The sequence below is a fragment of the Mesocricetus auratus genome, unplaced genomic scaffold, assembly GCF_017639785.1.
Source record: "Mesocricetus auratus isolate SY011 unplaced genomic scaffold, BCM_Maur_2.0 Super-Scaffold_100008, whole genome shotgun sequence".
In the NCBI taxonomy this organism is placed as follows: Eukaryota; Metazoa; Chordata; class Mammalia; order Rodentia; family Cricetidae; genus Mesocricetus; species Mesocricetus auratus.
The window spans coordinates 76,961,666-77,033,754 of NW_024429192.1; the positions used below are offsets into that span (position 1 = coordinate 76,961,666).

The 72,089-nt window shown below is 39.5% G+C and overlaps 3 protein-coding genes across 5 annotated transcripts; 1 reads left to right on the top strand and 2 right to left on the bottom strand.

Moving 5' to 3' along the window:
* Nucleotides 1-1,306: 1,306 nt before the first annotated feature.
* On the bottom strand, nucleotides 1,307-2,236 carry LOC101823134 (olfactory receptor 7A17-like). The gene has a single exon (XM_005080045.1). It carries the CDS (start codon nucleotides 2,234-2,236, stop codon nucleotides 1,307-1,309), a length of 930 nt encoding a protein of 309 aa, XP_005080102.1.
* A 5,764-nt stretch (nucleotides 2,237-8,000) lies between these two features.
* Nucleotides 8,001-12,812, bottom strand: LOC101822870 (olfactory receptor 7A17-like). Its single transcript, XM_005080044.2, has 2 exons — nucleotides 11,903-12,812; nucleotides 8,001-8,041 (listed from the first exon to the last, which is right to left on the bottom strand). Exons 1-2 carry the CDS (start codon nucleotides 12,810-12,812, stop codon nucleotides 8,001-8,003), a joined length of 951 nt encoding a protein of 316 aa, XP_005080101.2.
* Nucleotides 12,813-34,719: 21,907 nt separating this feature from the next.
* On the top strand, nucleotides 34,720-51,560 carry LOC101822599 (zinc finger protein OZF). Of its 3 annotated transcripts, XM_040751236.1 has the most exons (6): nucleotides 34,720-34,883; nucleotides 38,226-38,430; nucleotides 41,757-41,883; nucleotides 44,823-44,915; nucleotides 46,457-46,566; nucleotides 47,278-51,560. In XM_040751236.1, exons 3-6 carry the CDS (start codon nucleotides 41,850-41,852, stop codon nucleotides 48,646-48,648), a joined length of 1,608 nt encoding a protein of 535 aa, XP_040607170.1. In that variant the 5' UTR covers nucleotides 34,720-34,883; nucleotides 38,226-38,430; nucleotides 41,757-41,849; the 3' UTR covers nucleotides 48,649-51,560. The 3 variants fall into 3 exon arrangements, with proteins under 3 accessions (XP_040607170.1, XP_040607169.1, XP_040607172.1); XM_040751235.1 differs by lacking the exon at nucleotides 38,226-38,430; XM_040751238.1 differs by lacking the exons at nucleotides 34,720-34,883; nucleotides 38,226-38,430; nucleotides 41,757-41,883; nucleotides 44,823-44,915 and having other exon boundaries at nucleotides 47,282-51,560.
* Nucleotides 51,561-72,089: the final 20,529 nt, after the last annotated feature.

Sequence of the window (72,089 nt, forward strand, 5' to 3'; positions counted from 1 at the left end):
CCCCATCACATGAACTCGTATGAGTTTTAATATATAGCATCGCATTTTATTTTATTTCGAAAAAAGTTACACATAGGAATGAGAAATGACAGAAAGAAATTCTTTACTCATCTCCTCCAGTGACAACCTCAAGATAAATTGTGATACAATGTCATATATATGATAGCAACTGTGGGAAGAAGGAACTGAAGTCAAAAAAGAAAAAACCCTTACCCATGCTTTTTGTGGCAGTATTTACAGCAACTAAAGAAAAAGAATTCATCTAAGTGATTATTTATTAGGTTAATGCATAAGGAAAACACAGAATATAACACTAAATGCTTACCATTTTCATGTCAATATTATTACTTAAAAATTTGTCTACTGTAAGCACATGAATGTACACATGCATGCACACACACACACAACACACACACAAATCTGCCTGTGAAAGGATATAGATTAGACAGCCCTTATGACATTCATCAGACATTATGGTACGAACCATAGACATTGAGACAAAATAGATATGGGATCCTAGATATATGAACAAAATCCAACTATAAACCATAACACATGCCAATATATTACTATTTACATCATTAGGAAAGATGGTTATTAATGAGGCACTATGGAATGATAAACAGCCCACTGAACCACTCTAGTATGTGATTTCTCTCCACTATAAAGTTATACATAGGACCACAATTACAAAATAAAGTGTTTCCTCATAGCAGTATAATTTATTATTATATTTACTGTACCTTAAATTTACTGAGTCTAGGGACATCAAAATAGGCAAAGGCAGTTTCTGGGAAAGCCTGAAGACTTGAATTTAATCCCTGGAATCCATATACAAGTGAGAAATGTGAACTGACTCCACAAAAATGCTCTCTGACCTCCACATGTTAGTCACAGCATGTGGGCCAGCATGTATGTATCATGCAGTCACCCACACATGAAAAATAAGCAAAAATTTAGAAATTCTGAGAGTCTGATATGTGTCCCTCGCAAGGAAATTATTTCTAAACATTGTTCTGTGTGTTCGGTGGGGATTTCTGAGTATTTATTGATGGAAAGATTGAAGAAAAGTGTTGGGAAAGTTGCAAGATGACAAAAGAGAAAAAAATGAATGTCATAGTGAAGGCAGACAGTTGTAAAGTGGATTCCTTGACTGAGTCCTATAGAGAAGCTGAAATTGGAGAATGAGAAACTCCAGTGATTAAACAGAGGGAACACATTCTATTCTGAAGATCCTATCAGAGAGCTCTGAGCTGTGTGATCATGGATATGTAACTGTGTTCAGGACCTCAGTGAAAATATTTTTCTATTTCTTCCACCCCAATATGGTTCTCAGTGCCCTCTTTATATCTTTATTCCTAAGACTGTATATGAAGGGGTTCATCATAGGAGTGACCACACTATACATCACTGATGCTCTTGCAGTTGACTGTGAGTTTCTAGTCGAAGCAGAACTGAGGTAAACACCCAGGCCTGTGCAATAGAACAAAGAGACAACTGATAGATGAGATGCACAGGTGGAAAATGCTTTGCACTTTCCTTGCAGTGATGATATGGCACATATGGAGGAAACTATCTTGGAGTAAGAGTAAAGGATGCCCATTAGGGGACAGCAAGCCCACAGCACAGCCGCAAAGTAGATAACCACATCATTGAGAAGGGTGTCAGAGCAAGCAAGGTGTACCACTTGATTAAGTTCACAGAAAAAGTGTGGGATTTCTGGGTCTGTGCAAAAGGACAGTCTCAATGTCATTAAACTTTCTGTTGTGGAATGAAGGATATTCATGATCCAGGATGCTAGGACCATCAGCACACAGAGTCGAGGGCTCATGATGACAGTATATTGCAGAGGGTGACATATGGCCACATACCTGTCATAGGCCATCACAGTCAGCAGAAAGATTTCCAACCCTGAAAAGAGTATAAAGAAATGCATTTGGGCAATGCAGTTCCTATACATGATAACATTACTTTGTGTGTGTATATTCACCAACATCTTTGGGACAGTTGTTGAAGTGAAGCAGACATCCACCAAGGATAGGTTGAACAGGAAGAAATACATGGGTGTATGCAGGTGTGGACCTAAAATCGTTGCCATGATGATGAGCAGGTTCCCAAGCATGGTGACCAAGTACATGGCCAGGAACAGCACAAATAAGAAAGGCTGCAGTCTTGGGTTCTTTGCAATTCCCAGAAGGAGAAAATGTGAAATTTGTGAGTCGTTCTCTGGCCCCATTTAGTTGATATAACTAATGAAAAGAGAGAGGGTGTGAAAATATGTGGTACAGTTGTGAAACCTTAGAGAAAACCTGCCTTGTAAATCCCATATCCATGACTTGAATTCCCAGACTTTATATATGAATGGGATCTGCAATAGTATATAACCTTTTCACATCTGATTTAAAAACCTCATACCGCACTATGCCTTTTTCTGGCTGGGTTTTTAATGGTCATAAATTTTAAATGCTAACTATCTCCTGCACTTGGGAAACATAAGTTAGCTACGATTATGTGACAACCAGGTCTCAGGAAAAAAATTTTCTGTGGCAGAACACAAATGTCTCTAAAACCACATGATGATGCAATAACACAAACAAATAAATACTTAAACTGATAGGGTAACAAAGATGTAAGTTGGTGACATTTACAATGAAAGAAAACAAAGCTACAGAAGAGATCATATATATATATATATATATATATATATATATATATATATATATATATATAAAGTGTTTGGGGGGCAGAAGAAAATGACAAGTGAAAAGATACCCTTAGAAAGAAAACAAGGAATCTATGTTACCTGAAGGTGTATATGTCTTTCAGAAGGAACAGCCGGTGAAATGCTCTTAGGAAGGTGTTTGTTTTAATACATGTCTAACCTGAAGGCAAAGTGATTAGGATAATGAACTAAATAGCTTTATTACTGTTGAAATATCAAGACACCATGACATTTCTCTGTTCATGTGTCACTGCATTTTAATTTTAACTTGGTTGCATAAATCCCCATGTATCTGTTACCTTCCTATTGCCGTGACAAAATACTTAATGATACCAATGTAAGGCTAATTGCTCAGGGTTTGAGGGCTCATCATGGCTGAAAAGGGAGACAGGCAAAAGCACAAATGACAGACCACAGAATATCCACAGTCATGAAACATAGTGAAGAATACTGGTGTTTGATTCATTTCCTTCATTTTTATGCAGGCTTCCCATGGGGTCACCCACATTTAGGGAAATTCTGTCTACCTCAGTTAACCCAGTCTAGAAATCTTCCTCATTTACATGCTGAGAGGTTTGTAGTCTATACCCTGTCAATAAGATTATTCACCACATTCATGTAAATTGAAAAGTATCTCTTTGCTATAATCATATATTAGTTTAATGGTCCTTCCTCTGTAGCATGCTGTGGTTCACAGGGACCACATTAAAAGCATGTTCTCCTAACTTATGACACATGATTAGAAACAAAATGTGATGGGGAAGCAACTGGAATCAAAATATGTTTCTGGATGGGAAATAGATAGCCTTGGGAAGTCCAATACAGTGAGGTGACCCAAACTCCCTTATGTGTGACTCCTGGTCTACAACATTTACATGTATATATGTAAACACCTGCAAGTGTAGGAATAGCATGACCTTTAGAAATGTTGATATTAGGTGATATATAAAGGGAGACAAATGACACACTAGTTTTCAAAGAGGATAGAAAATTTGTACTTCAAATGAAAAACTACATGAAATTTGTAATGTGTGAGAGAGAGAAAGAGAGGAAGAACATGAGAGGCAAAGGCAGAAATAAGACAAGCTAGCTATTCTTATGTGGGGGGAGGGGAAAGAGTAGTGTTCTGAATGGTCATGTGTTTCTGGAGACTTTATAATGAAAAACAGCTCTATTTCACCAGCACTCCAACTATAAGAATATCTCCTATAAGATCAAAAAAATAAAATATCAAAAAATAAAACATTTACATTGTAGAAGTAAAAATATCATTTGGAGTGATACAACAATAGCTGAACTTCCATTTGGAAAAAATAAAGGCAAGAATAAAAGAAACAAAAAGTAGTAAGACAAAAAATACCCAGACAAAATAAAACTAAACACCGCCCCTCCAAAACAAACATAAGGCTAGGAAAATCATGATGAAAATAGATTATATGAAATAATTTGAATAAAAAAGAATAAGACAAAATATTGGAAAAGAAATATAAAAATAAGTGCAGAATTTTGGAGAACTTTATATTGAATATTAGAACTGTGCTTTTTCTACAGTTTCTGTATTAATTTGACTAATTGAAACTTATAATATGCTGCACTTTTATTGGAGCATATTAATTATATACTCTTATGGGTTACAATATGAAGATGTAATACATGCATGCATGAGTATAGTAATCAAAACAAGCAAATGTGCATACTACTCATATCAACTAACCAAGAGTATCCAGTGTTCTTGAAGGTATTGTAAAATATACTATACATGATTTTTGTTGTTTGAGAGTTTCATTTATGTATATAATTTTTTATCAAATTTACCTTCATTCTCTTTTCTCTGACTCTTTCTCTATCCCTACCCTCACCTCTCCAAACTTAATGTGCTCTTTTTTGAAGCCCACCAACTCCACTTAGTGCTGCAAGTATGTGCATGTGTGGGACCATCTACTGCATCCTGGGTAACCTCTCATGGGTGGGATCTCCAAAGAAGACTGACTCTCCATCCTCCAGCAGTCATCAATAGCCTCTAGCTCCTCAGCTAGGGGTGGGATTTTTTTGTGCGGGGGGGGGGGCGGGAGTTTTGCCTGACTTTGATCTTGTGCAGATCTTTCACATGCAATATAATCTATTATTTTTAACCTTTGTCTCTCTATTGAACAACAGAACACCAAAATGTATGTTCCTATAATGCAATTGATGGACCTTTCCCCAGTTTTGTCCCACAAGTCTGTTTTTGTTAAACTCTTTTCTATTCTCTTATGAATTTATGATAAACCTTTATAAAGTCCATGGGGATCCCAATTAGTATTTCTTGCTCGCTCTGTGAGGAACAAAACTACACAAACAGGCACAGAGCTAGCTATCAGTAATAATTTCATTTTATACAGAAGAACACACAAGGCAGATCTCCATTTTTATTTCCCAATGTGAGTTCAGCTTGATTTGTTTGGCCAAGTCTGAAGCTTACCATGTGGTCCTGCCTCTTGCTCCATCCATCATGCAAAGATGCCCCCAGAACACATCCTATGAAACTCTGTGTGGCTAATCCCTAGGGCATTGTGGGTACCTCCATTTATTCCATTGTGCTTTGACTCAACCTCCTAAAGTGAGATCCACATAAGCAGGTACTCCACTTTGAAGTTTCAATGTGCTGTGTGAATATTTCCGTATTACATATAATAAATGGAAAGAAAAGTACATGGGGCTTAGCATAAATTTCAAAGGGAAAAAATGCAAAATCCAGTGATTTCCAAACAACAACAGAAAAAAAAACCAGACTTAACCAAAGTGAATGTGGCATCAGTAATTAGGTTAAAGACCACGTATAATGTAAACAATAAAATGCTACCAGTAGAGATTGCCAATTTATTTGGCAATAACCTACTCACATGGCCCACAGCGGAAGCTCAATACATAATGACCTGAGGGTATATATACATTTAACATATGACAATGTTATATCTTAATGGAGTTAGAGAAACTTCATTGCTTAATTAAAAAATGGCATCAGTGGCAATCTAACGGAAGAAAAAAACTGGTCCTCTAGTTCACATATTTTATATAACCTCAGGAAACAGTGGCATCATTATGAAATTAAACAATAAATTAGAGGGGAGCATAAGGAAATGTTTGTGGTAGATAAATTCATCTTGACTAATATGAGGAAATTCATAAACAAAAGGATAGATATGTTTCAGCAAAATAAGAGGAGTACTCCAAAGGTATATAAACTATAACTGGATATTACATTAAAGCTATGGCAACTAGAAAACGTCTAATGTGATGAAAAGCAATTTGAAGCAGTTGTCTAAATCAAAATCCAGATATACCCTTCACTTTGTTTTCCAATTCTCTGCATGCAGTACCCAGTTTCTGTTTTCCACCTAATTAACCACAGCATCTTTAAAATACTCATATACAGCCACCTGAAGTTTCTCAACTCCATCACCATCAGTTCATCTTCAATGTAAACCCTGTTCTGCTGAGTTCAGTGTCCATTTTCCCTTCTGATATGGTGAATATATAACTGAGTTAATCAAACAAGCCAACAAACAACCACAATCATCTAGCATCTCTGAGATACTCTGGGTTGGTTCTAAAGTGACTGCAGTTAAATGGGATTTTTTTTGTTCCCTGTCTTGTGAATTTTTTCCTGCCACATCAGCCATGTTTCCACACTAACCTGGGTGTTTTAAAGATGGGAGATCTCTATGTGGAATTCTCAACTCCAGATGGTTGACAGTAAGACAAATATTATATAATAAGATGAAATGGGAAGACAAGATCAAGCTTCATTTCCTGAGTAAAGGATGATGCCAATGCAAAGAGCCATGTTCTGAGCAGACAGAGGTTGAACATGATGAGCAAAATTAAGAGGGATATATTTACATCTTTGAACGTGTCTGCTCATTAGGCACATGAGAACATTTCCCAATGGGATGTTTCTATGCACAGAGAATTTTTTTCTGTTTGGTCGTCTTTTACTATCTGCCTCCAAGTTATGTTTTCTCCTGACACCATATCAACACTCCCAATGAAATTTTGCTCATTGATAACCACTTTTATCTGGATCACATGGCCTTCACTCATGTTGAGGACATAGCCCCCAAGATCACCATAATTTCAGCTTCTTCCCTTTTATTCAAAGGTCTGATTTGTGAGATGTTAATACAAAACCATGACTAATATGATCTTTGGCTTCACGTACCTTTTAAGAAAACACTTAACTTTGGAAATATTCAATTGAAGGCATACCTTCACATTATCCTGAGGGATAGGAACTTCACTTTCTACGTTTTATAGACTCTGTTCATTGTGGTCTTTATTGTTATGGACTTTATTTTGATTAATTATCTGTATTTCTCATATCCATCCACTTTCTCAAAGTTTTTACATAGTATCCTTGTGAACATTTAGTTTTTCTACCAATTTTGAAATTCATAGTAAACTTTACCATCACTCTATTAAATTGCTGCAGATAGTTTTGTCTAACTATATTGTCAGTCTATGACCACACCACCCTGAACATGCCCCATCTCGTCTACCTATATTTTTACATTGCATCACAACTCACTATGTGTACCCAGTTTATCCTGAAACTTCCAGTCCCCACCCATTATTTTACTCTTTACTCATATTAAATCAACAATGTTAGTTTCCACATTTAACTAACTGCTTGTAGCTATGTTTCTATGCTTGACTTCTTTCACTTAATGTCATCTAATCTCATCCACCCTACTAGATGAAGGCTCTATGATGGTATTTAAGAAAGTAATCAATCTCATCATAGGGGAAGTGCATAGTGTGCAGGGTGTTTTGTTTTGTTTTGTTTTGTTTTGTTTTGTTTTGTTTTGTTTTGTTTCGCCTGGCCGGGCATTGGTGGTGCATGCCTTTAATCCCAGCACTCAGGAGGCAGAGGCAGGCAGATCTCTGTGAGTTCGAAGCCAACCTGGTCTACAGAGCTAGTTCCAGGACAGCCTCCAAAACAATACAGAGAAACCCTGTCTCGAAAGACCAAAAAAAAAAAGAAAAGAAAAAAAAGATCATGCTCTGGAGAGATAACTCAATAGTTAGCTCAATAGTTAGGAGTATTGCCTCTCTTCCAGAGGATGTGGGTTCAATTCCCAGCACCCATGTGTTGCATCACAACTGTCTGTAACTCCAGTACCAGGAAATCCAATGCCCTCTTTTGGTACATGGGGGTGCCAGGCACATACATTGAATAGATATGCATGCAGACAAAGCACCCATGCACATAAAATAGATAAATACATATATTTTAGAACTATGTGCTGGAAGTAGTAGTGTTCACCTTTAATCCCAGCACTTGGGAGCCACAGGCAGTTGGATCTCTGAGTTTGAGGCCAGCCTGGTCTACAATGTAAGTTCCATGACAGCTAGGGACTTTTTCTTTTGATCCAGTATACTTGGTATTCTGTAAGCTTTTGTGCCTTTATAGGCATGTCCTTCTTTATGCTGGAAAACTTATCTTCTATGATTTTATTGAATAAGTTTTCTGTGCCTTTCAGCTGGACTTCTTAGCCCTCCTCTATCCCTATTATTCTTAGGTTTGGTCTTTTCATGGTGTCCCAGATTTCCTGACTGTTTTGTGTTAGGAATTTATTGGATTTAACATTTTCTTTTACTGATGAATCTATTTCCTCTATTGTAACTTCAATGTCTGAGATTCTGTCTTCCATCTCTTGTAATTAGTTGGTGATGCTTACATCTGTAGTTCCTGTTCACTTAATAAGATTTTCCATTAGCAGAATTCCCTCAATTTGTGTTTTCTTTATTGTTTTATTTAGATTTTCAAGTCTTGCACCATTCCCTTCACCTGTTTGATTGTTTTTTCTTGGTTTTATTCACTTTCTTTAAGAGATTTACTGATTTCTTCCAATTTTTGTTTGTCTTTTCCTCTACTTCTTTAAAGGAATTTTTATTTACTCCTTAAGAGCCTCTATCATCTTTACAAAGTAAACTTAAGTTTGTTTTCTTGTATTTCAGCCAAATTGTAATTTTCAGGTCTTACTGTTGTAGGATCACTTGGTTCTGGTAGTACCATATGGCTATTTTGCATATCAGTTGTTGAATGTATTCTGACACCAGCATTTACCCATCTTTTCTTCCAACTGGTCTGTGCTCTGCCTGTATCTGTTCTTCCAACACCTGTGCTTATATAGTCTGCTGTTTTTCCAACTGGTGTAGTTTGCTTTGGTTGTGGGTGATGGTTGGACATGGGAAGGATGTACAGGTATGTAGGGTTAAACTGCAGAGTGGTTCTTGGAGGGACCGAGTCCTTTCCATGACTATGATGGGAGCACAGCCAAGAGGCTGGTCTCTCGCCTGCTTGCAGGCTAGGATGTGACTGCAGTGGATTTCCACTAGAGGTGGGGACAGTGTACAGCTGTCTTGCTAACCCTGGGATGGGAAGGCAAGGAGCACAGGATGCACCCAGGGGTTCAGTTAGGGTCTGGACTTTGGGGCAGTTCAGCCAAGTGGCCAGTCACTTATCTGATTGTCCAGCTGGTATGGTTTGTTCCTGTGCCTATATAGTCTGCTGTAGTTGCAGGGTAGGGTTGGCTGCCCATTGGGAGTATGTTCAGATGCATGGGGTTGGATGACAGAGTGTGTCTTTTGGGGACAGAGTCCAGTGGGGATATGGGTGGGGGGTGCAGCATTGAGGCAGATATCTCAACTATTTGCAGGCTGGTGGGGACTATACCAGAGCAGTGGGGTCAGAATCCATCTGACCTGCTGGTGCTGGGATGGAGAGCAGCTAGTTTGATTCTTTAACAGGTGAATATCATGCTTTTCCAGAACCATTTGTTGAGTAGACTTCTGTTATTTTCCTCTTTCAGAAAATAATTTGTTCTTAATGGATTTCATGTGATGTATCTTGATCATATTCACCATCTCACTAAACTTCTAGAGCCACATTCCCTGCTCTGCCCAAGCAACTTTATGTTTTCTCTATCTTTTTTTAAAATCTACCAAATCTAATTTGTGCTACGTATATGCTTTTGGGTGTGTGACCATCCACTGAAGCATGGTTGGCCCATTTGGGTCACACTATTAGAGAAATATGACTGTCCTTATCCCAATATCTCCTCAGTTAGGGCTGGGGTATCATGCCAACCTTCTTATTCAATGCCAGGATTTTATTTAACTTGAGTTTGGGCAAGAAAAAAATTCTCCCTGAACCTGCAGACTAGAGCATCGCTCAAGCTTCATTAGAGAAGCTTGCAGCAGAAAGCAATGAACACGGTGATCTTGAACTGGTCAAGGAACAGAAATTAAGAGGCTGAAGAATATTTATCTCTAAATAGAACATCTATAATATATGGCTCCCTCCAAAGGCCCAGAGATCTTGATGGAAGAGGGGGCATGAAGACCAAAAAAATCCAGAGGCTGTTTATGAGTACAAGGGAATAATACTTGCTACACAACATAGGAAGCTACAGATATGAACCAACAGTAGTTGTGACACTAGACTCTCTTTTTTCCCTTAGCACTTTTCAAATACCCCTGTCACATATATGTGGCTTCATTTCTGAGTTCTCTGCTCTATTTATATTAGTTACATTTTTATTGTTGTGATAAACATCATGACCAAAGCAACCTGGAGAGAGAAGTTTTGATTTGCCATATAGTTCCAGGTCATTTAAGATTCTATGAAGGCAGCAAGTGGCAGGCATTGTGTCAGGAACAGAAGCACCGTGCTTACATCCTGGACCAGGAATGCACACATCCTAAAGCAGGAAGCAGAGAGAGCAAATTGGGAATAGCACAAGGCTTTTAAACCCAGGAGCTTAAACCCAATAATATGTTTCCTCCAGCAAGACCATACTTCTTAAGTCTCTCCAAATTGTATCACCAACTTGGAACGAAATATTCAAAAGTCAAAGCCTATGAGAATATTCTCATTTAAACCACAACAGTGATTCATTGTTCTATATGTATACTTAATACCAATACAATGCTATCTTTATATTATGGCTTTATAGTATAATTTAAGGTCACATATTGTAGTACCTTGAGCAATGTTCTCTGCTTAGAATATCTTTGTCTATGTGACTCTTTGTGTTTTCAAGTGCAGTTTGAAATTTTTCTATTTATGTGAGGGATGGTATTGTAATGTTGATGGGAATTGCATTCGAATTTTGGCAATATTCACAATATTAATTCTGCCAATCCTAGATCATGAAAGGCCTTACTTTCATCTCTTTTTTCTTTTTTTCATGTCCTAAAGTTTTTGTTCTAGAATCTGTCTTTTCTTTGGTTATGATTATTCCTAAGTGCATCAATTTTTGTACCTACCATGAATGCGATAATTTCCCCAATTTGTTGCTCTACCAAGCTCTTTATTAGTATACACAGAAGCTACCAAATATGACTCTAATTTTTTACCCTTTCTTTTAACTGGACATATTTATTAGATATAAAATAAGTTTTCTGATAGTGTCTGGGATTCTAGTAATCTATGAACTATGTCATCTGCGAGGAGGAATAGTGTAACCTCTTCATTTCCCCCTTTTGCCCCTATTATATCTTGTCTCATTGAGATAGCTAAGACTTTAGACACTTAATTGGATAAGATGATGACACAGGATAGTGAACTGAAATGTAAATGGAATTTTAAATGTAAGAATAAAACATAATTTCCAGCCATAACATATGAATATTATGTTACAAGAAAGTGCAATTAGTTCATCATACATGATGAGATGAAGAAAACATTGAAAAACTAAAATTTCTGATTTTATTTCACCATGAATTTTATATAGAGCTATATGTGCCAAATATGGTTTTCCTTAATGGTAATAATTTTTTACTATTTTAAAGAAGAGAAAGTTTACTTGATATATATGTCATTTGAATTTAAGTTATACCTAAACATGTGATATCAGATGATTGAAAATTTTGAAGTGGGTGCTGACAAAATACAGAAAAATGACTAAATGGGAACAATTGCATATTTAAGTGATAATGAAGTATAATAAATAGGATTGCAAATGAGGGGTGAAGTTAATCTCAGTTAAAGACAGCTTCCAAGAATACAATAGAAGAAGCATATTCTACTTCTATAATCAGATCAATGCATCTCAGATCTGACATGAGGATCTCAATCCAGCAGCCATGGGGATTTCTTGAGGCCCAACAAGAATTTTGATTCTATCTCAAAACTTCTTTTCAAAGCACTTTTAATGTCTTTATTCCTCAGACAATAGATGAACGGGTTCAGCATAGGAGTGACCACACTGTATAAAACTGAAGTTCTTGCAGTTGACTGTGAGTTTTCTGTTACAACAGAACTCAGATATAGACCTATTCCTGTACAATAAAATAAAGAGACAACCGAGAGGTGAGATGCACATGTGGAAAATGCTTTGTACTTCCCTTGAGCTGATGAGATGGCATGTATGCAGGAAAGTATTTTGTAGTAAGAGTAGAGGATTGCAATAAGGGATCCAGCAGCCATCAACACAGGTAAAAGATACATGGCTAGGACAACAGCAAAGTTGTTTGAACAGGTGAGTTGTAACACCTGATTCAGCTCACAGAAAAAGTGATAAATTTTCAACTCTGTGCAGAAAGATAACTGTAGAACCATGAAGCCTTGTGATGAGACATGCAGGGCATTTACTATCCAGGACACCAGAACCATTAACACACAAAGTCTGGGATGCATGATGACTGTGTAATGCAAGGGGTGACAAATGGCCACATATCGGTCATAAGCCATTATAGTAAGCAGAAAGATGTCAAGTCCTGAGAGAAACATGAAGGAAAGCATTTGGGTGATGCAGTCTTTATACACTATGAATTTATAATGTGACTGGAGATTCACTAGCATCTTTGGTACAGTGGTGGATGTGAAGCAGATGTCCACGAATGACAAGTTGGAGAGGAAGAAGTACATGGGTGTGTGCAGGTGAGAGTCTGAGATAGTAATCAGGATGATGAGCAGGTTCCCAAGCACAGTGACCAGGTACATGGCCAGGAAGAGTGCAAAGAGGATAGGCTGCAACCTTGGGTCCTCTGAAATTCCCAGGAGAAGAAATTGTGAAATTTGTGTATCATTCTTTGTTCCCATGTAGTTTATGTTACTAAAAACTAAAAACAAAACAGAACAAAAAAAAACAAGAGAGAAACATAATGATGAAATTAGGTGACCATATAGAAACACTATTGTATTCTTCAGTCAAACCCTGATTTCTAGGGCTTTTCATATGTGTTTAATTTTGGATAGTCCTCCTAGTGGCAGCAGCCATGTGACTTCTTTGGGAGAAAGGCCAGAGAATAACAAGAAAAAGCTCTCTTTGTGGCAAGGCCCTGGAGATGGTAACCTTTTGACAAATCTTTCCAACGGTTCTCTGCATAATTCTGGACATTACTCTAGGAGCACATTGCTAAATTCTCTCCTTGATTTTGCTTTATAAGCCATGTTGTTGGCTACCTTTAGTTTCACTTTCTCAGTTATGGATAAAATAGTAATTATAAAAGGAAAATTTCATCATTGTTATCCTCCAGGTGGAGGGAATGTTGTTAAAATATACAGTGGACCTGATTCAGCCCCTAAAGCCTTTGATGTTTCAAGTGTTACCATGAATTCAGGCATTTTAAAGAATAGGATGTTGCCTTTCCAATACACCCTGTAACTAGCCTAAAAGAGTCACAGTAGCTCATAATGTTTAATATTACATATTTGCATAACTCTTCTGGGTAGGTTGTTTTAATCACAAGAGTCTTAGAGAAATGATAACAAATGGGAACAGTCTAGAGACAGAGAATGAACTAGAAGCATAGAAACATAAGATTTCTCATTTCTAATAACTGTGATAATACTATAAAAAGTTAACAGAGATGGACATAAGGACAAGGGATAAACATTTAAGGGATAAACAATTAAGAGTAAGTTTCCAAGTAATGTTTCCTATAAGATAAATGGAAAAACTCGGTATATCCCCAGAGGATATGGAGTAGTACACTATAATGGATTGATTCAGCTTTGTATGGTGAGTTGATTGTGAGAACCCAGATCTTACCAGATGGAAATATTAACCACAAGAGACAAGACTCTCTACCACTTTGCATGTGATGTAGCTGCCAATGCTGCAAACTGGGCACACTGTTCTACCTGTAGGTGTGCCAAGTTAGAAAACTTTCTTTGTGGCTTGCAACACTGCTTATGCTTCTAACATTAGAGCTAAAGATCAAATAGGTAATGGCTACCAGTGGGAAAGTTGGGGGACAGAGGGTAAAAGAAGTAAAGGAACAAACTGGTAATTATTTTAACCATTTTTAGAAGCATAAGGAAACAAACCTGATGGTAAAATTGTTCAAGCAAACCAATGGAATTGTATAAATAAAAACAGCCCTAGGCTATCCAGGGACACTTGTTTGAACAGCAGTGTGGTCAAGTTTCTTCCTTACACAGACTTCACACATCTGTCCCAGGACATGGTACCAATCTGGAGCAAGGCTCCCAGCATTCTAGCCTTATCTGATGTATAATTTTTCGCTCATTCTCAGCTTTACTCAAAAGTTATGCATTGAAATACTAAAATCTTAACCCTTGTGATTGGATTTTTTTAACTTATAGCAAACCTTGCCATTTCTGGTAAAAGAGAAATTTTAATTTTAAAAATGCCTCTATAAGATTCACTTGTGAGCAAACTTGTGACACATTCTCTTGATTGGTGATTGATATGCGTGTGCTAACCCAATGCCCAGGTAGTTCTCCTATGAGAAAGCAGTCTCTGCCTTAGCATCTGGAGAATCCAAAACCTTTTCAGTCTCTCTAAAGATGATATCTACCATTAGGTTTACAGAAAGTCCTTAAACAAGGATTACAAGAAAACCAGAAGCAAGGCAATCAAGATCCAGTGTTTTGTTATTCCACATGCCCTGCAACACAAATGCTGAGCTATTTAACTGAAGAACCCAAACAATAAAAACAAGGAAGAGACTCCAGATATATTAAGTGTTTGGCCAGAAAAATGAAAGAAGGCAAAGAATACAAAGCAATGAGTAGGGAGGGGGTGAATATATTGGAGGAGAAAGAATAGGATCAGAGTATATTGCATTCAAAATTTAAAAATTGAGTCTTTAAAGGTAACAAATGATGAGAACTTGTGGGGAGGGGGAAATGATAAGAAACAAATCACCCTTTATGCTGCTGAGACATGAAGATACCAGTAGTGACTCTGATCGCTAGTTTCACTTGCATCTTAATGTGGCCGAAAAGATGTTTTGTCAACTGAAATTGCCTGTTTGTTATCTACATGTGTCACTTTTTTGTGTGTTCTGGCCTCTATAACATGCACCTCATTTTGCAATCTGTTGAACAAACAGTCTTATCTAATCTGTTCAGGCCCCCACAGCCAGAGAGACCACACATGCACAGGTACACATAATGCACATACTTCCTTAAAACAAGTCACAAAACAATGTCTCATGATCTCATGTGATTCTTGGTATCTTATTAATATCATGTGCTTCCTGCCCCATCACACTATGAACATTTTTCTTGTGTTATTCTAAAATTTTCAGTTTTGAAGTCTTCACAAAATCCAACAAGCATATTACATTTCTGTCTTTTGTTTCCTCCATTATGTAAAAACCTTCCAACAACATGTTCTCTGAAATCTTGCATTCACCAGAAAATGCCTCCTTCACACTTAATTCAAATCTCTGTGTGGCTAATCCCTGTTGCTATCACATTACTGTGTTCTGAGACTGAACATTGAGATGCAACTCTGAGTAGACATCACTTGCTTTGCCCACTTTTGCACTTTCACAGTGGTAGTGACTATGTATGAATTATATAGAACAACAACAGTGAAAAAAAGAAAATTGTAATTTGTGGTATACAAAGAATGCCAGGGGTTATAGACAAAATGAAAGATTTCCAAACAATTATACTTTATTGATTTGGAGTCATCATCAAGAATTAAATAACAATGAATTACCAATAACAGAGTGTTATCTATCTATCATCTATCTGTCTATCTAATCTATCTACTTATCTATCTGTTCATCCATCTACCTTCCTCTTACTTAGCAATGGTCTACACTAAAAGACTCAATGAAAAATGACTTTCTAATATTTTGACTCACTGAAGCTGCTTGGTTACTATGCACTGACAATGGTATTTTTGGACATTTATCACATGTCAAGAACATTTTATTCAAGCTTTAAAAACTGTGAATAATTAAATAAAAACTAAAGTTCATTTGTGGACTAGATGAGATGAGAAACTCAGAAGAAAAAACGTAGACATATTTCACTTAAGAATTTGTTTTAGTACATATGGTCAAAATATCTAGCAATTGCAAATGCATACAAATAATAAAAACAAAATTCTACTGATACGCTCATAGGTAGGAAGTAGTTGTAGGATAATAATAATAAGCAACTCAGAGCACTACTGGAACTCAGAAATAAGAAATGCTCTAACTTCCTCCTACTACTCACCATATGTAATGGGAATTTCACCTGTCTGCCTAATTAACTGAAGGAATCCTTGACCTATGCCTTGCTTACATGAAATCCCCTCAAGCCCCTAACTTCCCATTTTAATTGCCTCCCATTGACACCACTTCATAGTTAACAACAGTCCTGAACTGCTGACTTGAAGGTTCCCTTCTGTTCCTAGCATTGTTACATGAATTGGTGATTTCCTTGAAGAAGCAAGAAAATCCACATAGCCACCTCTAAGCTGGACTGTCTCTTGGTGTCCTTAGGCAAATGCTCTTGTCTTATGTCTCTCAAGGTGTTTGCTCTGGTGTATTTGAGACTGACCTGGATGAGTTGTCTGAACAGGTTTCTGTGTGAAAGAACAATTCGCCCCCTTGAAGGCTGACAGAGGAGACTGACCCTGTGTAATAGATGGCAGCAAGTCAGTCCTCAAACCCTGAAATGTTGAGGACTTTAAAGGAAATAGCCATGCCATGTGCAAACCAAAAACTGCACACTAAGAGGCAATAGCAGGAGCGGTATTTACAGCTATGCGTGCCTGCTCATTAGGTACATTTCCATCTGATTATTCCACCATTCAGCCAATCATTTCCCCATGGGGTGTGACTCTTCATAGAAACCAACTTCTTTGCTGCTGATACCCTTTTCCCTATGGCACCTGGTTATTGCCATGTGACTCATTTGTTGCTGTTGTTACTTCTTCATAGACTCCCCTGGTGTCCAGAGATCTAAAATTCTAACTCAACACAAACACCTCCAATTAATGTTTTCTCCAGTTCAGGGTTACTGAATTTATCTTTGCTGGGTCCCATGTGTTTCAAAGTTGTTGTAGGATCCTGCCTGGGTTCCATTGCCACTTTAGCCCCCAAAAAACACACAAGACACTATTATGAAGCTGTTGGAGTTTGCTATGATTTCTTATTGGCCAGCTCTGGTTTAATAATTGCCCATAATTACTAATATATATTTTTATAAGGACTTACCCTTTCCAAGGACAGCATCCTGGCCCATTCTTTCTTCCCCGGGATCAAATGGCGATGACTCTCTTCATTACATTCCCAGAATCCTCCTAGACTCCTAGTCCCACCTATCTTGCTTTCCTATTGGCCAATACTGCTTTATTTACATATACACAGAAGGACTTCCCCTATCACAGAGTCTTCTCATTGTGTTTAGGAGAAAGAAGCTTAGAAACCCATGTTTTAATATTCATCTTTTCTACAAGACACTAATCTATGATCCCTTGATATAAAATCATACAATATATAATACATGTTTTCAGGCCTAATTTTTTGTGTTTAACAACATTAATGTTTTCAGTTGTTTGTCTATATTATAAATATTTCATTACTTAAAATATGATTATATTTTTATTTCAATTTATTTTTAGTTTCATATATGTATACAATAAATTTTAGGTGTTTGCATCCTCCATTCTCCTCTCTCATCTACTTGCCCCTTCTTACTGAAACCCTCTTCCCTGAAATTCCTTTTCTTTCTTCTTTCATGTCTTTTTTATATTTTACCCATTTTAGTTAAGTTAGTGCCACTTGAATGAGTTTGGATGAAGGCTACTCACTGAAGAATGGGCATTTTATGAGTGATTACATCATAAATAAAATGGCATCCCATTAGCATCCATTAAGTGATCATGATCCCTTAGCGATAGAGCTTTGAGAACCCCATCTATGCATGATAAACTGATGATGGGCGAAGGTGTGTGTAGATAACCACAATTTGAATGAGTTTATGGGTGCAATTGCCATGTCATATACAGAAGATGCTATTATAGCCTTTTTGACCTCTGGCTCTTACATTCTTTCCACCCCTTCTGTCACTATGTTCTTTGAATCTTGCTAAGGAAAATATAGTGATACCATTTAGGGCTGGATACTGCAATGTCACTTACTCTCAAGACATCAAAAATAACTTATTATGCTCATTTAATATTTGTATAGGTGTGGGATATGCATGTAGAGATCATATACCAAAAATATTCTACATCCTACTTCTAGAGATATGTTTTTGCTGCTCTATTCACATTATTCAAGAAATGAAAAGTAAAACAACCTAGATATCTATCAACAAATGAAATTGTCTGTCATTCAGTTTTCAAGAAAAATGAAATTATGCAGCATTATTTGTAATAGCCAGAACCTGGAAACAACCTAGATGCCCCTCAACTGAATAGTGGATAAAGAAAATGTTGTACATTTACACAATGGAGTACTACTGAGTGGAAAAAAATGGAATCTTGAAATTTTCAGGCAAATGGATGGCACTAGAAGAAACCATCCTGAGTGAGGTAACCCAGTCACAAAAACACGGTATATGTACTTACTTATATATGAATTTTAGACATGAAGCAGGGGAATGCCAGCCTACGATCCCACCACCAGAGAGTCTGGGAAACAGGGAGGACCCTAAGAGAGATATGCATGGTAACCCAGAGAAGGATATGGCACAGGATCTCCTGAGTGGACTGGGAGCATGGTGGGAGGGGACAGAGAGCTGGGGTAAGGTGAAGAGGAGAAGACAAGGGGAGTGTAGGACATAGGGGAGCAGGAAAGTTGAGTCGGGGGAAGAATAGAGGAAAGCATACCATAATGGAGAGAGTCATTATAGGCTTGAGGAGAGATCTGGCACTAATGAGATTTCCAGAGATCTACAAGGATGACACCAACTGGCAATCTAAGAAATAGTGGAGAGGCTACCTTAAATGTCCATCCCCAATAATGAGATTGTCGACTACCTTGTATGCCATCATAGAGTCTTCAACCAGTGTCTGATGGAAGAAGAGGTAGACACCCACAGCTAAACACTGAACTGAGCTCCTGGAACCCAGTTGCAGAGAGGGAGGAGTAATGAGAAAACGGATCATGATTGGGCAGGTGAAACACACAGAAACAGCTGACCTAAACAAGAGGGAGCTCATGAACCCCAGACTGATGACTGAGGGGCCAGCATGGGACTGGTCCAGAACCTCTGAACAAGGGGGTCAGTGAGGAGGCCTCAGCAATCTTTGGGGCCTTGGGTACTATATCAGTATTTATCCATGGCATCTGAATGGACACTGGGAGCCCATTCCACATGGAGGGATGCTCTCTCAGCCTGAACACATCAGGGAGGGCCTAGGCCGTGCCCCGGGTGATATAACAGACTTTGGAGATCTCCCATGAAGGGATTGGGTGGGGGTTGGGGAGGTTGGGGGGCAGGTGAAGAGGGGAGGGAGAGGGAGCTGGGATTGGCATGTGAAGCAAGCTTGTTTCTAATTTAAATAAAAAAAGGAAAGCACATAAAAAAGAAAAATGAAATTATGAAAATCACAGCTAAATAGATGAAACTAAAACCAATCATACTGGGAGAGGTAACACAGACCTATAAAGATAAATGTAACACTTTCTCTCTTGTTTGTGAGTGTTATCTTTGAAGCTTTAGATGTGTGTATCTTACTGGAAAATCCAAGAGAAGTAAAAAATTAGTTAAGTGCTCATTACAAGGAAGGTTTTCAAGGGAGAGGGATTCTCAAGGATATAAAAATAGAATGAATTTGTATAAAGGCTGAAAGAGAAATAATGTAATAGAAAGAGATGTGTGTAAATGGAGTGACTGTGGAGTGCAAAAATAGAACTACAAAACTCAGTAGCCTCTATGTACCAGTCACAAGCTTGCCAAGAGAAGGATCATAGAAACATTCCTATTTACATTGGCTTTAAATATAAATAGAAATAGATATAATCAAGGAAGTTAAATCCTCAACAATGAAAACTTTAAATTTCTGAAGAAAGGAATGGCCTCATGTGCTTCTGGATTGGTAGAATGAATATTGTGTCAATGATGATCTGACCAAAAGCAATTTACAGATTTAATGTAATCCATACCAAAATCCCAATGGCATTTTTCACTGAAACTGAAAACATATCCTAAAATTCACATGGCAGCACAAAAAAACAAGAGAGAAAAAGCAAAAGGATCCGTGCTGGAAGGCTTACAATGCCAGATTTGAAGCTGTATTACAGAGCAATGGTAACAACAACAATAATATTAATAAAAAAGTATAGTATTGCCATAAAACAGACATTAGATCAATGGAACAAAACAGAAGATCCAAATATGTGCATATGTAAATATAGTCATCAAAAGTACTCATTGGAGGAAAGACACCATCTTCAACAGTGGTACTGGGAAAACTGGATATATACATGCAGAAGAGAGAAATGAAACTCATATCTATCATCTTGCAAACAACCAACTCCAAATAGATCAAAGATCTCAATGTGAAACCTAATTCTGAAACTTTTAGAAGAAAACATAGTCAGTAGCTTACATGATATAGGTGTGTATTGGACCTTTGTTAGATCACCACCTCCCAAATAATGATATAGGAACTTTTTATTAATTAGTCAGGCTTAATCTTAACTTAGGCGTGTTCCAAACTAGCTCTTATAACTTAAATTGACATGATTATATTAAACTATGACATGTCACATGACTCATTACCTCTCCTCCATATTGTACTTTCGACTCCCGCTGTGTCTAGTTGGTGAATTCTCCACCCCTCTTCTTCCCAGAGTTCCTAGCTCTGCCTGAAAGTTCCACCTAGTGTATCCTGCCTAGCTAATGGCTATTCAGCTCTTTATTAAATTATTCAAAAGGTGCCTTGGCAGACACACATCATTACAGTGTACAAAAATAATACCCAACTACATTGGTGCAAGGAACCATTTCCTGAATGGGTCCCATTCAATTAGGAATTAAGGCCAACCATTGACAAATGTCCCCTCATAAAACTAAACAGCTTCTGAACAGCAAAAGAAAGAATGGAAGGGAAAAGGGAGTCCGAAGGATGAGGAAGAATCTTTGCCAGCTACACATGATAGAGGATTAATATCAAGACTGTGCAAAGTACTCAAGAAAATGAAAAATCAAGGAAATAAATGACACAATTAGGAAATGGACTGTGCTTACATCGTGTACTAGAGTCCAGTCTCATAAATGTTATATCCTAATCTTCATCAAAGACTTTTCTCTTTTCAGCAGATGACAACCAATTCAAAAAGCCACAACTGGTCAAAATGCAGAAATCAACTGATTGTAGGTTGTTCAGCTCCAACTGATATTTGTTCAACACAGTCCTTACACCCAAGGCTCATGGAACATCTCAGAAGAGCAGGTAGAAGCATTTTAAGTGTCAGAGAACCAGGAAGGCTGCTCTGAGACTGTTGTCTCCTAGAAATGACAGGGAAGCTGCATCCAAGTAGCTTCAACACAATGGCTTCCCAAAGAAGGCCTGAACAAGATGATGTCAGTAGACATGCTAATGTGTAAGGGAGAATTCCATGGGGCCCCACCTCTAGGTGAAGAACTATAGTCAATTAATGATTGCTGAGAGAGACAGAATTAATCTTTCCCAGGGATAACTCCCTTAGTTAGTTATCCAGTGGCAAGTGGCCAGCCCTGTAAACATATGAGCAACACTAAAGGAAATGATCAGATTGCATTTATATATTTACATACATGTACAAATAATAATGCACATATATATCTATCAACTATTAACATTAACAATAAAAATAAGTCATGAATTTGAGAAGGAGAGAGGGAGTGAGAAGGGATATATAAGAGGGGTTGGTGGGAGGTGAGGTAGAAGGAAAATTAATTATATTTTAACTATAAAAATTACAAAAATTTGTTTTCAATCTTTCATTAGTATATAGGAAGGCTAAAGATCATCGTGTGTTAAATTTATATTCTGCCACTTTACTGAATGTGTTTATTATTTGTAAGTTTAATGCGTGTGGGGGTGTAGGGGTCTATTGTCGATCATCTGCAAAGTGATAGTTTTACTTCTTTTCCTATTAGTATTGCCTTTATTTCTTTCTCTTGTCATCTGGTTCTTGCTAAGATTTCAAGTACTGTACTGAAAAGAAGAAGAGAGAATGAATTTCCTTGCCTTGATCTTGATTTTAGTGGGAAGTTGCTGAGTTTTCTCCATTTAGTGTAACGTTGGCTATGGGTTTGTTGTGTATAACATTTCTTATGTTGAGGTATGCTTCCTCTATCCTAGCCTCTCCATGGCTTTTATCATGAAGGAATGTTGAATTTTATCAAAAGCTTGTTTTCTACATGTATTGAGATGATCGTGTTATTTTGTATTATTTCCAGTTATATAACTGATTACATTTCAGCTTACATAGGTTAAACCATTTCTGTATTGATGGAATATGATCTTTTTTATATGGCATTGAATTCAATTTTTGAATATTTTACTGAGACTTTTGCATCTATATTAATCAAAGAAATCAGATTGTAATTTCCCTTTCCTTCCTTTTGTTTTGTGATGTCTTTATTTGGTTGTGATGTTGACACAATACTGTTATTATAGCAACTTGGAAGCCTTCCTGTTTCATGGACTGATTTGAGAAGTCTTGGTATTCATGCTTAGATGGTGTCTTAGTCTGTGTTCTATGCTGTGAAGAGGTGCCATGTCCATGGAAACTCTTATAAAAGAAAGCATTTAATTGGGCCTTGCTTAGATTCAGAGGTTCAGTCCACTATTGTCATGGTGGGAAGCCTGGTGGCATGCAAGTAGATATAATGCTGTAGAGGTAGCTGAGAGTTCTGCATCCAGATCACCAGGTAGCAGAAAGGGAGGGAGACACTGGGCCTGGCTTGAGCACTTGAATTCCCAAAGCCCACCCATAGTGACACACTTCCTCCAACAGAGCCACCCTTGCCCAAAAAAGGCCACACCTCCAAACAGTGCCACCCTTAATGACCAAGCATTCAAATATATGACCCTTGTATGGATACAAGATTAACTCAAAAAATTCAGTGGCCTTACTATATATAGGCAATAAATGTGCTAAGAAAGAAATCAGAGAAACATCACCCTTTACAACAGCCATAAACAACATAAAATATCTTGGAGTAAATATAACCAAACAAGAGAAAGACCTGTATTACAAGAACTTTGAGTCTTTAAAGAAAGAAATTAAAAAAGATACCAGAAAATGGAAAGATCTCCCATGCTCTTGGATAGGTAGGATCAGCATAGTAAAATTGGAAATCTTAGCAAAAGCGATGTAAAGATTTAATGCAATCCCTATCAAAATCCCAGCACAATTATTCATAGACCTTGAAAGAACAACTCTCAACTTTATATGGAAGAACAAAAGACCCCAGGTTATCCAAAACAACCCTGTGCAATAAAGGAGAGTCTCGGAAACAGGGAGGATCCTAAGAGAGACATGCATGGTACCCCTGAGAAGTGGAATGGGACAGGATCTCCTGAGGGGCTTGGGAGCATGGGGTAGGTGAGGGGAGAGGTGGCTGGGAGAAAGAGAGGAGGAGAAGAGGAGGGGAGAGCAAGACATGGGGGATCCTGAAGATTGAGTCTAGGGAAGAATAGAGGAGAGCAGGATGAGAGATACCATAATAGAGGTATCAAACCATTATAGGTTTGAGGAGCAATCTGGCACTAGGGAGATTTTAAGAGATTTACAAGGATGACACCAACTGGCAATCTAAGCAATAGTAGAGAGATTACCTTAAATTCCCTCCCCCGATGATGAGATTGATGACTACCGTATATGTCATCCTAGAGCCTTCTTCCAGTGGCTGATGGAAGCAAAGGCAGACACCCACAGCTAAACACTGACCTGAACTTCTGGAACCCAGTTGCAGAGAGGGAGGAGTGATGAGCAAAGGGGTCAAGATCAGGCCGGTAAAACCCTGAACTAGGGGGAGCTCATGGACCCCATACTGATGACTGAGAGGCCAGCATGAGACTGATCCAGGCCCTCTGAATGTAGGTGTTAGTGAGGAGGCCTCGACAATCTATGGGGCCTCAGGTAGTAGATCAGTATTTATCCCTGGTATAAAAATGTACTTTGGGAGCCCATTCCACATGGATGGATGCTTTCTCATCCTGCACACATGGGTGAGGGTATAGGCCCTGCCCTGGATGATAGAACAGACTTTGGAGATCCCCATGGTGTGCCTCACCCTCCCTTTGTGGGACAGGTAGAGCAGGGGCCTGGGGAATTAGGGGGGTGAAAAAGGAGAGGAGGGGGAATGAGCTGGTATGACATGTGAAACAAACTTTTTTTTGGTTTTTTGAGATGGGGTTTTCTGCATTGTTTTGGATGCTGTCCTGGAACTCGCTCTGTAGACTAGGCTGGCGTCGAACTAACAGAGATCCACCTGCCTCTGGCAGCACGCTTATTTCTAATTTAAATAAAAATAAACAAACAAGCTTCCAAACCCCACCCTCTGTCATCCCCAGCTTAGGGGAGCTAGGGTCCCCCTGGGGCCAACCCCCCCCCCATCACTCACTCCCTCAATCTTCTGGGGGCCTGCTTCTGGCATCCAGAGGATCCACCACACAGGAAAGGCCTCAGTCCTTCCAAACCCCACCCTCTGGCATCCCCAGCTTCAGACCCCACCCTCCAGAATCCCCAGCTTCAGCATCAGCTTCAGGAAAGAAGGAGACCAGTGGAGACAGAAAGACTCCACCTGCACCCACTGGAAGAAGAGATGGGAAGAAGACAGAATAAGAGCTCACTCAGCAATAGAAAGACCAACATGACTCCACCAGAATCTAGAGACACAACACCAGCAAGACCTGAAAATCACTACATAGATGAAGCAGAAGAGACAGACCTTAAAAATTATTTTATGAAGATGATAGAAACCCTCAAAGAAGAAATGAGTAAACCCCTTTAAATAATAGGATAAAAACAAACAAAAAATACATGAAATGGAGGAAAAGAAAACCGAAAAATTCAAGAAATAAACATTCTTAAAGAATATAAAGAGTACCAAGAAAAATCAGCCAAAAAAATGAAGGAAACAATTCAAACAGTTGAAGGATTGAAAGCTGAAATAGGAATAATAAAGAAAACACGGAATGAGGGGATGCTGGAAATAGAAAAGCTGGGTAAATGATCAGGAACAACAGATGCAAGTATCACCAATATAATACAAGAGATGAAACACAGACTCCCAGGTGTTGAAGACTCATTAGAGAATATACTGTCATCAACCAAAGAAAATCTCAAATCCAACAAATCTGTAACACAAGATATCTAGGAAATGTGGGACACTGTAAAAAAGCCAAACACGAGAATAATAGGTATAGAAGAAGGTGAAGAAAAACAGCTCAAATGTACAGAAAACATATTCAAAAAAATCACAGAAGAAAACTTCCCTAACCTAAAGAAGGATATGCCTATGAAAATACAAGAATCTTAAAGAACAACAAATAGGCTAGTTCAGAAAAGGAAGTCACCTCACCAAATAATAACTAAAACATCAAACCTACAGAATAAAGAGGTAATATTAAGAGCAGCTAAAGAAAAGGGCCAAGTAACATATAAAGGCAAACTTATCAGAATTACACCTGACTTCATGGAAACTCTGAAAGCCAGAAGGTCCTGGATAGATATTCTACCAACAATAAGAGGTCATGGATGCCAGCCCAGACTGCTATACCTGGCAAAATTCTCAATAAATATAGATGGAGAAAACAAGATATTCCATGACAAAACTAGATTAAAGCAATACATATCCACTAATCAAGTCCTACAGAAAGTTCTGGAAGGAAAACTCAAACCGAAGGAAGTTAACTACAACCATAAAAACATAGGCATTAGATAATCCACTTTACCAACAGCCATGGGAAAAAAGGGATGGATTTCCACACATAATTCCTCCAACAACAACCATTCCAGATCAAAGAAGAATGAGCAATCAATAGTCATTAATATCCCTCAATATTAATGGACTTAACTCACCCATAAAAAGACACAGGCTAGCAAAATAGATTCGAGGACAGAACCCATCCTTCTGCTACATACAAGAAACACACCTCACCCTCAAAGACAGGCATTACCTCAGAGTTAAGGGTTGGGAAAAGATTTTCCAATCAAATAAACCCAAGAAACAAGATGGGGTATCAATCCTAATACCTAACAAATTAGACTTTAAAATAAAATCAATCAAAAGAGATGAAGGAGGTCATTACATACTCATCACAGGAGAAATCCACCAAGATGAAGTTTCAATTCTGAACATCTATGACCCAATAGAAAGGCATCTACATTCGTAAAGGAAACATTACTAAACTCAAATCACATATAAAGCACCACACACTTACAGGGGGAGATTTCAACACACCACTCTCACCACTAGACAGGAATACCAGACAGAAACTTAACAAAGAAGCACAGGGTCTAATAGAAGTAATGACCCAAGTGGATTAACAGACATCAAAGAACATTTTATCCATATAAAAAAGAATGTACCTTCTTCTCACCACCAGATGGAACCTTCTCAAAAATCAACCACATACTTGGCAACATATCAAACCTCAGCAGCTTCAAAAAATTGGAATAACTCCATGCATCTTATGAGACCACCATGCGTTAAAATTAGAATTCAACAACAACACAAATTGCAGAAAACCTACAATCTCATGCAAATTGAATAATGCACAATTTCACCATGCTTGGGTCAAAGAAGAAATAAAAAAATTAAAGACTTCCTAGAATTCAAGGAGAATGAAGACACAACATACCCAAACCTATGGGACACTTTGAAAGCAGTGCTACGAGGGAAGTTCATAGCACTAAGTGCCTACATGAAGAAACTAGACAATAGTTATACTAGAGAATAAACAGCACAGCTGAAAGCTCTAGAACACAAAGAAGCAAACTCCCCCAGGAGAAGTAGACGCCAGGAAATAAACTGAGGGCTGAAAACAATAAAGTAGAAACTAGGAAAACAATACAAAGACTCACTGCAACGAAGAGTTAGTTCTTTGAGAAAATCAACAAGATAGACAAATCTTTGTCCAAACTTACCAAACAGCAGAGTGTGAACATGCAAATTAACAAAATCAGAAATGAAAAGGGGGACATAATAATGGACTCTGAGGAAATCCAGAGAAGCATCAGGTCATACTTTGAAAACCTGTACTCCACAAAATTCGAAAATTTAAATAAAATGAACAATTTTCTGGATAGCTACCACTTGACAAAATTAAATCAAGAACAGATAAGCAATTTAAATAGACCTATAACCCCTATGGAAATAGAAGCAGTCATCAAAAGTCTCCCAACCAAAAAAAAAACCCAGATCTAGATGGCCTCAATGCAGAATTCTACCAGAAATTCAAAGAGCAGTTTAAACCAATTCTTCTCAAAGTATTCCACACAATAGGGTATTTGCCAAACTCTTTCTATGAGGTTTAATAACTTTGATCCCAAGCCACACAAAGACACAACTAAGAAAGAGAACTTCAGACCAATATCCCTCATGAACATTGATACAAAAATGCTCAATAAAATACTGGCAAATCAGATCCAAGAACAAATCAAAACAATCATTCACCACGATCAAGTAGGTTTCATCCCAGGGATGCAGGGATGTTTCAACATAAGAAAATCCATCAATGTAATCCAACATATAAACAAGCTAAAAAACAAAAATCACTTGATCATCTCACTAGATGCAGAAAAAGCCTTTGACAAAATCCAACATCCCTTCATGATAAAGATCTTGGAGAGATCTGGAATAACAGGAACATACCTCAACATAATAAAAGCTATACATCAAACTAAATGGAAAGAAACTCAACACAGTTCTGCTAAAATCAGGAACAAGAAAAGGCTGTCCACTCTCTCCATACCTTTTCAATATTGTATTTGAAGTTCTATCTAGAGTCATACGACAACAAAAGGAGATCAAGGGGATACAAATTGGAAAGGAAGAGGTCAAACTTTCACTACTTGCAGATGATATGATAGTTTACATAAATGACCCAAAGAACTCTTCCAGGGAACACTTACAGCTGATTAACACCTTCAGCAAAGTGGCAGCCACAAGGTCAATTCAAAAAAATCAGTAGCCCTACTATATACAGATGATAAAAGGGCTGAGGAAGAAATCAGAGAAACATCATCCTTTACAAGTGCCACAAACAACACAAAATACCTTGGGGTAATGCTAATCAAACAAGTGAAAGACTTGTATCGCAAGAACTTTGAGTCTTTAAAGAAAGAAATTAAAGAAGCCCTCAGAAAATGGAAAGATCTCCCATGCCCTTTGATAGGTAGGATCAATGTAGTAAAAATGGCAATCCTGCCAAAAGCAATCTACAGATTCAATGCAATCCCCATTAAAATACCAGCACAATTCTTCACAGACCTTGAAAGAACAATAATCAATTTTGTATGGAAAAACAAAAGATCTAGGATAGCCAAAACAACCTTACTCAACAAAGCAACATCTGGAAGCATCACCATCCCTAACCTCAAGCTCTATTATAGAATTGTAGTCCTGAAAACAGTTTGGTATTGGCACCAAAAATAGACAGGTAGACCAATGGAATCCAATTGAACACCCTGATATTAAACCATACATGTATGAACATCTGATCTTCGACAAAGAAGTTAAAAATACACAATGGAAAAAAGAAAGCATCTTCAACAAATGGTGCTGGCATAGCTGGATGCTGGCATGTAGAAGAATGTGGATAGATCAATCTCTATCGCCATGTATAAAACTTAAGTCCACATGGATCAAAGACCACAACATAAATCTAGCCACACTGAACCTCTTAGAAGACAAAGTGGGTGGTATCCTTGAACGAAATGGTACAGGAGACAGCTTCCTGAACATAATTTCAGTAGCACAGACAGTGAGATCAACAATTAATAAATGGGACCTCCTGAAACTGAGAAGCTTCTGTAAGGCAAAGGACAAAGTCAGCAAGACAAAATGGTTGCCCACAGATTGGGAAAAGATATTCACTAACCCCACATCTGACAGAGGGCTGATCTCCAAAATTTACAAAGAACTCAAGAAGCAAGTCTCCAAAACACTAAAGAATCCAACTAAAAAGTGGGCTACAGAACTAAATAGAGAGTTCTCAATAGAGGAGTCTAAAATGGCTGAGAGGCTCTTGAGAAAGTTCTCAACATCCTTAGCCATCCAGGAAATGCAAATCAAAACAACTCTGAGATACCATCTCACTCCTGTCAGAATGGCTAAAATAAAAAAAAAATGACAATTTATGCTGGAGAGGTTGTGGTGAAAGGGAAACACTCCTCCACTGCTGGTGGGAGTGCCAACTCGTACAGCCACTTTGGAAATCAGTATGGAGATTCCTCAGAAAAATGGGAATAAACCTACCACAAGACCCAGCAACTCCAATCTTAGGAATATATCCAAAAGATTCACATTCATACAACAAGGATGTCTGTTCCACTATGTTCATAGCAGCATTATTTGTAATAGCCAGAACTTGGAAGCACCCTAGATGCCCCACAACTCAAGAGTGCATAGAGAAAATGTGGTACATTTACACAATGGAGTACTATTCAGCAGTAAAAAACAATGGAATCCTGAAATTTGCAGACAAATGGATAGCAGTAGAAGAAACCATCCTGACTGAGGTAACCCACTCACAAAAAGAGAGACATAGCATGTACTCTCCCATATATGGATTTTAGACATAGATCTGGGGAGTGCCAGCCTACAATCCCATGGCCAGAGAGTATAGGAAACAGAACCTTCATTCAATGGCTAATGGAAGCAGAGGCAGACTCCCACAGCTAAGCACTGAGCTAAAATCAAAGAATCCAATGACAGAGAGGGAGGACTGATAAGCAAAGGGGTTAAGACTGGGCTGGTTTAACCCCCAGAAACAGCTGACCTGACAAGGGTTAGCTCTTGAATCTCAGACTGATGGCTGGGATTCCAGCATGGGACTGATCAAGACCCCCTGAACATGGGTGTCAATGAGGAAGCCTAGGTAATCTATTGTGGCTTAGGTAGTAGATCAGTATTAATCCCGGGTACACAAATGGACTTTGGGTGCCCATCCAACAATGAGAGATGCACTCTCACCCTGGACTCTCATCGGAGGTTCTAGGCCCTGCCCTGGATGAAATGACAGACTATGGACACCCCCATGGAGGGCCTCACACTCCCTGGGGAAATAAGTGGATATTGGAGAGGTTGGTGGGAGGGCGTGAGAGGAGGGGAGGGAAAGGGAGAGGGACCTGGAATTGATATGTGAAGCAACCTTGTTTCTAATTTAAATTTAAATTTAAAAATAAAAATAATAAAAAAAGACTAAGAAAGGGATGAAGATAAGGAATCCTTACAGTGAGGTTACTGAAGGAAAAAGAACACTCATGAATAAAGCAGTTAAGAGACCCCAACCCCCATGAATAATTAAAAGATGGCACCTTTGAGTCTGTGGAGTAGAAGAGAAGGCTGTGAAGTAGATCCAAGTCATTGGACACATATTCCATGAATTTGTAGAAGAAAATCACACAACTCTAGTCCTCCTCCCAAACCAAAACAAAAAGGTAAAATCATCCAGTAATGGAAGTCATTCAGATGCAAATTGATGTGAATCAATACCAAAAAGAATTTCCTCAAGCCACCACTATATGGATAGTTAAAATGACAAGTGTACAGAATAAGGAAGTGGGTAACAGGCAAGTATGTAGTTACCTATTATCATAATAGGTTTTTAAGCTAAAATTCTAATACCAGAAAGCATGGGCTCATGTTTTTCATGCCCTGACACAAACAAAATTGTCAAATGAGATAGTTTTATATATCAATGTTATTTATTAAAAAATTAAACAATAATTTACAGTCTTTTATGGTAAGCCTACATTAAATCATTGTGCAAATACTAAGCTTCCATTACATATGATCCTTAAAGTAATGTTGAACACAGAGAAGAACAAAATCGAGAGCTTAGGAAATAATGAAAGTTACTATTAATGCACACATCAGATTGAAAAAAATGCTAAATACTACTAATTCAGCAAACTAGAAAACCTTTCAGAGAAATAAGACACAATGTAAGTACATATTATGCAATAACACTAAATGTAACTGGCCTTGGGTTTTCTTATTTAAAACTGAACATTGGCAACCTAGAGTTAAAGAAAAACATAACTGCTGAAAGGAGTTTTACTGCCTGACCTGCAGGTATCTGCCTGGTCACATGGGTGCCTCCACATCCATCCTCAAAGGGATAGGGGAAAGGTCAAACAAGTTAGCTCCTGTCAGCACAGATATGGGTGAGTATAAGTTCTCAGTGCGACATTCTGTTGTGGTGCTCTACTATAATCCTAGCACCGGGGGCAGATGCAGGACGAATAGGAGTCCAAGGCTATCCTGAGCTACATAGGGAGGCCCTGTCTCAGAAGAACACAAGGGAGACTGAACTGTAGCTTAGTCATAAAGCACACACCTACCATGTACAAGACTGTCTTTTGGATCCCAAGTCCCACAAAGGAAAACAAAACAAAACTCAGTAAACAAACAAAAAAAAATCAAACTCCCACTCCAAAGAACAAATGCCTTCATGAAACAAAGTAATCTGTCATCATTTGGAAGACATCACTTTTAAAATGATCAGTTATTAGTACAGGAATGCCTGACAGAGTATACTGCTTCAATATCCTTTCAATAAAGGATTTATGATGCAACTGCTAAAAGACATTATGGATGACATCTCAGTGGTGGTTCCATTAAGATCCATCTCTATTTGTCAAATGGAGAAAAAAGCCTTTAGAAGCTGGGGAAAGAAAGTCCTGATGTTTCTCTGTGGGTCTCCTTTGGAGAATGGGATCTGCCACAATCTGATGACACCTCCATATAATTAATTCTGCTCTTTCTTTTCTTGGGTGTTGTACCTCATCAATATTTAGTCCCCTTAGTGTCAGATAAATGTCTTATATTTGGGGAAAACAACCTACTATATGTGTTTTGAAGTCTCCTCCTATGCATCTGCTCTTTCTTCCCCCAGTTTTGCCTTTGGGTCATCTTATAATGACAGTGAAAATTAAAATGTGACAGATGACACAGTTGCCTGGTAGACTAGAGTTTCTGTGGAGCATGGTCTGTTCCTGCTTAACAATCTAGGGTCCTGGCATTGGACAGAGCTGTCCTCAGCTCCTCTAAGATCTGGTAGTGTTCTGTCACCAGTATCCTGCCTTCTCGGGGTACTGGTTAATGGTGTAACCTATGGTCCTGAATGTATTCCCTTACACCTTCCTCTAATTAAACTCAGGGGAGGCTGGAAAGATGGCTCCTCAAGTAAAAACTCCTGCTGCCAAACTTGATGACTTGAGTTTGATTTCTGGGACTCACAATGTCCTACAAACTGTCCTGTAACTTTGTACTCCAGCACATGCAAACACAGATCAATACATAAAATGAAATTTAAACTCATTGGTACATGTGGTGGTTTCAATAAGAATGGTCCCCATAGGCTCATATATTTGAATGTTTAGTCATCAGGGAGCGATAATACTTAGAAGGATTGGGAAATACACCTCTTTGGGGTAGATATAGCCTTGTTGGAGAAAGTTTGTCACTGGGGATGGGCTTTGAGGTTTCAGAGCCCAAACCAGGCCCAGTGTCTCGGCTGGGTCTCCAGCAACATGTCTGTATGTGTGCCACCAAGTTCCCCAGCTTGGTGAGAACAGACTAAACCTCTGAAACTGTAAGCAAGTCCCAGTTAAATGCTTATAAAAGTATAGGAGTTGTCTTGGTCATAGTGTACCTTTACAGTAATAGAACAATACAAGCTATGTATGAGTGGAACTGATTCTTCACTCTGTTGTTTTTCTTTTTTCCAGTCTGGGACAAATAGACATTTGTTTAAGAAAACTTCATTTAAGAAGCCACTAGGAAGCAATTCGATCAACGGTGATGTTTGTAAGCAATTGTTTGGGGATTGGACTCACACTGAGTTATCCTGGAACGCTTTAAACATTATGAATGTCAGTGTCCTAGACCCGGGATTCTGATTTCCCTGTTCCTTTATAAACTGACTTAGTCAGGTTTTAAAAGTTTCTCTGGAAACCACTGCAGAGAGTCAGAGGTTACAACCACGAGCTCTGTGGTTTGGGATGCATGAGCTGTGCATGACATCATGTGGGCTGTGATGCTTTGCCTGATGTGGCATCTCAGTTCAAGAGGGAAGTAAAAAGCTCTGCCTAGCTAAAGTCAAAGAACATATTTAAGATATGCTCCCCCGTTTGGCTACATTGTGCAAGAGGAATTGCATTCTTGGTAGATACATCTGTATGTGTAGGCATTTCGGGCTGGATCGGGATGGGACAGGTATTCTGGCACTCGGGAGTCACAGAGCTGTTAAACAGCTCAGATGGAAAGGTATCCTGGAGCTCGGGAGCCAAGGATTACCACAGGTCGCAGTAAGTATAGCTGCTTACAACCTTACAACCCGGCTTCAGGGAAAGGCTTCTCAGTGTATCAGCTCTGCTCTGATGGAGCAGGAGAGGGTCTTCCAGCTGGGGATGTTTACCTAGTGTAGCAGTTTTACTTAGGCAAAAGGTTTTCTGGGCGAAGTTGCTACAGTTCAGCTCCCAGAGTAGAGAGCCGAGTGTAACAGCTCCTCTCTGCCAGGGGAAGGTTTCCCCCCCAAAAGTGTTACAGCCCTGTCCCCTCTGCTCTGTCCAGGGTCCTCTCTGCTCCTTTGCAAAAGAAGGTCTTCACCCAAAGCTCATCCAAGAGGTTTATTGGGAGGGAAGAATCCAGGAGAGTGGCTGCCCTCTACCAGAGTGGCAGAGGACAGCTGGGTAGCACAAACAGCCATAAACTAAATAGACACAGGGTTTATATAGGGCTTCCAAGGTGGGGATTGGTCAGATTTCAATGCTGAGCTCAGATTGGCTAGAGCTCCTGCTCAAGGATTGGTTAGTTTTCTGCACAGGGTTAAGGTCAGATTTGGCTCTGGTTTCAGGGCCAAAGTGTGTTTCTTTCTCTGGTCCTTTTTAGCCTTTTGGCTCTAATTTTAGGGTCAGGGCGTATTTCTTTCACTGACTCAGATTCCAGGGACAGTGTGTTTCTTTGGCACCGGTTTCAGGGACACTGGTTGCAGAGCCAAAGTGTGTTTCTTTGGCTCTGCTCAGGGTGTGTTTCTTTGGCTGGCCCCTTTTCCCTACAGTATGAATGTCACTAGCTTTCAAAGGAGGGTGACTTAAGCACAGACATTTGGTTATTATCTGTGAGGGGGGAAAAATCCTCAAAACCAAAAAAATGGAAATATTTTGTATGCATGTGGGATGTGTTGTACATATTTTCATATTTCTCCTAAGATGGATAAGCAATGAAAAACATGATATTAGTTTCTTACATGTTAGTTTTTACAATCAAGTTCAAACTTTTTGAATTTTTTAAAAGTAAATATTAAAAGATTAATTTGCTCTTCTTGGAATTCATAAATTTTAATACTTTATTTGCCAGGTTAAATGCACACAAAAGGGAACGAGGTTCTGTCACAGGAAGCCCTGCCTTAACTTACCTGTGAAAGCAAGGCCTTGTCATTCTGTCTTCATCCACCCAAGGGTTGAAGCGTGAACTGTCACTCAGGGTGGGACCTTAAGCACTCCCCAATCCGGGGCACTAGGCTGAAGGCTACCCAATCAGGCGCATTAACGGAGTCGAGGGGGCGGGGCGTCCAGCCCTGCGTCCGTTGTTGCTGACCCCGCCATCTTGGCGTCTGTGGCCGTTTTTCTCTTTCCAGCTTTGGCATCGGTATTGCACCTGGTCTCGGTCCCCTTGTGACTCGCTGGTGCCCGGACACCCAGCGCGAGGGAGCCGCTCACCCGGAGTCCCGAAATGGTGCGTGCACGCGCGCCAGCGTCCCCATCTCCGAGCACCCCCGGCGGGAGCCGCCTTGCGCCCGGGCCCCCCGCTCTGTGGCCGGGCTAGGGCGGCTGCTGCAGCCCGGGTCCCGTCGCGTTCGCACACTGGGGACCCGCAGTGACGTTCCCTGACCGCGGCGGCTGCGGACGCTGCCCAGGTGGGAACTGTGGGCCTGCGGGACCTGTGGCTGCCCGAGCGCAGCCGGGAGCTTCCCTGCCTCCCCCGGATCTGGTAGGACTTGGGTCAGCTTGAGAGGACGCGGGCTAGTCGGTCTCGGGGCCCTTATGTCCTCCGGTGTCCCCAGGGTTTTCCTGTAGCCATCCCGCCCCCTCTTCTCGTACCTCCTCGTTTGTCCCTGGTTTGCCGTGTCGCAATCTTGTGCTGTATCTCGGAACCTCTGACTGTGGGAGTCTGTGAGCGGAACCTCCCACCCCATTCCTCTGCTGTTAATGGCTCATCTTTCCCCAGTGTCTGTGGATTTCTCAACATGCCTTTCCTTCGGGCCCTGGAGTCCCTGGGGAATCTGGAGTAGGTACTTCCCCACTCTGAGCTATTTCCTTCACTCTCCCTGACTTCTGGCTCAGTCTCTTTATATGTTACTCGGGATGGAACCTAAGTGCACAGCAGTGCAAATCAGCTACTCGTCTTTTTTTTTTTTTTCTTAACGTTTTTAGTATCATATATTAAGGGTATACAGTAATGGCTCTCATTACATTTTATACCTGTGTATAATGCATTTTCTTCACGCCAACCCCAATTACTCTTCTAGCCCCTTTCCCACTCCCTCTAATTCCCTTCCTCTTTCTCACTACTTCCCCTTATTTTTGGATGTCTTTATGTCTGTTTATTTTTTTATTTAAATTAGAAACATGAATGCTTCACATGTCAATCCCAGCTCCCTCTCCCACCCCTCCTCCCTTGTCCCTCCATCAGCCCCCCACCCCCCCACCCAATCCCCTCATCATTCTCCAGGGACAATGAGGCCCTCTTTGGGGGTATCTCCAAAGTCTGTCATTTCATCCAGGGCAGGACCTAGGCTCTTCCCCATGTGTTCAGACTGAGAGAGCATCCCTCTATTTGGAATGGGCTCCCAAAGATCATTCATTAACCATGGTGAACACTGATCTACTACCCAAGGTCCCAGTGATGTCTGTGGTCTCCTCACTGACACTATATTCATGGAGTCTGGATCAGTCCCCTGTTGGCCTCTCAGCCATCAGTCTGGGATTCAAGAGCTCTCCCTTTTCCAGTGAGCTGTCTTTGTGGGTTTCACCATCATGGTCTTGACCCCTCTGCTCATCACTCCTCCATCTCTGTCACTGGGTTCCAGGAGTTTACTTCAGTATTTAGCTGTGGGTATCTGTCTCTGCTTCCATCAGTCACTGGATGAAGGTTCTAGGATGGCATATAAGCTAGTCATCAACCTTACCATCAAGGAGGGGCAATTAATGTAGTCTCTCCACTATTGCTTAGTTTGCCAATTGGTGTTATCCTTGTAGATCTCTGGAGATCTCACTAGTGTCAGCTCTCTCCTCAAGCCTATAATGATTCAATCTATTATGGTATCTCTCATCCTACTCTCCTCTATTCTTAACCTCGACTCAACCTTCCTGCTCCCCCATACCTTCTTCTCATGTCCTCTTATCCCCCTCTCTTTTTCCTGGCTCCCTCTCCCCTCCCCTGATGTTCCCAATCTTCTCAGGAGATCTTGCCTCATTCCACTTCTCTGGAGTATTTTTTTAAATGGCTCTTGACATGTGCAGGCACATTGTAGGGGAGGAGCATGAGTCTCAAATTGTTGTCTGCACTACCCAATAAAGAACCTCTCCGGAAACAACCATTAACTGCTTACATATCCTGAAGGAGGAATGGGGCCTTGTGAGCCTCTAGCTGTTTCTTACGGTTTTATTTTTTGAGACATAGTTTTAACTGCCTCGCAGTTGGCTTGTGAGCTTCCCATCCTCCCTTAACTGGGATCACAGGCCAGCCCTTTGTACTATTTGTGGAAGTATAGAGAGGACCCCAAGGTAGGGACTCATTCTTGGCAGGAGTTCAGGTACCAGTTGGTCTTTCTCTTTGAGGGGGAGAAACTCAGAATGCCTCTCCTCTGGTGGGGTCCTGGCACACAGTCATAGCTTGGTAGCACAGTATAATTCTGGGGGGGGGGGTGGGAATGGGGATTAAGTTGAACGGAGCAAAAGAGGCCTTAGCTGTAGAGGAACTGATATGAGAAACAGCTGCAATAGCAGGACCTGCATCAGATCATTTTGCCACAGAAAGGTCCCAAGACCAGACTCATGGCAGCCATGTTGATTCCCTTGGCTCCTCCATTTTCACACGTAAGGCAAGGAGGGGAAGGAGCCAGGTGCTTGGGACATGGCTCGGGTATTGTGAAGCAAGAGAGGTGAGACAAAAAGCAGGCTCTGAGTGTCCCGCCTTGGGGTTTGGCCATATAGCTCTGGGCTTTCCAGATCTCCCTTGGTATTGGTCTGGTTCATGGGAGATGAAGGAGGAGGATTAGGAGACTCAGTGCAGGGAATGGGGTCTGCACCCTAAACTGAGCACTGCACATGTGGGTCTCAGTTCTCTGTATGTGTGTCCCCTGTGTGCCTATAAATCTGACCCTTCGTCCTTTGCCTCCTTCTCTTCCCTGTTTGTGTGATTCTTTTGTTGTTTGTATTTGATCTTTCAGACAATGTCTCACTCTGTAGCCTACTCTGGACTCAAGCTTATGGTGATCCTCCTGCCATAGCTCTCTGATCCCTAGGGATCTTTAGGCATAAGCCACCATATCCAACTCCCTGTCCCTTACTGTTTCCTCATTTCTTTGTCTCAGTCTCTGAAAGTATGTGTGTAGCCCTGCTCAGGAAGGTAATTTGATTAGCCACTCATTAGGATGTTTTTAACCTGGGATTCCAGGAGCAGCTATGCTTAGAGGCTTTACCTCTTCCCTCTTTTCTCTCTAGATATCTCTTTCCATGCTCTGGTAAGGTGAAACAGGAGAGGGAGGCCTAGATCTAGGTTCAAATCTCACCTCCAAGCCAGGAGGCATGGTGGTGCAGTTTAGTATATATACATACTTTTATGTATATATATTGCAAATTTGAGGAGTGTGGAGTGAATTCATGGTGGGCCAGGGCAATTTAGTGAAACCATGCCTTAAGGAAAAAGATACAAATCATTAGCATGGTAGAGTGCTTGTTGGACATGGGTGGTAGGTTCCATTCCCAATCACCTCCCTGTGGGACCTCAAAGAAGCCAATCCCTGTCTTTAGAGTCTGTTCTATAGAATGATATCACCCCTTATCTGTTGTGCAGTCACAGGAAGACACACATGGGATTGTCATGAAAAGGCCAAAAGCTGCTTTAGTACACTCAAACCTTCCATTTTGGGACCCTGAGACCAGAAGGATCCTGTATGAAGCTGCTCGTACTATAATGAACAGAACTGAGGCCAGGAGGTAACCATTCCTGCCTGACTCCCTGGGGAAGTGACTTGACCTTCATAGGACAGGAGAAGGCAGTGAGTATACTAGATTTGGTGGGGCTTCAAATGGTTGGGAGAGGTGGTGCTAATGTTCTTTGGTCACTGAGGATGGATGAGGTACTAACAGTCCTGAGAGAAGGGAACCTGTAGAAGGAAGACAAGGTCTGAGAGAGGAAGTGAGAGCCTGAGAGAGGAGGAAAGGCTCTGTGAGAGGAGGTCTCTGAAGGGAATTCCTCAGACCCCTTCAGGCAGCAACACCCCATTTGCTGTTGAGAGCAGGAGCATCTGTTGAGAACCCACTTCCGAGGGGTCAGAGGGCGGTGTCTACAGACCTGGCATGACCTAAATATAAAGAAAAAAAGGGAAGCCATGAGCAACAATGTTCTGCATCTATCTCTTTGTTGACCAGTCTGCTGTTTGGGAAAATCCCAGCTCCACAGCAGCCTCTCCTGCAGTATCAGGATGTGGAAGGCCAACTCTCTTGCCTCACCTCTTCCCCGTGGGTAAACTGTTTTCCCTGAGCCTCCCAGTTGTGTGGGAAGCAAGTTTGAAGATTCAGAAGCATGGCTAGTACTTCCACCACACCCTGTCTCTGGCAACAAATTCCTAAAATGCCACTTCCCTGTGTTATGAAATATCAACATCTCTTTTTGCTTGTGTGAATGAATTTATGTGTACCACTTGTATGCATTAGTCTGAAGAGGCCTTCATACTCCATGGAACTGGCATTGCAGGCAGTTCTGAGCTACTGTATAAATGCTAGGAACTCTCCAACCCCATCAACATCATTTTCTACAGTATGCTAAGCTATTTGTTCCTTGTTGTATGTGATTTATTAATAACAGACATTGGTGCAGTGGATATTTAAATTCTGTTCATGAATGTGTCACATGAGAGGAAAGCTAAGAAAATTCACTTGAGCTCATGGAAATGATTTCATGTTTCTCTCCTGCATACCCTAGGGACAGAAATTTTATCTGATGACATTGTGTTGAGCTCACCCCTAGCAAACTTTAAAGTGTGATGCCCCTTTTTCCCAGCATCTGTACTTCCTGGTCTCAAGTATCCACAGAAGCCATATTTCTGATCTCTTGGAATTCTACTGAATACTAGCCCTTGGGTTCTCTCTCAGGGGGCAGTCTCATGTGTACTGTGGATCTTCTCAGAACAGGTGGATGTACTGTATGTTGGAGGAATGTCCTGCCATGCCTTTATCTAAGAGACACTTAACTATTAGCATTTTTGGCAGTGAACATGGATGTGAAATCATTTCTTCACATTTAGATGTCTGTTGTATACTTGCCAGCCTTGGTGATTACTGGGTCATGTGGAAGATTTGTGTTTACATTTTTTGCAGAGCTTGATTGCTATTTTGTAAAAGGACTGTACTAATTTTACACATCAACAGAAGAGCACTGAGTTCCCTTTTGCCATGTCCATTGTAATCTGACCCTTGCAGTCTGTCATTGCTTTGACATGATGATTCTCACAGCTTTCCTGGGGCTGCAAGAAGTATGCTGTCTGCTTCATCGCATCCCTGGGACAAATTTGTTGTCATTCAGGCTGTCCAATAGCTTGTTAAAGAATGGATGACTTCTGGTACTAGACCGGAATCTGTCTTGACATCCTTTTCTTCATTATTTCTGGGTTTTTGACAGTTTTTCTGGACCCTAAAGAGATTTGCATGTGCCACATTGCTTTGTTCCCAGACTTGGAAGTTTAGTTTATATTCTCACAAACAGACCCAATTTAAAGATGAGGCATTCAGTGAGTGGCAGACTACTACTATGAACAACTGGTGGGTGTGTAGATGTTTGTGAGCAGTGGAGGATCTTAGTAGTCTAAGCTCCCATTGTGGCTATCAGGGGGTACTGATTTTTCTGTTATCCTTGAGAGGCAAATAAAAGCTCAGCTATCTAATAGCAGTTAGCAGACCATAATGGAGTGCCCTTCCAGGGAGAAATGTGGCCTTGGAGTTTTAACCCGTTGTTTACTCTTGATCCCAGGTGATAAGAACAATGGGAATATTTGTATTAGCGTATGAAACTATGATTTTTCTCAGTTTTCTAAAGAGGTATGTGAGTCCATGTATTATTTACATGTATAATCGTTATCTGCCTACACTCTGGATGACCTCAGGAGCATAGAATCATTTTCTTCTTGTATAGTATGATGCAAGTTGAGGTCTTGCTCGTGTGTGTGTCTAATCATTTTGAACTCATTGATGTGATTATTATCTCACTTATCAACTCACTTATGCTTTGGAGAGAGAAATGATATATATGGTTTCCACTTATGATCCATTTTTGCCTGAGAAACTTTGTATGAATCCAGGTATATAGGTTCACATAAAATAGAAATGCAAACCAAACATGTGTTTAATAAATTTACATGTTTATTTTAAAGTAATTTCTTAAGATTTTATTGTTTGCAAAAGACGAAATGAACTTTGCATACAAGTAAAGTACATGTGTTTGTTTTTGTAACACAACAGAAGTCAAATATGTGCTAATTTCATGCTTAAAGAGTGAAGGATAAAGTTGGGAAAATGCTTAAAAACCTTTAATTTTTGTGATTAAGTCATTGTTTCAGTAAGAGTAGAAAAGTGTATGCAGAGTAAAAGCTGTGCAGTATAAAACATGATTTCAAGCCACGTTTCTTGAAATTGCATGATGTGATGGCATGAACAGTGCCTAGTACACATGCTGTCTGTTCACAGCAAAAGCTACAGAGCTGTCACTTGTTGCCACATGACTGAGTGCTATCCACAGAGTGCTGTTCAAAATAGTGGATTCATTATGTCTCTCTTAGTTAAACTTTGGTTGTGGCATATTTAGAAACCTTCTCTGTTGCAAAACTAATTATGTGACCCTACATTCATGTATGTGACCCCTAAATGGGGTCATCATCTTACTTTTAAGAATAAGATCCATTCTACTATAGGAAGGGGGACTTGAGGTGATGCCCTCATATCTTCTGCACTGAAGCACAATGCTAAACTGCCAGACCCAGCCTCTGCCTTTTTATTGTGTTGTGCATGCCTTATAGATTTAATCTTGTTTTTATATGATTGAGTTTATAGAATCCACTCTCTTCCTCTTACTGGGAACCTTACAAACACATACTCAAATACAATTTTGTTTCTATTATAATTCCATGGAGAGCTCTTTAATTATAATTTCTTCAATCACTACTTTAATGCAGAGGTAAGATATTTGTGGTGATCTTAGTCTGTTCCACAATAGAGAATACAAGTCAAGCCTCAGCTTCTATGTGACACTTGGCAGGACACAAACACCTAGAGAAATGGATTCTGTTTCCAGTTCTGAGACCTTGGGTTGACAAGAGGTGTGTCATTACAGGGGTTGGTGTCATTTGAGGATGTGGCTGTGGACTTCACATGGCAGGAGTGGCAGGAGCTGGATGCTGCTCAGAGGACCCTCTACAGGGATGTGATGCTGGAGAACTACAGCAGCCTGGTGTCCTTGGGTGAGTCTGACTCCCAGGCAGCTAGCTTTTAATACTAAGTTGATGGATGTTTACCTGGTACATGCTAATGTCGTACACACTCTCTCTCTCTCTCTCTCTCTCTCTCTCTCTCTCTCTCTCTCTCTCTCTCTCTCTCTCTCTCTCTGTCTCTGTCTCTGTCTCTGTCTCTCTGTCTCTCTCTCTCTGTCTCTCTGTCTCTCTCTCTCTCTCTCTCTCATAGCTGTTTGTCTACCCCCACCCCTTGTCTCTGTCCTACTTTTGTAACTGCCATTTTCTCTACTTCTTTGTGGGTTACTTTGAGTGTGCAAGTATGATGAGGACATGTGGGATTTTACCTTTTTTTTTTTTTTTTTGCAGACATGGTTTGTTTATCTTGTGTCTCTCCTGTGTAGACATGATAAATCATCTGTTTATCTCAATTATGGAAGAAGTCAGCACCCCAACAAAACATCCATCTATTCCAGTCTGGTGAATTAGAAAGTGTAATTTTGGTAGTAAGAGAGACCAAGTGAGTCTCAGCATTGGTAACCCTGAAAACTCCACATCTTACTCAGTTTTGCTTTCTATGGCATGTGCAGTTGGGCAGAAGGGGTCTGGATTGGAATCTCTCTTGAGTTCATGACAGTCTTTTGAAGGAATGTTGGTAGCATCATTACCACTGTTAGAGACCTAGGTATTTTCTGTATCTCTTTATTTCACTGCTGTATTTGGGTACCAATCTCTCCTGTGAGCTACCAGTTATCCAACTTTAAGATAGTGGGGATCATTTTGGACTCAGAAATAGTGATATACAACTTGACTGTGTGCTCTCCAGTTCTGTTCCTGAACAGGTGTTTGTTTGTGGGATGACGCTTAAGAAAGGATGTTAGGATGTCAGCACCCCTTCTTTTGCTTTCTGGCTACAGTGAGATGAGGAGCAGAGCTTAGCCACTGTGGCCTTTTCTGTGCAGCTAATTTGGAGTTTGTTTGTGCTCCCATTTGCTAATTTTCTTGTGCATCTGGTAGACATCAAATTACTCTTGTCTGCCTCACTGCGCCAAGATGTATATTGTATATTCTAGGGACATCATTATGTCATGTCTTACACCTTTGATTTACTTTTGGAGTTTCTTTTTTTCTCATTATGCATTTGTAATGCAGTTTCTCAGGCTGACTTGGGACTCCCTTTGATCTTGATCTCCTGATTCTCTTGACTCTGTGTCCTGAGTGCTAGGATTTCAGGTGTGGGCTAGTACACTCAGAACTTGGTCTGTTTTAGTTGATGTCTGTGTAAAGTTTAGAGAGAGGGGTGCATTGTCTTTCATCAGCCTGAATAGCTTATGTTTCTCTGCAAGACTTACAGATGAGAACTTCCCTCCTGGCTGAAAGGTCTTGAAACCTTTGTTGAAAATCAGTTCACTGAATGTATTAGTCAGCTTTTCCTTTCTCTAACAAAACACCTGAGCAAAATTACAAAAGGAAGATTTATGTTGGCTCATAGTTTCTGCAGGTTTTTCCGTGGTTTTACTTGGCTATGTCACTTTGATCCTACAGTGAGGAAGAATCATAGAGGGAGCACATGACTGAGATATGCCACTTACTTCACTGTCACTAGAAAGCAAAGAAAGGGTTATGACATGTCAGCATCCCTTTTTGGGTATCTGCTCATGGCCACATTTCCTTCTGCTAGACTGTACCTGCTAACTTTATCAAAGTCAGGTGATGACCTCAGCATTTGCAATGCTGTATTCTTTGTAATGTGTTTCAGATCCCTGCCATAATCCTGAATAGATGTGGTTTTGCGTGGGGCTGTCTGTTCTCTTCCGGTGGTGTCTGTCCCAGTTCCCCACTGTCTCTTTGTGGTGACCTTGAAGTTAGGTATCAAGAGCTACTTGTTTGTGCTTTTTGAACAGGATGCTTTTGCAAATTTCAGGTCTCTGGCATTTTCGCATGGTTAAAACATTGTTAAGTGTTTTTGTGGCGATGTACTATAAGGATATTGTTGAATTTGTAAATCACTTTAAGAAGTGAGGGTATTGCGACTTTTAATATTCTTCCATTTATTAACATGGAATGTGGTGACCTATTTTTTGTGTCTCTTTTTCCACAATATTTGGTTAGTTTATTTTTACTCTGGTAATCTAATGTATGTATACAATGTATTTTCAGTTTTACTGTCTGTTATCTTCTTATGTCCTTCCCATTCCACTAAGCACACTCCAATAACTACAGTTCCTCTCTACTTTCCTTCCCTCTTCTTGGTGTGAATATTTTTTTTTTAATGACCAGAGTTTGGTTAAGATTCTTTGCATGAACATGAGGTTGTGCATTAATTCCTGGAGTATGGGCAGTTTTTTGTTTGTTTGTTTGGTTGGTTGGTTTTTCGGGATTTTTTTTTGTTTTTTGTTTTTCTTGGTTTTTCTGAGATGTGGTTTCTCTCTGTATCTTGGGATGCCTTGAACTTACTTTGTACTTCAAAGTGTTTTAAACTTGCAGCAGTCTTCCTGTCTCAGCTATTGCATCCTGGGATTTTTCCATCTGGTAAAAGTGGAGGAGTGACCTCTTTAAACTTCTCAGTGTTTGGAACTTTTCAGACTGGTGTTAGGCTCGTCAGTTAGTAAGTTATACAGTTGAGCTGGGGATATAGCCTATTGATAGTTGGCCTACAGCTGTTTCAAAAGGACTGTAATCAGAACTTCCCAATTTTGTGTTTTTTTGTTTTTTTGTTTTTGTTTTTGTTTTTTTTTTTTTGCTTTTTGATTTTGTACCATGTGTGCATAGTATTTTAGTTTTAGTTTCTGTTTTTTCCTTTTTTTTTTTTCTCTTGAGTCCTTTTAAGTTTTTTTTTTTCTATGTGTAGCGTCATTGACCGTTCATAGCATGACTCAAATGAAGCTGTTATGTTCCATCAGTGACATGAACTTTCTGCTTGGGAGCAATTTGTCATTTTCCATTTACAGGGCACTGCGTGTCTAAACCTGAGTTGATCTTCAGGTTGGAGCATGGATTTGGGCCATGGAGCATAGGAGAGACCTCACTCTGGAATCTCCCAGGTTAGTGAATATGAACTAGGGAAGGGAATTCAGCAAGGACGACTGCTCATAGGATATTGGTCATGTTGAGCTGTCTTACCAACATTCCAGTGCAAATCTAAACAATTACTAGTTTTGCTTGTCAAGCATTTACTTTATGTAGTTTCTAAATGGGCATCTCTGTGTCAGTCCATCTCCTTGTTTTTGTTGTTGAAGCCTATTTTCTTAAATTCCCAAAAAATATTCAGTCTTTGTATAGGTAGCCATAGAAATTCACATGTACGATACAGGCTCCTTAAGAAGGAAACATTGAGTGTTAGGAATGGGGTCTTACCTTTCTAGACATTGGCAGAGAATAAGAATAGTGGGCCCAGAATCAGCCAGTTGGTTCTCTAGACCATTTCCATCTGCATATGTTTACTATACCTGGGGACTAAAAGATTGGAGCCCAGGGACAACAATTCACTAGACTTTCACATCTATCTTTTTACCAGAACGTACTGTTTATTGGGCTCCAAATGACCTGAGCAGCCCAGAATCTCCTTGCCCCCTGGTCTATAGGCTAACTCTGCAGAGATACCTCATTTATGGAGGTTTGCTTTCCATCAGTGACTGTAGAAATACTGACATTTCTGAAGGAGTCATATGGTATCTAGCTGACACTCAAAAGCTTGAGCACAACAGTGACTCCTTTATGCAGATACATAGTTTACATCATTGAATTCAAGCTTGTCATGAGCATAACCTTGTTGGGCGAAGTCCTTAGCTAATATATAGATAGTACTAATGGGTAAGGTGAGAAGAGAGGAATTATTGTTACCCCTCAGCTGTTACCCAGCAATCCCAGCAACCTGCTGGTGAATTCCAGTAATAGTGGACATTACTATTACTTCTCCAGTGGTTTTTTTCTAATTTTTGAACAATTTTATTGTTTTGTGTGCTGATTAGGGTTACTGTTGCTGTGATGAATTGCCATGACCAAAATCAAGTTGGGGAGGAGAGGGTTTATTTGACTTACACTTCAGCGCTGTTGTCCATCAGTGAAGGAAGTCAGGACAGGAACACAAACAGGGCAGCTTCGTAGTGGTAGGAACTGATGCAGAAGCTATGGAGGGGTGCTGCTTACTGGCTTGCTCAGACTACTTTCTTAGAGAACCCAGGATCATCAGGAATGGCACTATCCCACAATGGGCTGGGCCCTCTCCCATCAATCAGTAAATTAAGAAAATGCCCTATAGCCAGATCTTGTGGAGGTATTTTCTTAATTAAGGTTCCTTCCTTTCAGATGATTCTAGCTTGTGTCAGGTTGACATAAAACTAGCCAGCAACTTGTAACTTCTTTTATCCTTTTGAAGTAGTTGATATTTGTGCTTTTATTTCTCCTTGTTCCTTTTATAGTTTTCTTAATACTTTTTCTATATTTGACTATCAGATTATGTTCTCTGGTTTTGTATCCTTTTCCACTTTCCTAAAGCTGAAAAATCTACTGCACAATTTTATTTGAACCAAATAAACAATATATTTGATTTATGGACAGTGATGTTTTTACTACATCATTTCAGGTGTTCTTGAAGTACCTGCTCTAGATAAGAGTTACCTGGAAAATCCGGAGAGTCCAGTGTGGCCAGTAGGAAGGATCAGCAGGAATCTGTCAAACAGAGAGATGCTTGAAGTAGGTAAAATGTGATTGTGAACAAGATTTGTACAATTTGAATCTGGACATTAAGGTGTAGAATATTTTCCTACAAACCCAACCTGTGGTAGAATGTGCCCATATTGATCCTTATCTAATGAAAAGGCTGATAGTATAACTGAGAAGCTCCTCTGGCACCCTGAGCACCAAAGTCTCCCAAAAAGTTTGAAAGTTCATATTATGATGTTCAATATACATCTACACAAAGACAGTTATAAAAAATGTTTGATATTTAAGAAACCTCTTGTTTCACGCATTGAAAATCTTTTATTTGCATAATACTTAATGTGCGAAACGTATCTCATGTAAGAAAAATATTGCATGTAACAGGACTCAGAACAACCTGGTAAAGTACAGGCTGAGAGATAAGAACATGAGCTGCTTTCACACAAGACACACATTGAGTTCCCAGAACACATGTCATGCAGCTCCTAACTACCTATACCTCCAACCCCAGGAAAATATGATACCTCTGACTTCTGTGTGCACCTACACTTGAGGGGACATACCCCTACACATATATGCATAATTAAAAATCTTTTTTATCTTAGTAATAAACTATACTGTGAAAAATATTGTAAATGCACTTTTTATAAATCTTCTAAGAATTTGTTTACCTCACAGAACATTAACTACATGTTAGAAATAGCCCCACTGATATAAAACCTTGCCATATTCTTTTGTCTCAAGGCAGAAATGAAGGTTCAACTGGAACTCCACCAAGGTATAAAACCCTGTGAATGTAAACCATGTATGAAAACGATTAACCTACCAGCGCAGCACAGCAAGCAGCAGGAAAGTTACTCAAGTGTGAAACCCTATGAATGGAAGGAATGTCAGAAAGCCTTCTATTGTAAGTCAGCGCTCAATGAACATCAGAGAACTCGTACAAGGTTGAAGATCTATCAGTGTTCAGAATGCAGGAAAGCTTTCCCCTCCAAATCAGAACTCGCTGTACATCATAGAATTCACACTGGTGAGAAGCCCCATGAATGTGAAGAATGTGGGAAAGCTTTCTATCGTAAGTCAACCCTTACTGTACATCAGAAAACTCACAGAGGTGAGAAACCTTATGAATGCAAGGAATGTTGGAAAGCTTTCTATTATAAGTCAACCCTCACTGAACATCAGCGAATTCATACAGGTGAGAAGCCTTATGTATGTAAAGACTGTGGCAAAGCTTTCTTCTACAAGTCAAACTTAACTCGCCATCATAGAACCCATACAGGTGAGAAGCCTTATGAATGTGAAGAGTGCAGGAAGGGTTTCTCCTCCAAGTCAGAGCTCACATCACATCATAGAACTCATACTGGTGAGAAGCCCTATCAGTGTGAAGAATGTGGTAAAGCTTTTTACTGCAAGTCAACCCTCCGTGTCCATCAAAAAATTCATACAGGTGAAAAACCTTATGAGTGTAAGGAATGTCAGAAAGCTTTCTATTATAAGTCAACGCTGACTGAACATCAGAGAACTCACACCGGTGAGAAGCCCTATGAATGTAAAGACTGTGGCAAGGCTTTCTTCTACAAGTCCCAGTTAACTCGCCATCATAGAATTCATACGGGTGAGAAGCCTTATGAATGTGAAGAGTGCAGGAAGGCTTTCTCCTCCAAGTCAGAGCTCACTGCTCATCACAGAACTCACACCGGTGAGAAGCCCTATGCATGTAAAGAATGTGGCAAATGTTTCTGTCGCAAGTCACACTTAACTCTACATCAGAGAATCCATACAGGTGAGAAGCCCTATGAATGTAAAGATTGCAGAAAAGCCTTTTTCTGCAAGTCAGGACTTGCCCGACATCTGGGGACTCATACACATGGCACTAACACAAAGAATAGAGAAAAGCGTTTTCCTGCAACTCACAACTCCGCCAACATCAGAAATGTCACACAAGTGAGAAATCCTGTGAGCATAAAGAATGAAGAAGAACTCCCTACCGTACCTCAGTCCTCACTCCATACCATGGACTTCTTACAGTTGAGAAGTTCTATAGATGTACACAATGCAGGAGAACTTACCTTTGTAACTCATGCCTCATTCAATTTGAATGAACTCAGATGAGACACTAATAATTTAGAGAAGGCAAGAAAGCTTGCAGACAGCCAGGATCACTTGACATCAGAGAATGCATGCAGAATGATGACAGCAAGGAATGTGAAAACCGCCACAAGGGGGACCTTTCTCAACATCAGAAAACCCATACTGGTGTGAAACATTGTGTATGTAAGAAAAATAGGAAAGCTGTACTGTAGTTATCTCAGTGTAAGCATCTCATACATGTGAAGAAGCTTATGAATTTAAAGGTCAGAAGTTTAGAATTATGTCATATCTCAGTTGACATGAGTGTACATGCCATGAAAAATCCTGAGAAAGTTTGAAAATCCAGAATACTGTCTATGTACTAACCTTGCAAAACAAACATTTAAGGAACCTTGTTAAAAGAGCATAGGAAAACTTTGATAAATCAGATTACATTCTGCATCAGGAAAGTCATATAGGTGAGAGACTATGTACAATAACATATCATGTATAGTACTTGTTTATGCCTTATGTTCATGGAAACATAGCTAATCAAGACTAGAAATCTCATACCTTCTTCACCTCTGGTGGGCCTAGAATATCATAATAGCATGTATAGAAGTGTGATATAGTTCAGAAGTAGTGTTGAAGTATGTTGGATATGACTCTGACTTATATCCCGATCCTCAGAGAAATGATAGTTATGAGTGGTGACAGTCATACCAGGTTAGGAGCACAGAGAGCACACTTTACATATACACAAAGGAATCTAGACCCATGCCTAAGATAATAAAGTGAGTATTAGAGCCCAGATCAAATATTCTATCTCACCTCATTGGTGGTTTGTACTAGCTCTGCACCATGTTACTTGGGCCAGATCCACACACAGTCTGAGGTCAAGGAACAGTGCTCTTTGTGGCTAAAAGGAGAATAGTCTTTACTACCATTTTTCAACTCTGGCAGAAGAGAATCTAAATAATGGTGTCCTGGGTGACAGTCCACTGAGCCACACAACTGCCATCTTGGGGAATTCAGTTGTGCCCCCTTGCAAATCTCATCCCAGCTGTGTTTGTTGATGGTTTATATCCTCCTCCCCCCACCCCCGTATCCAACTGTTCCCAACCAACTGTCAACTCTGCAGACTACTTTGATAAAAGATTTAGAGAGAGAGAATGTGTGTGTGTGTGTGTGTGTGTGTGTGTGTGTGTGTGTGTGTGTGTGTGTGTGTGTGTGTGAATACCAGGGAAGGGGCCATGTCCTCAATCTATACTGTTTTGGAAAAACATTTCTGCTGGGAAAATCTTTCCAGATGTGGCTCATTGGGGATGGAGTGCCCCCACCCTTGTAAGGAACCCTCACCATCCATGCTCTCTCTGTAAGGAAGCCAAATAAACTCAACAGTTTATTTTTGAACTTGGTTCCAATCAAGCTTTTGTTTGCCATTAGGACCTGAGGAAAAGAGGCAGGCACAGCTTATGTCTCCTGGGTAGAAATTTATAGCAATACAGGGTCACCCTTAGATGAAGCCACAGCCAAGATGAGGCACTGGCAGCACAAAGTGAGTGTTCCTATTATAGGTTGGATCTCCAGGAAGTCAGGTGATCCTGCTTATCTGTTATTTTCTCTAAATCAAGCCTTTCTCACCTTCCCCCATGTTACTTAGTGATACTCCATTAGAGTGAGTAGATAGCGCAAGAAATTCCTATGCTTAGGTTGAATTGGAGTAGTAAGAGGTACTGATTTGAAAAGTTAACCTGAGATATGTTAAAATATTACTGTTTACCTTAATGTCTTCCAAGAATCTTAGTAATCTACCTCGAGTCACTGGAGTGAGAAAATAAGAGGGAATGCAGGTAAGGTTTCCAATAACTCCAAGTGGTGTATCAAAGTATCCAACAAACAAGTTACTGGGTTTTCAGCAGCAGTCTGGACCTTGAGTGGGTACCCAAGTACATTCATCATTACTGCTACTGTGGTGGCACAGTGTCATCCCTTTACATGCCACCTTTCTCACTGACCTAGTGATTCTGTATCTTTGAATAATTATGTGGATAATGAGTGATCCTGGAGTCAGGGCTTTGGGACAAGGAGTCTGGCTGAGGCTTAGGAAGAAGTCTCAGTCTCAGCACATAGAAAAGCTCCATTCAGAAATGTCAGACCTGAGATTATGCTCTGGGGTATATTGTCTGCTTTACCAGAGTGATGACTTGACAAGATTCAACCCACCCAACTGTTAAAATGCCAGAGTACACAGAAGTGTGGTATTTTCACTGACTTGGAGTTAGTTTCTAGTGTGGGTAGGTAAGAGGTAGCATGTGTCCCTCTTAAATCCAGGAAAAACTAGTGGCCAATACTCATTTTCTGTGTGAGACCATATTTCCCCAGCATATGTTCAGAGGTTTGGATTTATGATCAGTTCTCATAGTTTCTATTAGAACCAAGTCCTAGCAAATAACCATGCCATTTCCACACACAGCTGAGTATACAAGGCGCTGGGAATAGTGCAAATGGTGGAGAGTGGTAGCAGTGATATTGGGGGATTTGGATAGACTTTGGCTGTGTGCCTCACTCCCATATATCTACCATTGGTGCTGGTTACAGGACCACCATCACTTAGCCACCACAGTTTAAGCTCTTGGACGCCAAGTTTATTGACTAAATATAGTTACTTAACTACCAGTGTGATAGGAGGCACATAGTGGATAGATTATAATAAACAAGCATGTATATATGTGTGATAGACTCATTGAAGAAGTGATGGGAAGCAGGCTTTTGACTGTATTCTCCAAATATCAGACTGCACCAACTATTCCAGTTGCCAAATACTTTAATCGCAGGGATATGCGTTTGCAATTGTGAAGGTACTCTTGGAAAGAAGTACTTTGTAGATAAGTGGATGGATTCCTACAGTGTACTTGAACAATTTGTAAATAAAATGAAAATGCTCTAGTAAACATTGTCTGCCAGTGTATAACTGGGATCATCAATATGAATCTGTAGTCTTTGTACATTGTAATCACATTGTGACTGTTTTTCTTGGCACTTGTGGGATTTAACTCTTTCAGCTAATATTGCTATATTCTCTTATGTTATAATCATGCACATGGACACTAATTATTGTGTCATTGGTAAGATTGTCAAATATATTCATAAGCTAATTTTCCTAAATGGATAATTTATACTTAATTTTTCTATTAATTAATATTCACTTATTCTCTTAACAAGTGGGATTTTAAATATTGTTTTAATATTTTCATCATGTCAAAATCTGGTTCACTTTTTAAAATGTGCTATTGTTCAGAGTAAAAACACATGAAGTGAAAGGATGTATTTGTGTAACATCAATGGCATCAGAACCATATAGATACATAAGGAAACATTTGGTGTTTCACAGGTTCAGTTATAAATGTGAGGAGGTAAAGAATACAACTCATTTCTTTTCTCTTTATGACTATAGACAAATAAAATGAATTTTGTGGAAATCAAGTTTCTAACGTAGAGAAATATATAAACCCTATTGGATGATGGTAGAATAAAGATAAATTTCATCAACACATGAAGCCACTAAACATAAAATCCAATAATACAACATTAGCTTTCACTGTTGTGATGATGCTAAAATGTCTTAAGGACTCCTGTACAATTAAGAAATATGTAGACAAAGCTGTAAACTGGACTTTTCTTATGAATATGCTTTTATCTTAATGCAATGCAGTGAGTTCCTTTCTGGTCTTAGCAAAATAATGTAGTGCTTGGTGACAAAGATGCAGCCCAGGAGGCCTGCACTGCAAGCCAAGATAGAGGAGACTTCCGTGGCCACTATGACCTTTCCCTTGGTGCTATGGTAGACAGGAAGAAAGGTGACTCACACACTGAAGAACATGCTGAATGTCAAGAACTTGGATTCATTGTGTCAGGTAGGTTCATGGAAAGGTAGGCCATCATGTAGCTCCCAAGTGCCAAGAAGCAGGCATATCCCAGGACACAGTGGAAGGCAATAATTGAGCCCTTGTTGCACACAATGATGTGACCATGTTCAGTGTAAGTATCTGAGTCAATAAAGAGAGGAGAGGTGCTTAGCCAAAATCAACACAGCACAAGTTGGATGAGAGTGTAGATGGGAATTATGTAGTTAGGGCCCCTTGATATCATTAGCCACCTCACTGTTCTTCTTGGAGCAGTGGCCTTGAAGGCCAGAACTACAATATAACCTTGATCCCAAAGACACAACTAAGAAAGAGAACTTAAGACCAATATCCCTCATGAACATTGATGCAAAAATGCTCAATAAAAATACTGGCAAATCAGATCCAAAAACACATCAAAACAATCATTCACCACAATCAATAGCTTTCATCCCAGGGATGCAGGCATGGTTCAACATAAGAAAATCCATCAGTGTAATCCACCATATAAACAAGCTGAGAACAAAAATCACATGATCATCTCACTAGATGCAGAAAAAGCCTTTGACAAAATCCAACACCCCTTCATTATAAAGGTCTTGAAAAGATCTGGGATAACAGGAACATACCTCAACATAATAAAAGGTATATACAGCAAACCAACAGCCAACATCAAACTAAATGGACAGAAACTCAACGCAATTCTGCTAAAATCAGGAACAAGAAAAGGCAGTCCACTCTCTCCATACCTTTGCAATACTGTACTTGAAGTTCTGGTCAGAGCCATATGACAACAAAAGGAGATCAAGGGGATACAAATTGGAAAGGAAGAGGTCAAATTTTCACTATTTGCAGATAATATGATAGTTTACATAAATGACCCAAAGAACTCTTCTAGGGAACACTTACAGCTGATTAACACCTTCAGCAAAGTGGCAGGCTACAAGGTCAATTCAAGAAAATCAGTAGCCCTACTATATACAGATGATAAAAGGGCTGAGAAAGAAATCAGAGAAACATCACCCTTTACAATTGCCACAAACAACATAAAATACGTTGGGGGTAACTCTAACCAAACAAGTGAAAGACCTGTATCGCAAGAACTTTGAGTCTTTAAAGAAAGAAATTAAAGAAGCCCTCAGAAAATGGAAAGATCTCCCATGCTCTTGGATAGGTAGGATCAATGTAGTAAAAATGGTAATCCTGCCAAAAGCAATCTACAGATTCAATGCAATCCCCATTAATACACCAGCACAATTCTTCACAGACCTTGAAAGAACAATAATTTTGTATGGAAAAACAAAAGACCCAGGATAGCCAAAACAACCATGTTCAACAAGGCAATGTCCGGAGGCATCACCATCCCTGACTTCAAGCTCTATGATAGAGCTACTCCTGAAAACAGCTTGGTATTGGCACAAAAATAGACAGGTAGACCAATGGAACTGAACTGAAGACCCTGATATTAACCCACACATGTATGAACATCTGATCTTTGACAAAGAAGCTAAAAATATACAATGGAACAAAGAAAGCATCTTCAAATGGTGCAGGCATAACTGGATGCTGGCATGTAGAAGAATGCGGATCGATCCATGTCTATCGCCATGCACAAAATGTAAGTCTAAATGGATCAAAGGCCTCAGCATAAATCCAGCCACACTGAGCCTCTTAGAAAAGAAAGTGGGCAGTACCCTTGAACAAATTGGTACAGGAGAAAGCTTCCTGAACATAACACCAGTAGCACAGACAGTGAAATGAACAATTAATAAATGGGACCTCCTGAAACTGAGAAGCTTCTGTAAGGCAAAGGACACAGTCAGCAAGACAAAAAGGCAACCCACATAATGGGAAAAAAAGTCACTAACCCCACATCTGACAGAGGGCTGATCTCCAAAATTTACAAAGAACTCAAGAAGCAAGTCTCCAAAACACCAAGGATCCAATTAAAAAGTTGGCTGCAGAACTAAATAGAGAATTTTCAATAGAGGAGTCTAAAATGGCTGAGAGGCACTTGCACTTGAGAAAGTGCTCTACATCCCTAGCCATTAGGTAAATGCAAATCAAAACAACTCTGAGATACCATCTCAATCCTGTCAGAATGGCTAAAAAAAAAAAAAAAACAACGTCAATTTATGCTGGAGAGGATGGGGTGAAAGGGGAACACTCCTCCATTGCTGGTGGGAGTGCCAACTTGTTCAGCCACTTTGGAAATCAGTATGGAGATTCCTCAGAAAAATGGGAATAAACCTACCACCAAGACCCAACAACTCCACTCTTAGGCATATATCCAAAAGATGTCCATTCATACAACAAGGATGTCTGTTCCACTATGTTCATAGCAGCATTATTTGTAATAGCCAGAACTTGGAAGCAACCTAGATGCCCCTCAACCGAAGAGTGGATAGAGAAAATGTGGTACATTTACACAGTGGAGTACTATTCAGCAGAGAAAAACAACGGAATCCTGAAATTTGCAGGCAAATGGATGGCATTAGAAGAAACCATCCTGAGTGAGGTAATCCAGTCACAAAAAGAGAAACATGGCATGTACTCTCTCATATATATGGATTTTAGACATAGATCTGGGGAATGCCAACATACAACCCCATGGCCAGAGAGTCTGGGAAACAAAACCTTCATTCAGTAGCTGATGGAAGCAGAGGCAGACTCCCACAGCTAAGCACCGAGCTGAACTCAAGAAAGCCAGTAACAGAGAGGGAAGACTGATGACCAAAGGGATTAAGACTGGGCTGGTTTTACCCCCAGAATCAGCTGACCTGACAAGGGTTAGCTCTTGAATCCCAGACTGATGCCTGGGAATCCAGCATGGGACTGATCAAGACCCCCTGAATGTGGGTGTCAGTGAGGAGGCCTAGGTAATCTACTGATCCTAGGGTAGTAGATCAGTATTTATCCTGGGTATACAAATGGACTTTGGACTCCCATCCAGCAATGAGAGATGTACTCTCACTCTGAACTCTTGGGGTAGGGTCTAGGTCCTGCCCTGGATGAAATAACAGAGTATAGACACCACCATGGAGGGCCTCACCCTCCCTGGGGAAATGAGGGGATATTGGATGTGGGGGGGGGGGGGCTGGTGGGAGAGCACAGGAGGAGGGGAGGGAAATGGAGAGGGACCTGGAATTGATATGTGAAGCAACCTTGTTTCTAATTTAAATTTAAATTTAAAAATAAAAAATATATTAAAAAAAAAGAGTTTTGGCCACTATGAACAAAACTGCAAATGTGCTCTGCTGCAGGACACAGGTGACTGTGTTGGGATGACCAATGAAGAGCAAGGTACAGAGAAAGCAGAAGGTTAGTGATCAGCAGGATGTAAGTGAGAGCCTGATTGTTGGCCTTGATGATGGGAGTGGGGTGGTAATTCATAGAGACACCAAGAACACCAGCTATGAGTACATAGCAGCCCATGGACATGCAGGAGAGTGCCATCCCCAGTGGATCTTCATAGGCCAAAAATGTCACAGTTTTCTGGAGGCAGCGGTTCTGCTGTGTATGACTTTCTGGACACCTCACACAATGATCCATATCTGGTCAGGAACAAAAGTTGTCTTGATTCTGTGCTCAGGCTTCCATTTTATCCCAGCACCAGCTTTGTGGCATGTTACCTATATCCTTTCCTTTCAGACTCAAGTAAATTAGTCCTCAATAGTGAAAGTTCATAAATGTTCTCAAATCAATAATCACAAATTCTTATGGCCCATTGTGTATGCTGCACTTCATGAGCACTATTCTACTTCATCTTTATACTTAAATATATATTTAAGTGATAACCTTCACCTGTTTATTATTGACATAGATTGCATAAACCTAACTTATTCAATAGACTCCCTACTGGTGAAACATCTTAATTGTGATTCAGACATGTTGGTTCATTACCATGGAAATGTGCTTTCAAATTTCTTATATTATGGTTCTGAGCCACTGACTGGAGATTTACGTATTTTCATGATGTTTAGTAAAGTCTGCAGGTTGTTCATTTTCTGAAGGTGCATGCAGAAATGAGAACTAATAGATTTGAGGGGGCCAGAAAAGATTTCTCTGTAGCTTTGGAGCCTGTCCTGGAACTCGCTCTGTTCACCAGGCTGGGGTCAAAATCACAGAGATCTGCCTGCCTACCTCTGCCTCCTGAGTACTGGGATTAAAGGCGTGAGCCACGATTGCCCAGCATGAGAATTAAAAGATTCTTGGTAGCTTGAAACCTTCCATCTCTGAAACAGTTATGTAATTTGAATGGAGAAAAAATAGCAGACAGGTATAACAGTCTTCTATCTGTTTTGCTTTTTCACAAATGATTTTTCTGTATAGTGCTGGCTCTCCTGGAAATCACTCTGAAGATATGGCTATGCTCAGACTAATTTAGGCATGTGACACCACTGTCCACGTATAAAACATTTGTTTTTGTCTTAGTTTATGAAAGAGAATTTTCTTTTTATAAATTCTCAGTGATAATTTCTGAGTTTCATCAAAGCTTAACAGGATAGACATGTACTTATTCCATATTTTTATTCTATTAAAATTTCAATATTTTACACACTCACTTTTTCAATTTGATATTAGTTGAAATCATATTACCAAGTTGTTGGATTTGTGATTTTACTAGTGCTAAGGTTATCTTTTTTATGTAAGCATTTATTACAGTTAACAAATTCTGATTGCTCATATATATTCATATGCATGGTCTTTCTAAATGAAAACAAGGCCCTTCTTGCTAAGTGAAATTATACTCTAATGATAGAGTACTTTTGTTAAAATTTTTGCAGAAAGTAAGAAATAAAAGACAGAGATTACAATTGTTGATCTTGGTGGTATTTGGAATTTCCCAGGAGACAAACATCTTGATGACTGTGGGGGGGTCCCACTCTGCTGGAAGAAGGTAATCCCACTCTGAATTTGATCATCATTCCCATGTCCTAGAGTGCCAGACTAAATAAAAAGAAACAAACCAAGTGGAGCTCAAGGTATCAATACCTCTTCCTGATTCCTCACTACAGTACCAATAAGTCCAGCAGCCTATGTTCCTGCTGCCATGACATAAGTATGCTAAACTGAGGGCAAATGTGTTATGTAGTTGGTCAGTATATCAAGAAAAGTATAGAACTGATTACCATGTATGCATATATATTATTCATTCACAAAGCAGCAGTGTTGTGTACCTTTTACACAGCTACACATACTGTTTTTAAAGAGACATGTTTAGTACAATTTTAAAACAAATTTTGTATTAAACATAACTATATATAAAGATATACTGATTCATAGTGAAGCATGCTGTCTAGTTACCATTTTCTGTAAAAGTAATTGACATCCCTGTACAACCATACTATTACCTCATTGAGAAAATGTTGTTGTCATATTTTTGCATCCACAGTTGCATGAGTTACCTGAATACAAAACAGTAAGCTGAAACAATACTTTCAAATCCTAAAAATATTCAGTCATATGCCACATAATCCATGTAATATTTGACCATTTTCAAATTGTTTATAAATAGGTCAAAATATTAAAATAGTAGTATTGAAACATGACAAACCTGGCATATATTTTTATATTTATTTATATTTATGTCCTTTAATGGTAGCACTAGACTTCACTGTAATAATAGTTAAGTTATGCTGCACTTCACTGACAGGTCAGCTTCAACATTCACTAACACATAAAAACACTGACAAACAAGCTCTCGAGGATATCTTTTGTTGTATGCCTTCATGCAACCTTCTCACTCTCAAGGCACTGCTTCTCTCCAGTTTACCATGTATTTACTTGCTGTTGGTTTCTAGCAGAGCATGAATTCACCATAAATATAACCCCATGTCCTACATAGAAAAAAGTACAAGTTATATAAAACATGCTAAATATTTCATAGAGGTTTAAATATATAATTTTCAGTGGCTAATACAGTTCATTCTACATAAGTTAAAGTGTGAGATTCTCTGTTTTGTACCATTTAACATCTATGGTTTAGTTTCTTTCAGAAACTGTTTTTGAAGGGTCTTATAGAACTGTAACCATTCAGGGTTTGAGATGACATCTCAGGTCTCCTCCAATGTGTACATGTAATGTGTACATTAACTTACCATGCCATCAATGTGCACATAATATCTATATGCACAATAAATATTTTATGATCTACATAGCCATCCTTAATGTACACAAATTGAAATTCGGCACTTTAAAAACACCCAGAATCAGAAAACTCATATTTTCATGAAGAAATTTTTAAAAGTCTGAGTGTTTGGGGAAATGATAATTGATTTAACATATTCTACTTAATACATGAATAATCTCAGACAGAATTATTAATTATGGGGGGCTCCTCTCCAGTTTTCTCTCCACATTCAATGTTATGTCTGTGTGTCCTCTTTACATTTACTGTTTTCAATTACCCTCTTGCCTATTTTCTGTTCCTTGTCGTATTTTGACACATGCCCAGATTTGCCATGAAAAACAGATCCTTGCTCTTAAAAGTCAAAAGTTGCTCTAAGGAATGCACATCTCTGCCTGGCTCAGTCTCAACATTAAGGTTATTGGAAGTTATAGTGCCATGTCAACTAGTTTTCATGAGACAGTATTCCATATTTTGCCTTTTCTATATTCTGTAATGCTTCTATGAATGCATTATACAAACAGAGTCATTTTAATGAGTATAATTAATGAATACTATCATTTTTTAGACTTAGGTTAATCAAAAGAAGTGATGCAAATCTAGATTCAATTCTATAATACATACACAATTACTGGTTTAAAAAACTATGCTCAATTGAAGATTCTTGTGACAGGTTTGTGATATTCTACACTGAATTATATTTTGTGGTCCCCAAAAATTCTAGGAATTTAATACCTTTGTTATAGACTTACAAAACTCTCCTTATATTTTATATAGCATGATACTTCCTATATACATATGCATATGGAAGCAAGCAAAAAAGAAAAGATACACAATAAGGGAATGTTGAAAATTATGCAAGGTATCAAAAGGGTGGAGTATGGATATATGATTATTTGGTGAAGAGCACCTGTTGCTTTTAAGAAACATCCATACTCTGTCCGAAGCACTTACATAATGGGACAATGCCATCTGTGACTGCACATCCAGGTGAGCTAATGCCCTCTTCTATCTTACTTGTGCTGCAAGCAAGCCTACTGTTCACACACGTGTGTGCAGACAAAACAATGGGAATAGCCCTTATTTAAAACATTTATAAATGTAACCAAGGGTAAATCAAATGCATTTCTGAACATCTTTGATGAATGCAGAGCCATGACTGAAATTATGAAAGTAGGAATGATAAGGATACAACCATTACATTTGTGCTAACTACAAACTAAATTGCTTTCAAAAACAGGGAAAGTTGATCATTTCTACTCTTTATTAAATGCCATGGTAAAAAGAAACAAACCATTCTGAGATGGACAGAGTGGTTTTCTTAAAGGTCATTGCCTAGAGAGAAAAAACATTGATCACTTATGAATTTCAATTGCCAGAGTACAGTTTAAAATGATAATACAATGATCTGAAACATTTTTACTTTAAATGAAAGAAAAGTGTTTATATCTGCTCTTCCTACACAGAACTTTTCCATCTGCTTAGACATTGCAGAACACTGTGGAGGGGTGGGAAATACCTCAGTTACACTGACACTTACCTGTCTCATTGGAAATCTCATTGTCTGGACAAGGAGTACAATCGTAACAACAGATAGCCTTCCCCTCCTGGGAGTATTTTCTGAATCCAGGAACACAGCTCTCACTTCACACAGAGCGAGGAAGCTGAAAATTAAATAAATGGGAGAAATAATCAGCAGGAGATAATGTTAAAATAATAGAGTTTTTCCAATATTAAACAATGAGATTGCAAGTTTTATATTTATAGCTACAGATTATGATATTGTTGAATCTTGATCAAAATGGTATCACCAATGAAGTTCAATGTCTTAAAATAATGATCAAATAACAACAAATCTCAAAAGAATTTGGGTAGTGTAATAAGTAGGACAAATTAACAGGAAGTTACATCATGAATACATGGCTAGAATGGCAATCAGAATGCTGTAGTGTTCCTACTGTGTGCTTTCTAATGCTAGAGGGAGCATTTTTGGTTACAATGATGATATTTAAAATCTCTTTGGATACAAACTTAAAAGGAATCAAAATTACAACGCAAACAAGTCTTTGGGCCTTTCTATGAGAAGTGATCTATATTATGATAATACATACTCCAAAAGTAGTTAGCACCTTTTCATTGACTATTGACCTGGACAGATGAAAAATCAGAAGGGAGTGAAGAACAGTATTTACCTCTATCCATGTGAACAACTTTATCAGGCTCCTGCAGACATAGCTGCCTGAATAATGTTGCACTCACTTGGCAAGTGAGATCCTATTAAATCTATAATGTTAGGCTGTTTCTGTGCAGTGTATATTTTTGGTTCTTGATCAACTAATTACTTTTTCAGCAACAAAATATTTAATTAATCCATGAAAATATGCCTCTCATGCTACAGCATTTTCCTATGGTTGGAAAGCAAAATGGCAAATGACTGCTTTGGTATTTCCTATTCTCAAATTTAAATTAATCCTTTTGTTAATATAGAATCAACAAATGAATGAAACTTAATAATGAGACAATTTATCACTTGAAATTTATACTTTTGGAGAAATGTATTTAAAAATAAACAATCAATGCTCAGAATAAGTGAACAAAAATTTCCTGACGTTGACAGACGTTTTGTTTATATTGATGAGTCCCATGAAAAGTAATAGACATCATTACATTGGGAAGCAAATGTTTATTTACATAGTGATCAATGAAATTATATAAGGTTCAACACAACTCTAACTCTTGTGGGCCACTGAATCATATGATTAGAGAAAAACAATTGTTGACCTTGTGGAGAATTTGGAGAAAATATTCCAACTTCATCATTTGTCTGAGACCATTTGGAAAATTCCAGTCATTGGGAATGTCATACACTTCATCTAATTTCATTTGTGAATCCAAAACCACATGGGGTTCAGCACCATTTTTGAAATGGATTTTCTGGAGAAAAGTATGAAGCTAGAAGAGCTGGAGAAAATTATGATGAATTTACTCCCAGAAATATTCAACAGAGCCAAAGAAATCAGTCTCACATTGGCTTTAATGCATGATGTGAAATGCAAATTACAATGAGGTATTAATGAATTTAATGATGAAACCCAAAAATAACACAAACATATATATATGAATAAAAACAAACACAAATCAGTTACCCAAGAGTGTGATGGAGACAAACTACCAATTTTGTAAATGCTGGATACATAGAGTTTTTTAAGGATCATATTCAATTTTCAGATTATAAATTTTGATGTTGATTTCCGAAGTGTAATAAAATGGTCAGTTGGGTAAAGTAGCCATTGCTTCAGCATTTGACAATGAAAGGTCTAACAGAATTTGATCATTTATGATCTACTTATCCTATTTTTGTTTTTAAGTGGAATTAGAGATAATGGGGTATCACCGGGCGTGGGGGCACACGCCTTCAATTCCAGCACTCGGTAGGCAGAGGCAGGAGGATCTCTGTGAGTTTGAGGCCAGCCTGGTCTACAGGCTCCAAAACAATACAGAGAAACCCTGTGTAGAAAAACAAAAAAAGAGAGATAATGGGTTGTCAAATTGAGGATGTTGCCATGAGAATATTCTGAGGTTAATTGTAACAAAAGCTGGATATTAACATACACACATTTCATTCTTTTTATTGCCACCCGTACATCATAGATAATCACATGTGTCTGAAATGACATTTAGATAGGAAACTACGTGGAATTTTTCATATTCTTTTTGGTAAAATCTGCCACAAAATACAATAGTGTGTTGAGTGATTTCGTAAAGCCTCAGTATGTCAGAGTGCTATTGTTAAAATACACAGGAAGAGAAATTACCTCCTGGGGCGGATACTCTTCTTCCCATTTCCATGAGGTTGAATTTCTACTTGTTTGACCATCATCTCATGGAGACTGTGAGCCACAGCATACACAGAATTATATATATTGTAACTCTCTTCATCTCCATTTTCCAGTGACTTGAAGGAACTAATTCCAGCAAAGCATTGGGTAGATAATTTACAGTCAGGTACAGATAAAGAGCAATTGAAGTGTGTATTCCAAAAAAGAGCAATATGGTGGTCTTCTGGATATTTAGAAGGGGTGTGAGTCTGGATACATTTTCTAAAATCAGAAATCTCATCATGGTGGTGTGCAAAAATGGAGAGTCCCATGAAATAAATCAAAAATGAAAGGGATATAGCTGCTAGAGATACCCAGATGGGAATTTAGGACCAAGACTTTCCATTTTAACAATATATTAGACAGAAAAAAGTGGATTGAAAAGATTCAGTGTCATCATAAACAACAATTACATTTGCAGATGACATCACAATCAGCTCAAGAAATACTTTGTGTTCATCGGCTGAGTAAATCATGTTTTCTGACATCATTGTCACAAAAGCTACATTAATTCTATTCCTGTGCAACTCTTCTCTCAAGTCTGATAAAATCTGAGTTCCTTTATGGTCATCTGTGAGGACCAATCCCACCCAGGTCCAGCTGAAATGAAGCAACAAAGATAAAATGCCAAGTGACAGAGAAGTGTCCTTTGGAGCTGTCTGGTAGAGAGAAGGAAACCAGCCTCTGTCACTGAGGATACTGTCAAATGGTCCAAAACTAAGCTGAAGGGATTTTCAAATAAGAAGCAAGATAGAAAACATTCATATAGAATACAATGTTAGACCTGAAGCAACATTTGGGATTGGGAGGGTCTAATTTCTGTTCATGGTGCTTCAAAATCCTGTCTCATTCTTGAAGACTTTATTGAGAATTCCTGGCAAGACAGAATTTTCTTAACTCATGTATGTTTCAACCTCCTCGTCTGATGCTACATAACCAAATGCCTGTCTTCTCTTTGAAAGACAAGTGATGGACATCTCATCTTTATATAAGAAAGCATGTTAAATGTGTTAAATGTGAGCAATTTAGTACCACTTACTTTCTCCCTCACAGCCACATCCCTTACCTGTGGATATTTGTAGAGATTCAGAAGTTCCCACAATACGTGCAGATGTTGCCCATGATGTTCCTGTAAGTAGAGCAACAGCCTTGTTTTCCCTTCTACATGTGTAATTGGGAATGTTGATTCCCATTCCTGTGAACCAAACAAAAAGTTTCCCTGAGAATATCCCATTCACCTCAATGTACAGAAGAGACATAAAATCTAGAGATGTGTTGGGTAAGAGATGAGGGTTCATGTTGATCTCCTCAATAGCAAATATGAAGGCCAAAGAACACTGGTAGTTCTTGAACTTGAGCCTGTAGAAAGGGTTTGTCAGTATTTTTAACAGAACCCATACAGTACTGCATACCAGTTTGATGTTCATAATTTCAATGTTGTATTTCTACAAGCAAATAATTTCATGTCATCCAGTAATGGTTATAATTTGAGTATACAGCATATATAGTTGGTTTAATTACCTAAAATATTTGGTTGGATCTACAAGTCCTTAAGAGAAAGTTGATTTGAACCAATATGACTTGTTGGTATCTTCTTTTATTTTGGTTCTTTTTTTCTTTTTTTCTTTAAGTTAGAAACATGCATGTTTCAAATGTAAATCTCAGCTTCCCCCTTCTACCCCCCCAGCCCCACACTCATTCCCCACCCCCAGCCCAATCCCCACATCTTTCCCCCAGGGACGGTGAGGCCCTCCTTGGGGGGGATCTTCAGAGTCTGTCATTTCATCTAGGGCAGGACCTAGGCCCTTCCCCATGTGTCCAGGCTGAGAGAGCCTCCATCTATGTGGAATGGCCTCCTAAAGTTCATTTGTATGCCATGGTGAACACTAATCTACTACCCAAGGCCCCAGAGATTTCTGAGGCCTTCTCACTGACACTACATTCATGGAGTTTGGATCAGTCCCCTGTTAGCCTCTTATCCATCAGTCTGGCGTTCAAGAGCTGTCCAGTCAGGTGTCTTTGTGGGTTTCACCAGCACGGTCTTGACCCCTTTGTTCATCACTCCTCCATCTCTGTCACTGGGTTTCTGCGGGTCAGTTCAGTGTTTAGATGTGAGTATCTGTCTCTGCTTCCATCAGTCACTGGATGAAAGTTCTAGGATGTCATATAAGGAAGTCATCAATCTTATCATTAGGTAGGGACTATTAATGTAGTCTCTCCACTATTACTTAGTTTTCAAGTTGGTGTTATCCTTGTAGATCTCTGGAAATCTCACTAGTGTCAGCTCTCTCCTCAAAGCTATAATGACTCCAAATATTATGGTGTCTCTCATCCTGGTCTCTTCTATTCTTGCCCCAACTCAACCGTCCTGCTCCCCCATGTCTTCTTCTAACTTCCTCTTATCCCCCTCTCTTGATCCTGGCTCCCTCCCTTCTCCCCCATGTTCCGAATCTGCTCAGATCATGCCTCTTTCTGCTTCTCTGGGGTATAATGCATATCTCTTGGGAACCTGCCTGTTTCCCAGACTCCCTGGCCCTGGGATTGTACACTGACACTCCCCTGATCTATGTCTAAAATCCACATGTGACTGAACACATACTATGTTTGTCTTTTGTGACAGGGTTATCTCACTCAGGATGCTTTCTTCTAGTGCTGTCCACTTGCCTGCAAATTTCAAGATTCCATTGTTTTTTTTTCCGCTGAATAGTACTCCATTGTGTAAATGTACCCTATTCCCCTATCCACTCTTCAGTTGTAGGGCATCTAGGTTGCTTCCAGGATCTAGCTATTACATATAATACGGCTATGAACATAGGAGAACAGACATTCTTGTTGTATAAATGGGCATCTTTTGTGTATATGCCTAAGAGTGGAATTGCTAGGTCATGTGGTAGACTGATTCCCATTTGGCTGAGGAATCTCCATACTGATTTCCAAAGTGGCTGTACAAGTTTGCACTCCCACCAGCAATGGACAAGTATTCCCCTTTCTCCACATCCTCTCCAGCATAAGCTGTCATTGGTGTTTTTGATTGTAGCCATTCTGACAGGAGTAATATGGTATCTCAGAGTTGTTTTGATTTGCATTTCCCTGATGGCTAAGGATGTTGAGCACTTTCTTAAGTGTCTCTTGGCCATTTTAGCCTCCTCTATTGAGAATTCTCTGTTTAGTTCTATACCCCACCTTTTAATTGGATCCTTTGGTGTTTTGGAGACTTGCTTCTTGAGTTCTTTGTAAATTTTGAAGATTAGCCCTCTGTCAGATGTGGGGTTAGTGAATATCTTTTCCCATTCTCTGGACTGCCTTTTTGTCTTGTTGACTGTGTTCTTTGCCTTACAGAAGCTTTTTGAGTTTCAGGAGGTCCCATTTGTTAATTGTCGATCTCAGTGTTTGTGCCACTGGTGTTATGTTTAGGAAGTGGTCTCCTGTACCAACTCGTTGAAGAGTATCTCCCACTTTCTCTTCTAAAAGTTTCAGTGTAGCTGGATTTATGTTGAGATCTTTGATCCATTTGGACTTAAGTTTTGTACAAGACAATAAACATGGATCTATCTGCAGTCTTCTGCATACCAGTACCCAGTTATGCCAGCACCATTTGTTGAAGATGCTTTCTTTTTTCCATTGTATAGTTTTAGCTTCTTTGTCAAAAATCAAGTGTTCATAGGTGTGTGGGTTAAAATCAGGGTTTTCAATTCGGTTCCGTTGGTCTACCTGCCTATTTTTGTGCCAATACAAGGCTATTTTCAGGACTATACCTCTATAATAAAGCTTGAAGTCAGGTATGGTGATGCCTCCTGAAGTTCCTTTATTGTATAGGGTTGTTTTGGCTATCCTGGGCCTTTTGTTTTTCCATATAAAGTTGATTAATGTTCTTTCCACTGAGGCCATTTGGACCTGGACTTTTTTTTGGTTGGGAGACTTTTGACGACTGCTTCTATTTCCATAGGGGTTATAGGTCTATTTAAATTGCTTATCTGTTCTTGATTTAGTTTTGGCAAGTGATAGCTATCCAGGAAGTCGTCAATTTCCTTTAAATTTTCAAATTTTGTGGAGTACAGGTTTTCAAAGTGTGACCTGATGATTCTCTGGATTTCCTCAGAGTCTGTTGTTATGTCCCCCTTTTCATTTCTGATTTCGTTAATTTGTATGTTCGCATTCTGCAGTTTGGTGAGTTTGGATAAAGGTTTGTCTATCTTGTTGATTTTCTCAAAGAATCAACTCTTTGTCACATTGATTCTTTGTATTGTTTTCCTAATTTCTGCTTTATTGTTTTCAGCCCTCAATTTGATTACTTCCTGGCTTCTGCTCCTCCTGGGTGAGTTTGCTTCTTTGTGTGCTGTTAATTCTCTAGTGTAACTTTTCTCCAGTTTCTTCATGTGGGCACTTACTGCTATGAACTTTCCTCTTAGCACTTCTTTCAAAGTGTCCTATAAGTTTGGATATGATGTGTCTTCATTCCCATTAAATTCTAGGAAGTCGTTAATTTCTTTTTTATTTCTTCTTTGATTCAGGAATGGTGCAATAGCGCATTATTCAATTTCCATGAGTTTGTAGGGTTCCTGCAGTTTGTGTTGTTGTTGAACTCTAACTTTAAAGGATGGTGGTCTGATAAGATACAGGGAGTTATTCCAATATTTTTGTACCTGTTGAGGTTTGATATGTTGCTAAGTATGTGGTCAATTTTTAAGAATGTTCCATGTGGTACTGAGAAGAAGGTGTATTATTTTGTTTTTGGATGGAATTTTTTATAGATGTCTGTCAAACCTGAGTCATAACTACTATTATTTCTTTTGATTCTTTGTTAAGTTTCTGTCTTGTAGTCATATCTAGTGGTGAGAGTGGGGTGTTGAAGTCTCCTACTATAACTGTGTGAGGATTTATGTGTGGTTTGAGTCTTAGTAATGTTTGGTTTACGAGTGTGGATGCCTTTGTATTTGGGGCATAGATGTTCAGAATCGAGACTTCATCGTGGTGGATTTTTCCTGTAATGAATATGAAATGACTTCTTTCATCTCTTTTGATTGATTTCTGTTTAAAGTCTAGTTTGTTAGATATTAGAATTGCTACCCCTGCTTGTGTCTTAGGTTCATTTGATTGGAAATCTTTTCCCAATCCTTAACTCTGAGGTAATGTCTGTCTTTGAAGCTGAGGTGTGTTTCTTGTATGCAGCAGAAGGATGCGTTCTGTCTTTGAATCCATTCTTTCAGCCTGTGCCATTTTATGGGCAAAATAAGACCATTAATATTGAGGGATATTAATGACTTTTGATTGTCCGTCCCCCTTTGACTTGGAATGGTTGTTCTTGGTGGAAATGTATATGGATTTCCACCCCTTTTCTCTTTTGGGTGTTGGTAAAGTGGGATTGTCTATCTCCTATGTTTTTCTGGTTGTAGTTAACTTCCTTGGACTGGAGTTTTCCTTCCAGAACTTTCTGTAGGACTGGATTAGTGGATATGTATTGCTTAAATCTGGTTTTGTCATGGAGTATCTTGTTTTTTCATCTATAGTGTTTGAAAGCTTTTCTGGATATAGTAGTCTGGGCTGGCATCCATGGTCTCTTAGTTTTGGTAGAATATCTATCCAGGACCTTCTGGCTTTCAGAGTTTCCATGGAGAAGTCAGGTGTGATTCTGATAGGTTTGCCTTTATATGTTATTTGACCTTTTTCCTTAGCTACTCTAAGTATTCTTTCTTTATTCTGTATGCTTGGGGTCTTGATTTTTATGTGGCAAGGGGACTGTTTTTGATCCACTGTATTTGGTGTTCTGTAAGCTTCTTTTTTATCATTTTTATTTTAATTTTAAATAGCTTGTTTTACATGTCAATCCCAGTTCCCTCTCCCTCCCCTCTTCCCACACTCCCCTTCCCCCCCCCTCCCTCCCACCCTATTGCCAAATCCTTCCACATAGGGGATATCTAGAGTCTGTCATTTTACTCTTGGTAGGGTCAAGGCACTCCCCTAAGAGTCCAGGCTGAGAGAGCATCTCTCTTTGTGCTATAGGCACATGAAGACAGTTTGTATACCAGGGATAGACACTGATCCACAGCTCAGGGCCCCATAGGTTGCCCAGGCCTTCTCACTGACACTCATATTTGGGGGGGTCCAGATCAGTCCCATGCTGGCCTCCCCACTGTCGGTCTGGGGTCCAAGAGCACTCCCCTGTTCAGATCAGCTGTCTCTGCTGGTTTTGCCAACCCATTCTTTGCCAATTTGCTCATCACTCCTCTCTCTCTGTCACTGGGTTCCTTGGGTTCAGTTCAGTGATTAGTTGTGTGTTTGCCTCTGCTTCCATCAGTCACAGGATGAAGGCTCCCGGATGGTTATAGACATCAAGTTCATTATCAGGAATGGGCATTCGAGGTGGTCCCTCCACTATTGCTGACTTGCCAATTGATGTTATACCTTTAGATCACTCGAGGTCACTCTGGTGCCTGATCTGTCTTCGATCCTATGATTCCCTCTTCCCCCTATTCTACCACACCCCCTCAACTTCCTGTTCCCCCATGACCAACTCCCTTCCTCTTTATCCCCTCTATTCTTCCCAGGTCCCACTCCCCCCCACCCCTCGCCGTGTTCCCCATCCATTCAGGGGATCTTGTCTCCATCCTCTTCTCTTGGGTACTATGCATATATGCATATCTTTTAGGTTCTTTCCTGTTTCCCAGACTCTCTATCAGTGGAAGTGCAGACTGGCACTACCCTGATCCATGTCTAAAATCCATATATGAGTGAGTACATACCATGTTTGTCTTTTTGCGACTGGGTTACCTCACTCAGGATGGTGTTCTGTAAGCTTCTTATACCTTAATTGGCATGTCCTTCTTTAGGTTGGGAAAGTTTTCTTCTATGATTTTGTTGAATATGTTTTCTGTCCCTTGAGTTGGGTTTCTTCACCTTCTTCTATACCTATTATTCTTAGGTTTGGTCTTTTCATGGTGTCCCATATTTCCTGGATATTTTGTTTGGGGATTTGTTGGACTTAAGATTTTCTTTGATTGATGAATCTATTTCTCCAAGTGTGTATTCAACACCTGAGATTCTCTCTTCCATCTCTTGTATTCTGTTGGTTATGTTTGCATCTGTAGTACCTGACTGTTACCCCAGTTTTTCTATTTCCAGCCTTCCTTCAGATTGTGTTTTTTTTATTTAAATGACCTTTAGAAGTTTATTACTCATAGACGAGGAGATTTTTCTCATATTGGACATTGTCCTTTTTTCCTCCAGCATCTGATGAAAACAGATACAGAAACTTACAACCAAATATTAGGATATTCTCAGGAAACCCAGGAGAAGAGAAAGAAGGAGGATTGTAGGAGCCAGAGGTTTTGAAGATACCAACAAAACATGGCCCGCAGAATAAAATAGGCATGGATCACAGGGCTCACAGAGACTGAAGGGGAAATCATGGAGCCTGCATGGGTCTTTCTAGACCCCCACATACTTTCTGTGGTTGTTATCATGGGGTTTTCACTGGATTCCTAACAGTGAGAGTGGAGTGTCTCTGACTCTTTTGCCAACTCCTGAGATATTTTTATGCCTACTGAGTTGTCTCATCCACTCTTGAGGTAGACCTTTAAGCCTAAATATATTGAAGTTTATTGTGTCATTATGTCAACCAAGATTACTGCTATTTTCTGAATAGAAACATAGGAACAGTGGATCTGGGGAGATGGAAGGTGGGGGTAACCAGGAGAGTGGAAGGAGCAGAAGCTATAGTCACTATGTGTGTCATCACAGAAGAAAAAAATATTTTTAAGAAAATTAATTTATATCAGTATTTTCAAATCTGATATATGAGTATATGAATTACATATGTGTATATATATCATTTTGATGACATTAAGGATATGTGTAATAACTACTGGCACATTAAAAACCAATAAATAAACAAATGGGTGTTTAGAGGTCCAACTCGGGGCTTCTAAATTATCTTTTAAGCTAAACAACTGCTGTCTTCATACCTTCAGATCTGGTGGATTAAGTAACTACAACAGGAGTAGTTAATGTTAATATACCTTTAAGAAGAGATAGGCTGACCTGCCAGTAATTTTGAGTGGTAGGAAGAGATGTCTACCTATGTGATGAAATTTTTTCTATATACATACTAAGAAAGAATTTTCTTGTAACTCTTTGGTCTCCTACACTCTCATCAGCAAAACTTTAACAATTTTCTGTAAGCTGAATATTTTTGTTTACTCCCTAGTGTGAACAGGCATGAAATTGAACCCTAGTGTCATTGAGCACTTAAAAAAAGAGACAATCTGAGCCAGGCGTTGGTGGCGCAGGTCTTTAATCCCAGCACTCGGAAGGCAGAGGCAGGCGGGTCTCTGTGAGTTCAAGACCAGCCTGGTCTACAGAGCTAGTTCCAGGATAGCCTTCAAAACAATACAGAGAAACCCTGTCTCGAAAAACCAAAAAAAAAAAAAAAGAGACAATCCTGAATATATATTCTCAAAATAGGTTGTAAATTTATGTGTTAAGCCTATTATGGCTTATGATATTAGCAAAGATAAAATGTTAGGATGAAATTGTTTTTTAAAATTAGAAATTGTATGTAAATATTATTATATATGGATGTTTCCAAATTGTGAGAAAAACAACAAAGTATTTGCAAGTTATGAAATTATAAGTGGATTAAGGTATACCAAGTTTGATATTTAAAGGTGCATACCTTTAATACCATAACACATATAGTATTCAAGTCTCTGTGGAATAAGATTAGGAATTTTTTTAAAGGCTAGCTATAATGTAAGTTGAATTCTTCCCTGGGTCCAGTCTACAATAAGGAGCATTAAAATGCTTAGACAATTCCCTCAGTGCTTCCAGGAAAGTCACAGTTGAGGCAAGCTAGGCTGTTGACTTATGTTCATTAATAGGGGCAACAGTACATGAAAGACTTGAACAATCAGAGATTCCTCAAAATCCCAAGAGAACACTTGAGCCTCAATTTTCTATAAGACAGAGCAGAAGAGAAAGATAAGCTAATTTTAGTCATAATGTAGTCTTAAGCCTGCACCAGTAAAGTATGATCACAGTTAAAATATTCAATGTCGACACACAGGAAAGACATCAGCCCCTCCAAGACCCCAACCCCAGCAAGTCCAGCTTCAGGTGAGATTGGGTCTCCGGCAGGGACCGCCCGCCCTTCCCCCTTCCCCCTTGATCTTCGGGGCCTCCCTGCATCCAGAAGACCCGCTCACACAGGAAAGACATCAGCCCCTCCAAGACCCCAACCCCAGCTAGTCCAGCTTCAGGTGAGATTGGGTCTCCGGCGGGGACCGCCCGCCCTTCCCCCATCCCCTTGATCTTTGGGGCCGCCCGGCATCCAGAAGACCCACCCACACAGGAAAGACATCAGCCCCTCCAAGACCCCAACCCCAGCGAGTCCAGCTTCAGGAAAGACATCAACCCCTCCAAGACCCCAACCCCAGCGAGTCCAGCTTCAGGAAAGACATCAACCCCTCCAAGACCCCAACCCCAGTGAGTCCAGCTTCAGGAAAGACATCAGCCCCTCCAAGACCCCAACCCCAGTGAGTCCAGCTTCAGGAACGACATCAGACCCTCCAAGAC

Excerpts from the sequence above, each read along its gene's own strand:
- LOC101823134 (XM_005080045.1), bottom strand. The coding sequence starts at position 2,236 with ATGGGGCCAGAGAACGACTCACAAATTTCACATTTTCTCCTTCTGGGA.
- LOC101822870 (XM_005080044.2), bottom strand. The coding sequence starts at position 12,812 with ATGGGAACAAAGAATGATACACAAATTTCACAATTTCTTCTCCTGGGA. Across the intron at positions 8,042-11,902 it reads TAAAAGTGCTTTGAAAAGAA|TGCTGGGATTAAAGGTGAAC; the intron begins GTTTTGAGATAG and ends GTGGCTCCCAAG.
- LOC101822599 (XM_040751235.1), top strand. Across the intron at positions 41,884-44,822 it reads CAGCAGCCTGGTGTCCTTGG|GGCACTGCGTGTCTAAACCT; the intron begins GTGAGTCTGACT and ends TTCCATTTACAG. Across the intron at positions 46,567-47,277 it reads CAAACAGAGAGATGCTTGAA|GCAGAAATGAAGGTTCAACT; the intron begins GTAGGTAAAATG and ends TTTTGTCTCAAG.